Below are 65,100 nucleotides of genomic sequence, written 5' to 3' on the forward strand. Positions count from 1 at the left end.
AAACCCAATAAACGCAATGACTTAACTTTCCGGTGGCATCTCTAAAAAAATTACTGGCGGCCATGAGATCACTAAAAACGGTCGTCAACATACGAAAGATTGAGCACCCCTGGCCTACTGCATATGAATATTAATATTTTTTATTCGTTTCAATTTGTCAAAAAAACATAACATACACCTGGTCAGTATATGAGTATCTTAGGACATCTGAGTAGTGAGTACCTTTCATTTTAGTCGTGTTTGATGAATATCCGATTTAGTAAAAGGAACCCTAGTCCTACCAATTTTTGGGATTGGCCTGTTTAGTAAAGCAAATTTGTATACATAACGTACGAGTCATTCCAGGTCTCGACACACTTTCAGTTTAAACAAATGTGTTTGAAACATGTAGTGATTGACTGATGTTATTGTTTTTGCGGCAATTTATTTAAAACATTTTCCATAGCCTTTCTTGACGTCATCTCATTATGTGCCGGTTACCACGGTTTGTGGGGATTATTATTTTTACATTTCCATTATCTTTATTCCAAATCTGTAATATATACCTATAACCAGGTTGATTTTTAAAATGTATCCCAAGTAAAAAAGGAACCCTGTTGTTTACATTTTGCTTGTGCTCCATAGCAAAAGCCATAATGTGTAAATTGAAAAAAGGCGCTGGTTTAGAATCCTACAAATTTGTTTTTTACAGCAACAAAACGAGTTGTCAAAATTGAAGTTTCAAGAAAGAAACAAAGAAAGAATAAAAATAATAAGAGTACTTAAATCACCAAAACCCAAATGCTAACCCGCCCCTTAACCCAAATAAAGTTAGCAATATAAAGTTTATAAACACCTGGACGAAAATGTGGTAGGATTCTAGACAAGCGCCAAAAAACTTAAGTTTGTTTTGATCATTTTGGGAATGCTATTTGACCAGATTGTTATTTTACGTGTGCACTTCTACAGAATTATGCATTGATTTGGCTTAGGGTTGGGGTTAGCGTCTGGGTGATGGTAGTATTAGATTTAATTTTTCGAAATTATTTTAAATTACTTTATTAGCCATGAAATAGCCTCAAATAAGCTATTTACCTGGATCGCTATTTTACGCTTGCACCTGTTAGTAATTATACGGCGATTTTAACTACTTTGATGTGGGGGTGAATGGCCTCTTCCATAGTTTTTCCACCAAAGCAAGAGTGATTTAAATGCATATTCTAAAAAAATATAATTTATCTTATTTAATTGTAAACTCAAAATTACGATGTTAGTAGTGCCAGCTGTCAGATAGCAAACAAAAAATTGCAACACTGTGGAAAGCGTGGTTTTGGTCTGTTAAAATATGTGGGTGCACTTGTTATACTTACACAATACATCATAACGAAACCAAAGTATAGTCTGCAAGACTGGAAACTTTGGTTAAAATTAGCCTTTTATAAATTACTACCGCTTGGTTTTAAAGTTTTTCCAGTTTGCTGTGGTGTGTGCTCTGAACAAATTTCACAGTGATTTTCCATAAAATGTGGGTTTACAGCTTAGTGTGCATTAAGTGATATTTATTATCCCGGGCACAGGCCGAAGATTTCAACCATGTATGCATCATACTAGATTAAAGTTTGGCATCTCCACCACAGCTGCACTCTCAACCAGAGACATACCCAAGAAAAAACAAATTGGAAAAATATTTGCAAAATATGTTAAAAGGCATGTTTACAGTTTTTGGTCAGAATATTACAGCCAAGCAATTGTAAGCTACCTACACATCTCTACATGCATCATATCTGTTTCCAATCTGGCAGTAATGTGAACATGTATTTAGTGTGGCCTGTTTTTGTTGAGTAAGATTAGTATTTTGGAGCATAATAGTTGAAGGTTGTAGTAAGAATATCAAAGCCCATACAGAAGTAGGTATAATTTTCAATGTTTTGAATAACTCATTTTTGCACTATGTTGAAAATGAATAAAGTGTTATTCATAATGCCCACAATGATACCTACTTTTGTATGGGCCTTGATAACATAAGTTTTAAGAACAGACACATCAAACATAAATACAAATAATCTATTAATTTGTAGAACAACTTATAAAGGCATATATACGCAATGTCTTCATACTGCCTATCCATAAATTAATCCTGCTCATCACAAAAGTGCTTTAAAGACTTTGTTTTTTGCCTTATTGATTAGCAAAAAATATGAGTACACATCAACCCAGAATGGCAAGTTCATCAAAATCAAGAACTCTGGAATACAGGTAAGGATTTGAGAGCCAGCTGCATCCTTTTTAGAGCTGTTTTTGTTTCGCTGTGCTGGTTGTCAATTTAAAAATAAATGTAAAACAATTTCCACAAGGCCTTTTTGAAAGCCAACATAAATTACAAAAAAGTATTCAAGTATTGTTATTAGGGATGTTCAAAGTAGAATATCGAATCCTAAGATTCGAATCCAGATGGGATTCGAATCCAATTCTGCCGTTTATTTCGGGTAATTGGAACCGATATAATTTAATGTTTTACCGCGGATTGTTGCGCCTAATTGCACAAACGCGTGTGGTAAGTTGGCCTGTCGCTGCGGCGACCAATTTACAGAGCTTGCTTTAAATGTAACCTCGTAGTGCAGTGTCACCGTTTTTTTTGGCAACCAATTACCGCGTCTCGCGATAACGCTCGTCTAATAATTAAGTGTCAATCAAGCGTTATTGGGCGAGCGACTAATGTGTAATGTCTGGTGTGGAGTTCGCAATTTCCCTAAATGCGTTGCAAAAGTAATATTACGTTGTTAAACTTGCTGGCCGTCCACTAAATGCGCTATAGGGTTACTTAAGGTCAACTTTAGGCCAATATTCAGCGAGTTATGCAGTTATGCACAGTGTAATTGTCAAGAATTCGTTAAGTTAATAGTAACTTTGTATTCTCTGCAATAACAGATCACGTTAGTAAAAAAATAAGCCCTAAGACCCAACAATGCTTGAAAACACGCGGACCGAATTGCTTAAGACTTCTGTGTGCAGTGTTGCATTGCACTCACTATTGGCAAAAATATAAGTTTTGTCAACAACCTGGACAGTTGACACATTACAGGTTACACAACTGCTTCAAATGACTGTTGTAAAGAATGTTAAACATATGGGAGATTTTTTTTATTATAATGTACACATGTTAGAAAATTGTTTGGGTGATTTATTGCTGTGATTGTGGGCCTTCTAGGGTAGATTAAGATTAATCCCTTCCCCAAACAAAATCGAGGTTAAATAATTTAATAAAAATATACTAGGATTCGCTATTCTGGATTCATTATTCTAGATTGGAAACTATTATTCTAGAATACCTTGGGATTCTACTTTGAACATCCCTAATTGTTATTTCCTTGCAACTAGATGTGGAAACTAATGTATGCTTTAAGGGGGTCTTGGTTTATATTCAGTTAAGAGCCTCTTATTTAAAGTGCAAACTTTTGTAGACAAGCAATGAAAGATTTTCATGTTATGTTTCCCAACTTGGAAAAGAATGTAATTGAGTGTGTGCTGAGATCAAATGGAGGTCATGTTGACTCCACTATTGACCAACTATTACAAATTACGCAAGACAATCCACCAAACCACCGGCGGTAAGTTATTTTGCTGTGATTATTTATTGAAGTTATATAAAACCTATTGTGTTTTTCAGTAGATTGAATCAACTGTATCACACCTATGATGATAGTACAGATTCAAGTTGCAGCATATCGCCAGAGGTTGGTCCTGCAAAATGTTAAACATAGTTCAATTGTGATGCTAATAGTAGAAAAATAAATGAATTTTTGCCTATCTATTTATTTGCTGTAAATCAGCTAAATGAGCGAACTAGTTCGAGTGAAGATGATGTTGCACGTACACATGCTCCGCCTCGCTACACACCTAGGTATGATCGTCCTCCACCTGCTTTTGATTTCTCCACTCGTCCTGCCCAAGTTGTTGATAAAAAATCGCATACATCATCCAACAAAACGTACAGGTGCAATTCTAAATTTATTCAGTTTGAACACCATCAGTAGTTTAATGGACTGACTATGTAACTGTTAACTTTGACAGTCTTCTATTGCTAGTGAAGTGTATCACAATATTGTCATCTAGTAAATAGTTTATATGTTATGTAATGGCATATATTTTAACCACCTTTTAGAGATTGGAATCCACCCATGCTTGGAATACTTCCACCAGATTTTTTGAGAATTTATCCAGTTAACTCAAGTGATATGGTAACATGTTATTTCATTTGTGTATTTTCATTGAAAACCTGAAAACATTCCTGCGATATCTAGGTTTCAACTGCAAATAGCCGTTCATCCTACCGAACCAGCTCCCATAAAAACCAACATAGATCGGAGTTACCTGACAAACATTCAAATAGAAATCACCATTCAATACAAAGAAGAAGAACAACTGGACAGCTGAACGTTCTCTTTGATGATCCTTCCTCACATCACCAAAGGTAATATCTTGTAAAAAAGCCTGTACACAACTTTATTACTAATTGAAATATGTGAATATTACGATTAATTGTAAATGTGTTTTTTACCAAATTTGTTTAGAATGGTAATGATTGATTCTCCTCGCGAAAGAAGGAGAGCAAGTCAACGTACCTCAACGTAAGACTACTAAACCTAATGAACCAACTGTTGTCAGCCTTGGTTGTTCTAAATGTTTAACCCACGATTTAAAAACGTTTTAGTGGTGCATCCTATTCTAGTATTTAAGCTATTTTATTTCTACATATTTCATTATGGTCAGTTGGGAAAACATTTTCTTGAATATGTTTGGCTTTTTAATGCAGTTCTTACAATAAGTTTTTTGTTGTTGTGTTTTCTTGACTTTTTTATTTGTTAAAGAACTTCTGAATTGCGTCGACATAAACGATCCACGGCTGAACAAGAACAATATGAAGAAGATAGAAAGATCGCATTACTCTTACAAAATGAGGAGTTTTTAAAAGAACTAAAGCGCAATGATGATTTTTTAAGGGAACTCAACTCTGTTGATAGTAAGCTATTTTTGTTGTCATTAGAAATTCTAGGATTGTAAATGAATTACAATTTGATCTCGCCAGTCGGGAGAGTATCTGCCAAATCAGCACTTGCCAACACTGCTGGCACGTCAACTGCGAATTTCTGTCCTACCAATTTTTTTCAATAATTTAGCGACTTTTTAAGAGTCATCTTCCTAACAATTACTCCTTTTAAACCACAATTATGTAGTATGCTTCTATGTCGTTTCGACAGCGCAAAATCTCTCCTGAGAAATACTATAAAACAAATTAGATACTTAACGAAATAACTATTTACTTCTCCACGAGACCGTTTTGATTGATCATCGAAACATTTAATTCGTAGAACGTATTACCACGTGCGATAGGTTTTTAACTTTCTTATTGTAGCCAGATTAGACCTAAGCAATTAAACAAATAATTGGCCTTTCATTTATGTGTTTATTTTCTCGGAAAAATAATGTACATTTATTTAAAAGGACCTGCGCAATCCTTGCGTACAGCAGTGCCACCTGGCAATCCTCGAGACAGGGTAAGTTTAAATAAATTACACAGTATATTAAAGTGACCCACGTTTGTCACTCATTGCCAACAACATGCTTTTTCTTCTTTTCAGTTTGCCCCAATTCACATTGATCCGCTGACAGAACTACCCAAACCACAAACATCCGGTAACACCCAGTGTAACTTATATGTGCTGATGTGACAACTGTGTTATAAATTGATATACTGGCAAAACATACCCGAATAAAAGCTTTTATTTGTTTAATTACTGATAAATGTGACTTATAATAATTAATGTGTCTCTTTTTTCTATTTCAGAGGTCGTCCCCGAAGAAGACGCATTTAGTGAGAGCGTTAAACACATGAGCAAATGTAAGAGAACAATTTGGTAGACCCTAACTATTGCCAACCTTTTTATTTAATAAAGGATAGTTTTTAACGAAAGTGTGACACACAATTGTGTAGCAAAACCATTCGAGTGAAAAGTTTAATGACTTATTTTTTTAGCGGCTCGTAAAACGTTTCACGAAATCGCGCGAAATTTTCGCTCGAAGAAGAAGTCCTATAAGACGATGAACAATATTGATCCTGCATTTGCTAACTGTGAGTTTTTAACCCTTTTACCGACAATGTTTAAAAAGCGGTGTCATTTGCATTACGGATCCATCATTTGGTAACGAAGTATAACACAAAGTTATGGTTCCGATCGAACTCGCTTAACCAACCATCTAAGCTTACCACGGCGTTGAGCATTTGAAGTACTGACAATATTAGCTTTATACTTAAATCAAAGCATGGTGCAAACCTGGTTTGGTGTTTGCCTTAATTATTAGCACTGTATTTGGAACCGGATAGCCGAATACTCGACTTTAGGATTATATTGAAGTTCATTGATATTTAGGTACATTAAAGGAAAAAACATGTATTGTGTTGTTTCAGGTTCGGACAATGACGAATTCCGGTGAAGTTTTACTGTTGTCAACCTAAGCGTAGTCCGCTTTTTGCTCTTTATCGCAATCTTGATTCAATTTCATCTTGCTCACTCGCCTTTTATCTATTTTGCCTGCAAATATGTTTTCTTATAATACGGAGAGTTTTATCTCGTGGTGCTCTTACATTTTCTGTGTTGGTTCTTGCAGTATTGACTTTGGGCATACCATGTACTAAAAATGCTGATTCGAGTAAACGTTGTCTAATATAATCAGATACAACACTTCAGCATCAGACAGCCTACAGGCTAACGACAATTAAAAAAAAATAAAACTTTTATTGTAAGTAAGTAAATGCGCTAAAATTTCACGTGACTGACACTGTTTGAGGTGATGATTGCAGGGACTCCAGAACAACAAGGATTGCATCGAGCTCGACTCGAAACTTTGTTAAAAGGAGGTTTTTCTCACCAACCTGAAACAATATATTATCCGCGGTAAACGATGAAAAGGGCATAAAAAGGTTTATCGATCACTAAAGCTGCTTTTAGGTACTCTTCGATTCCTCGAGTTGCTTGTACCCACTAAAGTAGCCACTTGAGACAAATCCGAGTGTTTTTACAACAGAATTGGGAACAATAACTTTTTTATCGCAATACAAATCAATCGCCTAAGGCGCAAACACATTCGTTAGATTATCTTCAAACCACATTTATTTTGATCCAAAAATAAACAGTATATAGAACTAGTGTTGCACTGAATATGTGAATAATAGAAATCACCTTGACCCTTGCAAGATAAATGTCGACCTTAATTCCTGATCAGTAACAGCAAAATAATCTAGCAAAGCTAGCAATTCAGGTCAGACACATTAACCAGATCTTAAAAAGATATATATATATTTCGCCAACTAAGGCATCGTCAGTATATCTTAATTCGAATGAATCTTCATTCGTACATACATACATAGCTGCTGCGGAAAAAGTTTGGAGGCATAGAAGGGGCACCTTTGACTGTTTGTTTGTTAATCTTACCAGTGACTTGAGGTTTCTTATTTCATCGCGAAGACACGCGTCGGCGTTTTTATTGAGAGCGCTATTTAGCTTGTCTTCTCTTGCTCGTTGCCGCAAGTCCAGCGAGCTCACCTGGCTTTGAAGAGTTGCCAACTTCCTTATAAGGGCATTAGGGGAGCCGCTTCGAGTCTCGTGAAGCTCGTCCAGCAAACATTTTATCTAAATAAAATCAAATTAAGATTCTTTAAAGTAGTGCAGGTGCACAATTCCAATTTAACGTTTATGTTAAGTGATGTTTAGTTAAAAGTACGTATAGTCCGTACGTGGTGTAAAGTCGGTCACACTGTAGTGTAGAGCGTAACAAGCAATGACAATACATATGCTGAACATATTTGTTGCTATACAAATGTTACGAGCTTTTGCTTGGAAAGGTCGGTTCTAGAAGGCAAGAGCTAAATCCTAGACGGCGAACCTTAATAGTGTAGATTGCTACAGTTTAAAGTTGAAGAGTCCAGTCCGAACATTCGAAAAGCGGTGTTAGGCGAGCATAAGTTTAATAACATAAAGAATCAGTGAAACTGTACACGCCTTGACACCCTACCTACTTTATCAGCGCAAAAAAAGTTTCCCAAGGTTTGTTAAGTGGAAACCCAATATGGTTGAATAGAAGCGTTTGTAAGTTGAGGAACAAAGAATAGGTTGCGTTAAGCGTGACACGAGGTTGGACAACTGGTGGTTACAATTCACCAACATTGGGAGATTAATCGCAAAATAGTTTTAATGGAAAAGCAAGTATACAGAAAATATTTCACGATCATTTTAACGTGGAGAGACACCAAACAAACTTGCTATATCTTATAATAAAAAATATTTAAATAATGGTAAGCTAATTTAGTTTATGGTTTTGATCCATTTGTGATTAGGATGCGAAAAAGGTGGCTAACGTTTAAAACCCACATATGACGAATACATTTTAATACGTGTGTTTGTTTGAGTCAACAAAGAAGGATTTATAAGGAAACATTAATGTAAAACAGAGCTGTTATTTAGTACTTCATTAGTTTTAGTATTCCAACATATTTAAAGCGTAGATTGAGGATTAAAATAAAAAAAAAATAATAATAACTTTGCACCGAAAATTTGTTCTGTTCACAAAAATATTGTAAAAATGTGGTGATCATAGTACTTTCTTAGTACTGTTAAATAACATGATGGAAACTGAGAACATTTACATTGTGCATTAGCAAATCTTCGCTTTCTTTTTCGCAGTTCGTTTCGTTTGGGGCAGTGGAAATCCAGTAAACACAAATTGCAACACAAGGTTTTGTTTTGGTTCAAGACAAGAAAATTGCGAAAAACTTCTAAAAAATGTTTCCTGAAAACTGTCGTGTTTACGACGTCAAAATAACTAATTCATAATTGTTATGTGCTACAAATAATAAAATGTCAATAGACAATTGAGATTAGTTTCATATTAAAAAATATATACTGCAGGTGACAAAAAAGTCAATTAACCAGGTAAATAACCTGCTGTTTCCGGTTGAACTTATGTGCAAATATAAGGGCACAAGTACCCAAGTTTAAGAACCCCAGGCTTACGTAAATCAGATCCAAGTTACTTGTCTTAAGTATCTTGTTATAATATAATTTTATGACACCAAGCCTAAAAATGTTCATGCTCACCGCCCTTTTTGTTTTGTCCTAGCATGGGGGGTATTATAAAGTTTGGTCTAAATTTATGGCTAAAATTTCATATTAATTAGTACTTTTACACTTTTTCTTCAAGATTTGCGTTAGTGGTGAAATTATCATTTGCTGGTATAATAGATTTCACCTAACCAACTTTTTTTAACAAATTATATATTTTTTATAAAACTGATTTCAGGCCTCTATGGCTCATATAAAATGTGAGCCTTTTGTCAAGTCTGATTGGTTGCCTTACACTGCCTATTTAACTTTTTTATTTTAATTTAATAATTTAAACCTTTGAGGTCATAGCGACGTCATGCATATATATCACCAAGTTGCTAATTTAATGTTTGAGATTGTGGAATTTAGCCTCAATAAGTGGCCACATTTAAGTTCATACGTTAAATCAAATTGACGCCAAACATACAAACAAGCATGCATAAGACGTCCCAATGGCGCCACCAATACATTTTAACGTTTCGATTAAAAAAAAAATTCTTTCGATTTAAAAAAAAAAAATTCAGTACAATCAGCGTATGCTTTACTTTAAGACAATTTTCAGCGTTTAAAATCATTTCAAATTTTAAAGCCAATAACGAATATGTACAACGTAATTATGACATCTTACAAAAGATATATTTATCCGAAAACTTTTTTTACAAAGTTTCTGGTACCTTTTCCGTCATAAACTTTTGTTGAAAAAGATCAGCCCTGCTGAAATACTACTGACCAACGACTATGGCATACTTTTCATGCCTTGGTCCTACTCCTTATTAGACTACTCCCGACTACATCCTGACTGGATCGACACATTTTGGTTATACCCTTTCCGAAAGGTACCCGGTATATAATTATAAGTATGCGGTAATCGTTGAGCAGTACTACTTCGACAGGGCTGAATGGCTCAGATGCTTCATCCGCGCTGTTAATCCCCTAATATGAAGTTGTATGTACGGACAGAATTCGGCAGGCAATAGTACCATGGTCGTTTCTCTAAAACTACTTTATTCTGAGCCTGTGTAACTCAGTTGGTAGAGCGATGGTCCGGTACGGCCGAGGTCACGAGTTCGAACCCCACCACAGCCTAGTTGTTTTTTAAGCCTTTACTTGCATTACAATCCTGATTAGGCCAACTGATTTCGGTAATAACCTTTCCGAAGGTATCCGGTTTATATATCCTGTGTTCTTGTTCAGGGGGGTTTACCAAACGTAAAAAAGGCTAAAAAATACTGTAATAGATTTACCAAATTTTGCAGAGATTGCGTTACAGTTAAATCATTTGTATGGCTTTAAGCGAAACAAAAGCATCGCATATTTGTGAAAAAGCCAGTAGTTATACCATGTTGATAGGCCGTTAGCTTTAACGACCATACACGGCGGACTATGCAGACGCAAAAGCTTGAAAAAAACATTGCTATAAACAACTGAGAGATTACGCCTTGCCAGTACGTGCAAAAATTTGCAACAAACCTGAAACTGCAGTGCTTTTTCACGCGACTGCAAAGACAATTGTTCGGCCCTCGTTGTTTCCAATACTGAATGATTTTCCTCCATCTGAACTTGCATTTTCTTCAAAGTAAATCTAAAAAGGTTTTTGCTTCTAACATATTTTCGAATATATACAATATGTCGCTTCACACATCGCATTTAATGAGAGAAGATGACCATTCAGAAGCGTTCTACAGTGTTCTATAGATTCCTAACACGGGTGATATTCATAAAAGGAATTGAAACTGATAGTTAGTTGCGATGTTTAAAAAAACACTAGTAATCTGTCAGAATTAGAAAGCATTGTAACCCAATCATATTTTTAGATATACATAGTGAAAGCCGAATAATGAATTGTCGCACTGTTATTTTTACAATAAATTTAAGCTTAAAAATCATAAACGACTAAAATGCATTCGTTCGACTTCAGTTCGGACATAGCATGCTAATGGACTAACAGTTAAGTTGATACTTAATTATACTTACAAAATGTGTTCAGCAAAGTGAAAATTTCTATTACATTTTGGGAGAAAAATATCCTCACAACAAATCAATGGCAAATATGGGTTAAGAAGAAAAAAATTTCAGTTGCATGACGTATGTTCTTCTGACTTAATTACCGAATTGGTCAATGACAATTTTTGAAAAAAACGGTTAGTCGTCGGTTACAATCAACAACAAGTTCAGTACCTCTGCTTTATTGGACCAGTTGACCAGAAATGATAAAAGCTGTGCAAATTTTATATACCCCAAAAATATATCAATGGTAAAAATGAGTTAAGGTTAGCTATTTTCACTACTCTGGGGACTTTACACTCGACGCACATTGAAAGAAATAAAGGGAATTTTTCAATACATTTCATTATACTGTGCGTACTGCACGTACTCTAGTTGTTGAACGGTTTCTTGGTGAGAAGAATTGATACTTGAAAGTTGTTTGTTTTGCTCAGTTTTGAAACATTCGAAGTCGGACTTTTCCTGTTCATAAAGATGTCGCCATTTTCCAACTTCCTTGGTCAACTCGACCTAGATATATTACAGTATTCAATGATATTTGCAGACAAGCACCGGTTATCAGTTGTTAGATTAAACACCTTCAAATGCATCTTAACTTTTGTTAACCTACAAAAGACCTAGGATATATTACCCCTAATAGGTATGTCCGATATAATCAGATCGAAGCTTATACCCGATGCGAATAGTAATATTGGTACTTAAATAATTTAAATTTAAATAGAAATTTAAGCCATGATTTGAAATCCGATGCTGCGATTTCTATGCCTTGAGATGAAAAATTATCAAAAAGAAGTAGCTCAACAACTAGAGGTAATTTTTTAACGCTAACTTAAGTTTTGGTGTAATAAATATCACCAAAATAGAAAATGTTACACAGTAAACAGATAATTGTAAACATAAACACAAACGGCTTTTTTTCGAGACAACTTGTAAAAGTAACGATTGACATATCTAGCATTTTTAACTCAAAAAGTTACTCCAGTAAATAGGTTTCAATTACACTAAGAATTTAGAGGGATTTGACGTAATTTTGACGTCACACAATAAATAATTACAATAATCCCGGGGCAGTTAGTGGGCAAGAACAAGGCACGCGGCACACATTTATGTGTCAAACTGCAATTAAATATGGGCAACTGCGGCTACCCTATTTGTTGCGTCATAGCATGCACTATATTCGATTTTAAAAGGTGTGGGGTATAAATGTAGGGGAGGTGCCACACAAGCAAAGCATATTAAAACTGTTTTCGTCATCGAAAACTGTCTCATACCCGTGCATTAAAGTAATTTAATAATATATTATATATTAATACTTTGGTTGCAAGATTTCAGCTATATATATTTGATGTTAGGTCGTTTGAAAAGAGTTTAATACCACTTGTCTTGACCATGCTCGTTAATCAATTGGTAATCCTTCAGGTGGCGATAGGCTGTTTGCTTATGTCGCTAACAATATTGTGTAGACAACCTGTTAAACTTTTTAGCATGCCACCCGGTCTGAAATTGGAGGTACAGCAGCATACAAAGCGATAAACACAAGTACCTCGTGTTTATTTCCAATCGCTGGGACTGCTTTGGTCGTTTCAACATTGTTGTTGGTTATTTCTCTTAATTCTGACTTCGGCAAAGTCGCAAAGTAGCCTGGATGGTAAGTCTTCGTATCGGCGGCTGGAAATGATTCAAAGTACAAAAGAAGATTTAATTTTTAGTACATAAAGAATAATTTCATGTCAGATTAATGTTTCTTAAACTTTAATTGATTGCGGCTTGTTAAAAAGCGAAATAAATAAATGAAGGTTGGCTAGTATTGTCTATTATATTGACTTTATAGCGCAATCTTATAAAGCACACATGGACGGCAGATGCACATTTTACTGATTCAAACTACTAACATTTTATTTCTGATGTACAATATTAATAAATCATTTATCGTAAATAATAAAAAAGAAATATTTAACAGCCTTCAAAACTACAGCATTTCTGGTTATTCGAAGTATAAAAAAACAGATAACGATCAAATTAAGGGATGGTGCTCACAAGATGGAAGTATACTTTTAACATCCAAACAAACTAATTTTCGATTTAATGAGTTTTGTATATAGTTGTTTTTTATATTTTATGTGCACCCAGAATCGTTTGTTTTTCACAATTCGGATTCAGGCAGATTCTTTATTCACAAGAAAATTTTGATTATATCCTTAAACAGCAAATATTTTATATAATTTCTAAAAAGATAACTAACAGTAAAAAGGTAATTTGTTGTGAAGGCGTGTTGACAGATTTGAGGTTCTATGAACGCACTGACTTTGCCAAATACAAAAGATTTGTAAGAAACGAAATAAGCACCAAAAACCTTTCTTTCTGCGACGTTTGCGGTTTAACAGTGAACAACCTAACGTTTCCCGATATGTGCTATAGAAGAGCTCCGCAACCTTTTTTTTACTTTTGGCACATCAACCGAGCTAAGCAAATACTCTAGGCTGCCCAGAGAAAAAGGAGGGGTTTATGATTAACTTCGCCAAAGGCGCCGGAAGTTTGACGTATTACATTATTTTATCTTTTGAGTCTTGACTTTGCGTTTTTACGGTCTTCCTAAAGTATCTTAGGACAGCCGAAGGGATTCCAGCCATAAGACCAAAATAGGACCCAATATTCGTCAAAACGTCTAAATAGTAATAAGTCCTACACGAAACACCGATAGCCTGAGTATAGCATCTAAAACCTTTTACCTAACCTCAAACTTAAACTTAAACACCATCCCTAAATTCACTCATTTCTCTAATAATTTCACCCCTAAATTAATTTTTAACCCCACGCACCACTAACCCCAACTAGTGGCAAACAGCCCAATCCCAAAACAGCGGCGCCCTACGGCGCCATAACTGCCGTTTAAACTAAAGCGACGAAACGTTTTCACCAAAACATCCGATGACAGACCTATGGCCGCCAATTGTCCCATAACCTCTACCCACAGTTTCGGGTGTTATTTTGTCCTTTTAGGACTTGTTCCGACAGATTTAGGTTGTTTATAAACGATTTTAAATCTTATTCTGCTGTGGACATTACTGCGCATTTGACTTTAATATGTCGTTGGTCCTAATACCATCGTATTTTAGAGTAAACTATTGTGCTTTAGAAATTGTTGCATTGTAGGTCCTATTGTGTGTTTCCGGCCAAAGTTCTGAAAATTGCACCCTTTGCAATACCGGATCAGGGAGCATTAAGGGCATTAAAAAGCATTTTTAAAAAATTACCTAAAAATAAATGCATAATGTCAAAATGCCTGCCTAGATGTACCATTTTTTCTCTTTTTAGGCGGCCACATTTCAAAACAGGAAATAAAATTCGCAAGAACGTGAAAAAAATAAAATTGTATTTAAGCGTTTTACTTGTGTACAAATGAAGAAAAGCGAGTGTACAAATGAAGAAAAGTTTTTGACGGAACAGCAAAAGTTTGTCGCGGACCGGCGGTTGAGAACCACTGTGCTATAGTACGATTTATTGGAGCCTAGCGTGAACATAGCACACCTGCAATAGTTGCATAGTTCGCATTTAAATAAGCGTTTAATGCATTTTAGTGTAAATATTACGCTCTTACTCTTTATCTTTTTCTTGTAAGCTGATAACTTTGTTTGAAACGATCGCCTTTCACTCGCCAGGCTTTCGCTGAGGTTTTCCACCTATATTGCAAAATAAAGACTAAAAAAATGAATACACCCCTTCGTTACGTTAAAGCAATTCTCGTATGAAGATGGTAAACTGTTAAGGGATTAGATGATAAGTTAAACAAAAGTATAAAAAAGCATTACTCTTTACAGTTTAAATTTATGTAGTCTTGTAAATTGGAATATATAAAAAAAAAACATGGACATGGACAATATCATTAGAATGATATTCATATTTTCCCTGTGACGTTGTTATATATGTGCCATTCTTTGAAACGGTTTTGAACTAAATATTTTAGAGGTGTATAACCTTCTTGCCCCAAAACTGAGATATCTAAGTTGGTATACAATAAAAACAGGATGTTTTACTAACATGGAATTTGAACAACTTTAAAAAAAATTGTTACAGGAAAATTAAAAAAAATACCAAACTTTAAACCAGGGGCGGGCAACTTCTCCGGTTGGCGGGCCAGATATGGGAAAATGCAGTACTTGGCGGGCCGGATTACGTACTGCCAAATCTTGCATGTTTTGTCACATAATGGCGGCTAATGTTGTACCCTTTAAACACGGCCACACTTTCATTGCACATTAAACATACTGATTACTTTCCGACTTGAAGAATAAACTAACTGCAGAATTTAGTAAACTGAAAATCACTTTGTTTGGAATTTGATGTTATAACATAGCAATATTTCGCTACTAAAAGCATCAGAAGTATAATGATTTTAGTAGCGAAATGTGGCAAAATGTGGCCGCGGGCCACAATATCAATTAAGGCCGGAAACTGTCTGCGGGCCGCTCAAAATCCCTATGATGCACTAGAAATTTTGATTTTGGAAGTACACAACGTGGCTACTAATTAATGCCGAGAAGTTGGTAATAACAACGGCCGATACAAACCCTGCTCTGAAGGTTTTCGTTCTCCAGCTGCAGCTGTATAATTTTCGTTTCTGCATTTGCGTCAGCAGTTTGCTTGGGTTTGTGATTCTGTGTGCTCAGTTTAACAATTTCAAGTTGTTTTGCGAGTTCATCAACTCGCCCTTCGTACTCCAACCTCATTCTATTGACATAAAAAACACAATCTGTCAGGTCAGGTTAATATGTATAATGTTTTAATATAACATTTAAGTTTTTTAGCCCTTCGTGTAACGTTTTTTGTTGTTAAATTCTATCTGAAAACTAGAAATCTAAGCTGAAAACTAAGTTGTTTTTTAATGGCTTAAATGTGGGGTTGGTGACATGGTCATTTACAGAGAGACATACTTGGTATAAAGTTGCTGGAGAGACTTGATTCCTTGATCTGAGTGTTGCTTTTGTTCAGATAACTGTGCTTGTAACTTCTTTGCTCGCTCTTCCCAAAATCCTGATTGTTCTTCCCCGTGAATAAGATTAGTAACATGATCAGAATGCTGTTGCTTCGTTACTATTAATTCCATTTCTTTAATCTGAAATATGATAAATACAACTTAATTACAGAAGTATTACATTAAAAAATAAACATGTCACCATAAACCGTAAAACATTCTTTATACAAATAAATCAAAAAGCAATTTGGTTTTCTGTATGGTAGTACACTGTTTTACTTTACAATATATAAGAATATGTTGTAAAAGCACCATTTACCTGTCTTCGCAAATCCTGGACAAGCTGTGATTCTTTCCTGGCCTCATTCTTAGCCAGAAGCTGCTTCTTCATTTTTGCGACTTGCGATCTCAGGGTGATCAACTCATTTTCAGATTTAACCAACCTTTCATGGTCAAGTTCGAACGTTGAGTGGTAAAGCTTACATTGTGAAACCTTATCGTTTAGTTCTAAAAATATAGTGGTTATGATTATAAAATGTTATTTTAGTAACAGGATGTTTGATCAAGTAGAGTGTGCAACTAGAAAATAGTAATTAAATAGGTAAAAGAAGTTGGAATATAAGTAAAATATTAAAAGAACTTACCAGAAATCTTCTTTTGGTGCTCTGCACACTCAAACGAGACACGTTTTTGCAGACGAGAAAAATCCTGGGGCAATTTTGATAATATGTATAATTCTAATATAATTCTAATATTAAAAAAATTGTCATTTTAACAGAAAATGTGCAAATTGGCACCAATTCATAAATGTAAGTAAGGTACAATACATGGTAATTAGGATTTAATGGGCATATCTAAAACAAAATTATGTTACCTCGTCTGTTTGTAGAGAACGGTTGATTTTTTGAACATATGTTGAATTGCTTTGTAAAATTAGAAGGTTCTGAATATAAACGTACTGTTATAAATGCATAATACAAAAATTCGATAATATCGGCCAAAATTTTCACTGATATTTTGCTGTAAACAGTTTTTTTTAAGATTTCTTTAAAAAAACATATTTTCTATGTTTTTCTATTAAAAATTTGGTATTTACTTTTCATAAAAAACGGCCCTTTCCAAAGAAGTCCTTTTGTTACACAAGGCGGTACATTTTTTTCGCTTTACGGAACACGTTAAATCAAACGTACACTCGCAGCAGCAGAATGAAGATACAAAAGCTAATAATAAATGTCAAAACTCTAAAAATTTCGGAATTCTGATTTTACTAATGATTTTACTCATGCAGTAAATTTGTGCTTCCTTTATTATAATTCGCCTTTAATTGACTACAATACTTAAATAAAAAAGGTTCACATCTCTACTATCAACCTGAGTCTGATTTAAAGTGGTATAGAGCCTGGTTGTGTTCAGTATCACGGTTAATCAAGTAGTGTAAGGGTTTTTTACTTGAATAGGAAGGTGTGCCTTATACTTAATAGATTTGTGGGTATCGTTAGGGAAAGCAAAAAATCATGTATCGGTAAACAAAATCGATATCGGTCGATCTCTTATAATAATACTAACTAATGCAAACCGGCATATGTGACTTTTGGAAATAGCTATCATTGTTGTAATATAAAATTTAACACAACAATTATCAACAACAACAAATGAACAATATTCCCGAATTATTTAGTTAACCCTTTTTCGAGATTTCTATAGGGATTCTTTGGCACAACGCAGAGTGAAAAAATTAGACTATAAAAAACAGCTTAAAGATGTTTTTATCACATATATTCAGTCTTGGCTTCGAAGCAGTCAACAATTTCTTATAGATTTTAACAAAAATTAAAAGCAGGCAGCGTTTTTATACAAACAATCAGAACTCACCTTATCTTTAATAACACCATCTTTGATGACAAGTTCTTCTTTGAGTGATGCTAGTTCTCTCTTGAGCTTAAGATTTTCTTCATACATTGATAATTCATTTTCCTGGCTTTCCTGTTTCGCTTTGACCAAGCTTTTGTAAACTCTTTCATTTTCCTAGCAATATATTAAGTAAGAACAATTTAGAGAAACTGTCAAGTGAAGTACTTAATCGATTTCAGGTTTTGTAATTGGTGACATTTTAAGACTGTCGGATAAAAATAACAATTTAAACTATGTACCTGTTGATAACCTTGTATCAAATGCTCTTGCTCCAGCAAATCCTTTTTTAATCTCCTTAACTCCTCTGTTTCATCATCATCATTTTCACCTTTAATATCTAACAAATAATAAGATACAAATATAAACTTGAAGTGTCACTCTGTTGAATTAGTCATTGAGGACTATATTATAAAGAAGAGACGTAACTACAAACAAAATTAAAAAAAAATTGGTTTGACAAAGCTAAGAAAAGTTAGGGTTGAATCTAGAATCGTTTTTAGGAAACATGATTTTTTAGAGGAGACGCCAACACCAGAAAACAAGTACCCTTCAGAGGCATGCTATTCTAGGTGGATTCGTGACCAACTGAACCCGCATCAAGAGAAGGCACCAAGGTTTTGCAAAAAATAACTCAAAAAACTTTGACTTTAGATTAACACTTTACACACTGGGCACTTTGGTGCAACCAAATATGTGTACATTACTAGATAAAATAGAACTTCTCAAGTTGACATTCGCAAACAATAATTTGTGGGGTATTTTACGCAACAAATTTAAATCCAGTCAGGATGAGGAGCTATGACACAGGAAATAAAAATAAATGACAGCAAAAGAAATAAAAATGACAGCAAAAAAACAATGAATGTTAAAGCATCAGCTTTTGTCAAGCAGCACATGTGTAAAGATGTATGCACGTAGAAAGAAGCAAAATTGGCTTCATCAGGTTAAATTTGGCAAAGCTTGTAAAAAAGAGGATTTCACATTTCTTGATTAAATGGCAGTTACAATCAAATTTAACAGAACTTACACTTTTTGGAATTCATGTTTATGGGGTGCAATATGCCATAGTATGTATAGCGCATTTGGGCTGAATAGATTTCCTTACAAACATACTAAAACTAAAAACGGAAAAATACTAATACTAAAAGCAGAAAAAATGTTTACCTAATGATTTTTGTCTGAAAGATGCATCAAATCAGTGTACAACGCACTAGCAAGACAGATGAGATTTGCGCAAAGTGTAAAAACAATTAATATTTATTAAAAAATATGCAAAATATACAGTTTGAGGAAACGTCTGCATCTATCACTGGTAATAGTACAGTACATACATGTTATGTGCAAAGAAACAAAAAGTCCTGCTTCATTTTAATTTTGTGCCTTTCTGGCTTTCGTATTGAATATTTTCTTAAAAAAACCTATGCAGATGTGTTGTCAAAAAACGGATAAAAACTCTAATAGAAAATAAGCTACAACCAGATTAGATTGTTTGATGGGCCAGACATGGCTTTTTGGCCATCTTTTGCCCAGGTTTGTTCGAATAATTTAAGCTGCACAGAAAAAATTAAATACTATTTAAATAAGTTTAGAAAAACATTGTTTTTTCAAATACTTATTATTGCCAAAATTAATTCAATGACTTTTGGCATCCCTAAAACAGATCACATAATTGAAAAATCAACACCATTACACAACAGTTGTAATGGGTCCACTGAGCATTTTACATCAATATAATTTTAATTGTGGGCTTTCAAAGAATTGTATTTCGAAGGCAAGAATATGTTTAGACGTTTTCTTAATAAAAGACTTCCACGAAAAATTTACTAAATATATATGTGGTTTGAAAACTTTGCACTCTTGGATCTTCCATAAGGTTCTGTGTATTTAAAATGATATTACATCTTTTGGGGGGAAAATACAATGAACGTTGATTCAAGAGAATCGTAAAAAATAAAGGCCATCACTACAGTCCAAAATCCAATTGTTACAACAGTTAAACCTAATATTGTAGTTTGAATGCACTCTGTGGTGCTTTTTCATGATTTTCGTTATATTTAGAAATTAAACGTTATCTAATTGTTTTTATCAAAACCTAATTACCTTATATTCTCATGCATTTTTAAAGCATTAGATAACCTGGTTAGATTGTTTGCCGGTCTATTGAATGTATATTTTTACCATGTACAATTCACTTTATTTGGCTTCATTCGTTAAAGATAAACATATGTTGTCACAGATAAGAAATTAAGACCATTAGTTGTACTAATAGCAACAGGTAACAACCATTTTTTTTTTCTTTAGGCACTTGTCAGTCGGGTTGGTAAGTGTCACGGCTTGACTGGCATGTGCCTGTATGTTTAAATTCTCAATCCAGCATTTGTGGGCTTCTCTTAATATCTTTCCATAAACAGATAACGGGACAGGGTCAAAGCACAACTAAGCTTTGCAACTTGAAGGACAATACAAATAAACATATTTAAAAACATGAAAAACCTTTGGAGTCTTTTTTATGGTGAATTTTTGGCTTTTCCGCATAAGAGGCTGCCATCTTATTTAGTTTGGCAGAGAGAAGAAACCTACAAATAAAAACATGGTGCTCTACATTATAAGTCTTGTTCACCATTTCTTCAACAACAAAAAAAACTTTCATTTAACTTTTGATAATATAATTTTGTTTTCAAATTATCCTTATATATATTTTTTTTAAATATATGATTACAATAAAGTCTATTAAACAAGAAGTCATGTGAAGCCTTGAACCTTTTTAATGTTTTTATTTTTTAATTGCACGCAACTTTATATAAATAAATGGTCATAAATTACAGAACATAATAAACTTAAAACTTACTTCTCTTGATTTATCTGAGCATTATTCTCTTTTAGCATATTGCATTCATCCGGCAGAGTATTAAGTTGAACTTCAAATAACTCAAGTTTTATCTGTTAAATTTTAACAACATTGCACTTTTTTGTAAAGAACACCAGACAAATAAAAGAGATAAAATGTATTTTTATGAGTTAAATACAGGATTTACCTGAGCTTCTGTATCATCTGCTTTCAAATTGTCTGTGATGGTAATATCATTCGTTTGACTTGTGTTTCCTATGTTTAAAATGAATAAAATGGCAAAAAAACAATGGTACGGTTAATATTAACATATAAAAAAAAATCTGCCATCAAGTTTAAAACAAAAGCTTTAAAATTCACAAAATTTAAACCTCAATTTAATAAAAGCTGTAATAAAATTAAATTATACACCTTTAATTTAGGTAGAAAAGTGAGTCATGTCATGCCTTGTATCACAAAAAAATACTAAATAATACAAATGCAAAACACCTAAAGCAAAAAGTTTCAAGATTTCTTCAAATACCATTTGTATTTTTTTGAGGAACGTTGAAGGTTTGTCTCTGTCCAGCATCAACCTTCTCAATCTCATGATCCGCGGTGGCAAGGCTATTTTTAAGAAGGGATTCGCTGAAGTTAGTACCCATATTTGTATCCCTACAAAACAAATCACTACATTTACATTTTTTATAGATTTAAACCAGGGGTCGTCAACCTACGGCCCCCCTTTTCTGCAATGTCATAAAAACTTACAAGAAATTTAAAAGAAATGCTAGTATACCTCAAAAAAATCGCGCTTGCTCCGGTCGCCTGGGGTGTCTTCACTTAAAAAGGTTAACAAACACTGAGCTAGATTAACTTTAAATATTACACGTTCCCTCAAAGTAGTTTTATTACACTTGTCATTAGTAGTATGGATAACGACGTGTGAACTCGAATTTAAACCAAATAAACGCCTTTTTTGTACCAACACTTTACTGCCTCCTTAAACGTAATTAAACCCGTTTTTAAGTACAAAAAAAGACCTGAGGCCTGGCTGGATTCACAGTTGTTCTAACATGTTAATAACACAATTCTTAGTTATCATTTTGTGGGCTCGCAGAGATCTTTCTGAGTTTGGTTTTGGCCCGAGATTGAAAAAAGGTTGCCGAACCCTGATTTATACCATGACGCCAAACTATTAATATTGTTATTTGACTAATATAAAGCAAAATCGCATTAATTTATATCATGTTGCTGAAAAACAACAGGTTGACTTGTGACAAATAAGTTGAACCTTAACTGCAGTAACTATATAACTATGGACACCGAGTTTAAGGTGCTTAATGCTTCCCTAATATAAATCTGGTGTTTGAGCTCGCCTAATATAAATCTGGAGTGCTCAGAACTCTTAAAACAATCCCAATCTTTATAAATCCCTATATTTCTTTAATGCAGGCAATTGTGAGCCTATTTGCAACATATAATGGCAGCTGGTCAAGTATTTCCCATGACTAGTAAGACTTCTTAACTCTTTTATTACTTTTTTTAACTCATTTTTTCATTGGGCTTTTGTGAAGCTTTATATGGCGGAAAATTGTGAGCACCCTTATGAAAAACGAAATGTGTTTCTATCCTTACAACACCTACACATCTTTAGCTATAAACAAAAAAATAAATAGCACAATCAGCTTGGCCAGGAGATAAAGGAACTTTTACAGTTGTTCAATGCAGATTGTATTCAGCAAAATATATAACACTTGAGTTATAAATAAGCTACTTTTAACATAAGCATGAACATTTAAACCTGTTTATTTGATGTACATATGGTGAGTAGCTGTCAGTTGCAGCAATGTCATAATTGTCAGTAAATACAGATCTCTTTCGAGTTCCTGAGTGTATGTTGTTAACTAAAAAATAAATCACTTGTCAAGGCATCTGTTTACTGTAAACATTATATAAAGATCAATTGTCAATTTCACACATTGAATTAATACAATCATGTCTTATGACAGCGTGGGCCAACTTTTCAAAAACAATATATATATATATTTTTTTTATCTTGCGGGCCAATGTTTTTAAATAGCGATTCTTAGGCTTATTACTGACAAATTATACATAGCCTATGGCAGTGGTTTTTAGCCTTTTTACAGCCGCACTTCCTTTGGTAATTTTCCAATGCCTTTTGCCCCACTATAAAAAGCAATTCGGAATTTTCAATTAAATATCACTTAGACAATTTGAAAATAGTAAAGCGTGTTGTTGGTCATGCGAAGCGCGAACAATTTTTTAGTTTATTGGTTGAATTGGCGCTAAACTGTAAATTCAGGGAGGCTTTTTGCATTGGCCACACAACAAATTGCTCGTGCTCTAAACATTGATTAAAACAGTACGTTATCTTGTTTGAAAAGATCACCAGGTTAATAACCGCTGGTCTATGGCATATATACTAACTTCATGAAATGTAATTCTTTGTTCAGCTACGGTAGTTATGAAATGACAAAAGATCATTTACAAAGTTTGTTTGTTAATTACAATAACAAAAATTGAAGTGATATTACTAGATTGCAGCAAAGCTGACTATCAGTTCACAAACCAAAAAAGCGGAGCTCGGGCCTGCAGTTAGACCACACTGTCTTATGACATCAACATGATGAATCACAAGTTACCAAACTTAGAGAGGGAAAGTAAAATGCAATATATATTATTGTTTTATAGCGAAGGTTCTTAAACTATATAAGCTGTGTCCCCTTAACACAATTTAATGAAACTTGCGCCCCCTCCGAAAATTTTTACTTTTACTTTAATTGCAGGCAGATCTCCCTGATACATTTTATTTTGTGTTAGTGGGCTGTTATAAATAGCGTTACTTACCAGGGTTACTTTTAAATATTATTAATTTCACTTTAGTTTTGATACTAAAGAGTCAATTTATGCTACATTCCAAATTTTACGAAAATAAAGAATATTCTTTAAATAAAATGTCGTTTTTTTATTTTTTAGATATTTCAATAAAGAGCTGCTTGTTTTTTAATACAACAGAAAAATTAAATCAAATACAAGTTACAATTCTATAATTTTTCTCTACATTTGCGAATGCGACAAGCCTTCAAATCAACTTTAGTTGTAGATTTGCGCACAACTCCCAACAGAACAGGTTGTTTTGCTTACTTGTTATATAACATCCTATTGCATTTTTAACTGGCCTGCCACAACATTTTATGGTTTGTTTTAAAGAGTATGTCTTGTAGTTTTTATTGTTCAGCAAAAACGCACAACAATAAGATGATAATATACATAAATAGCTGAAAATTTATATTCATGTTTATGAATTTTTTTGCTTAAAGTGTGGATAGCTGAGGCCAATACAAGATTTGTGCTAAAATTTAAACTCAGCCATAACTTCTGAAAACAAAACACTCTGAAAAACTAATTGTGACAAGTTGTGTAAGGTCACCTAAAAAACACATGCTGAAGAGTTGAAGACCATATTGGAAAATTTGGCTTGTTGCACTATCAGCACATATTTGCCTGACAAAACACTGGCTTTGCATGAAACAGATGTAACCTTAAACTTGGTGTGACAAAAAAAATTACCTGGCCTAGTGGCACTTTCCTGAAGTAAATAACGTTTCAGTAAACAAGATATTTTACAAATAAATTTTCAGTAAACAGAATATTTTTCAAATAAAGTTGTTTACCAGGTGGATCCCTGTTGGAAACCATTGATTTTGTTGTTGTTTGTTTAACAGGTGATGTGGAACCATACCCAGACCCTTTAACATGTGAGTATCTTTTCGAAGATTTTCGTGGAGAAACTTTTCCAAAAGATGGTGACTGAATTCCAAGGGCTAAATTGGGTGTCTTTTTTTTCTTGCCACTAGTTTTTTTAGGCATGACATTCTGTGGAATAAACACCAGAGTTTGCTTAATATAAGATAGCTTTAAAGTAAATAAAAAAAAAATACTTTAGCTTGAGTGATGGCATAGACTTGCTGCATCATGGTATCTGTTTCGTTATTTCTGATTTTTTCAGGTGTGATGCCACTTCTCGATTGATGAGGTGATGCAACCAAGGGTGCCTTTAAAAAAAATTTAACTATATTTAAAAAAATCGAGTTCTTATAGACATGTGCCCAACAAATGAGCACAAATTTAATTTTAATATCAACTGTGGAATGTCCCAAAGGTTAAGGTTATAGTATTTTTTCAAAATAAAGCAAGACATTGCATAAGATTTGAACGTACTTAACTTTACAGCAGTGTTCCAGATAAGCGCATTTTTTTTTAATTTGGGGCACTTGCGCACTTTTCTTCACGGAAGTGCGCAAGCAAAAAAAAAAATTAAAAGTTGTTTTTTTACTTCAATTCAACCTCCAGTCGTCTCTTAAAGCCCAGATTATCACTATTTTGCAAAGATTAGTACATATTATAATACCTTATGTACCCCATTCTTACTAAACGAAAGTTTCAAAAAAGTGCCCAAATTAGTTTTATCTGAGCTACATACAGAACAAAAACTGCCCAAATCAGTTTTATTCAAGCTACATACGGAACAAAAAGTGCCAAATTAGTTTTATCCGAGCTACATACGTCTAAAAAAGTGCCCAAATTAAGCTACATACAACCAAAAAAGTGCCCAAATTAGTTTTATTTGAGCTACATACGGACAAAAAAGTTCCCAAATTAGTTTATTCTAGCTACGTACAACAAAAAAGTGCCCAAAATAGTTTTATTTGAGTACGTACAGAACAAAAAGTGCCCAAATTAGTTTTATCCGAGCTACGTATGGAACAAAAAGTGCCCAAATTAGTTTTATCCGAGCTACGTATGGAACAAAAAGTGCCCAAAATAGTTTTATTTGAGCTACATACGACCAAAACATTGCCCAAAATAGTTTTATTTGAGCTACATACAACAAAAAAGTGCCCAAATTAGTTTTATTCGAGCTACGTACGGAACAAAAAAGTGCCCAAATTAATTTTATCTGAGCTACATACAGAACAAAAAGTGCCCAAATTAGTTTTATCCGAGATACTCACGGAACAAAAAGTGCCCAAATTAGTTTTATCCAAGCTACGCATGGAACAAAAAGTGCCCAAATTAGTTTTATTCGAGCTACATACGGAACAATGATCTTTGTACGTCCGATTTGTTACGTTTTGATGCTGTCTTTTAAACTCGATTAGCGCCTTGTTACCGTTGCACCGTGGAAGGCTGGCAAGTGTGTCGACAAATGGAAAACATATTAACAAATATTGGGCATATATTTTTTTTTCGGCAAAGTAATAAAAACTTAAAAATTTAAAAAGAAATGCCAGTATACCAAAAAATAGCGCTCGCTTCGCTTGCCTTCTACTTCAAGGTTAATAAACACTCAACTAGATAAACTATTAAGGTTATCGCGTTTATTTAAAGAAATTTTATTACACTTTTCATTAGTAGTATGGATGACGACATGTGGACTCAAATGAAAACCAAACAAGCGCTATTTTACGCGCTTTGCACCAACACTTTACTGCCTCCTCGAATGTAATTAAACACTTTTTAAGTGCCAAAAAAGATTCAAGGCCGGTCTGATTCACAGTGTTGTTCTAACAATTTAATAACACATTTTCTCAAAAAAGTTGCCGACCCCTGGCTTAAAAGGTTAGGACTTTCCGAAGATAATTTTTTTACGCTTTTGGTAAAACAGTGTACAATGCAAATTATAATTTACCCCAAAAAAGCAAAGGTGCGTGTTGTGTTAACTAAAGTAGTAGGTTAAATTTATCAATATAAACAGAAAAGACGCGAAGGCGAAATTTTTTAAAAATCAAAGTTATCACTTAAGAAAATGCATAACATGTTTAAAACTTAAAAATGCTTACTGATAAAACCGCTGCACTGCGTGTGGTAATTACCTTGACCATTAGGCGGTTACACTGCTCTACGCTTGACTAAGTCCAAACGAAATCACGGCTCAAGCGAGCGCAGTTCTCCAAATAAAGAGACATGTTTTGGAGAAATTTATTAAGATTATTGCGACGCCTCTTGTGCTCTCCCACGCATATTGCTCCTCTTCATTTCAACAAAAACATCCGTCCGATGGACAAAGCAAGCAAAAAAATAATTAAATTAGGAGCTAATAAAAACGCAGTTTAACAGACTAAAAATAGTGAAGACCAAAAAAAAGGTCTACCGCGTATCCAATTTGGTCATTTTGGGCACTTTGCTCACTTATCTTCGGCTTGTGCGCAAAATTTTGGGCACCTGTGCACAGGGTAAAAAATTAGAGGGAATACTGCTTCACAGCAGCACAACATCCCTATTATACTACAATTCAACACAAAAAAACTAAATAGTACCTGCATAAAATTAGGTGCAGGCCTGATACTACTATCCAAAAACATCTCATCATCTTGTTTTTCTTGTTCGATAGAATGTTTGCCTTGGTCTGTCGAATTCAACAAACCTGATGCTCCAATGGAACCTGAATTGCCCTGCATTTCAATCATATTGTACTAAAACTTTTCAAATTCATTAACTTGCAACAACAATTTGTCCACATTTTGATTTATATGATGAGTAAGGAAACAAAAACAAAAAAGTTTTGAGCTTACCACTGTTTTAAATTCATTGCTTTGAACAGGAGATAAATCAAAACCATACATTACTTTGTCAACTTGAAATGGGCGTGCTGGTGTTGATGTGCCAATGTATTTACTCTTTTCTATTTCTAGAAACAAATTTTTATAATTTAACTAAAGACGTTCAATCTAGGAAAGCGGACGGCCTCCAAACATTACAAATAAACAGGGTTTGCGGGTATTCATGACTTCTTTATTGAAAATGTGTATAAATGCTTGGCCAAACCCTTTCAACAGAAATTTGTTATAAAAAATAGATATCCTTTTATTTATGCAAAATTCTGGATGATGCTTTAGTATTTCTAGCACCATGCTGATTACTTCACGACTATGTCGACTGAAGAATCAGACAAAAACACGAATAAATTTGTGCAGAAAAAAAATTTGTGCAAGAAAATTATTTTATTAACACTTTTTTAAATTTTATTCTTGGAAACCAAAAACCGGGAAAGGGGGTGTTGTTTCCACACATATTCAAACTCATATATTTTTGAAATCCTGATTATGCAAAAACACTCCGCACTACAATTGTCAGGAATTGATTTTGTTGTGCCATTCTGAAAAAAGTTACGGAAGTGTGAAGCATGTTGTTTAGTGAGGAAAAAGGCAGTGCTAGGCATATAGATTGGTTATTATTTAAAAAAGTACCCAATTTTGATTATAGAATTGTTGTGTATTTGTAGTTTTACTTTAATTGGCAGTGCTTAAGTATTCCTACATTGACTGAAAAAGCAATCACGATAACCGCAATTCTGCATATTTAAACTGGTTTTAGGCTGCATGCTTGCACATAAGTTTGCTCAAAAACAGCTTATCAATAAACAGTGTCAGAGTAAGAAAATCAGACATGCACATCTGTAGGTTGTACTTTCACATGCCCCTTATGTATTTATGGATGTCACCAAAAATGTTGCCCCTTCTGCGTAAAACATTTAGTTTATTGTGGATTTAATATGACAAAGCTATATAAAAAGTAAAACCTGATTTGGTTTGTTGCAATGTAGAAAGTTGAATACCATCAGCAGTAAGTTGCTGCATTGAGGAACCACCAGTGGTAAGAAGAGATACATTTCCAAGTAGTCCACCTGATAAAACACCCCGAGTTAAAAAGAGAAACAGACAAATATAAACTATATTTCATCTATATATTGATGGGCCAAAAGATGTCAAATTTGACCAATTATACATGGATTTTTTAGCCACATTTTTACTTTGTCACAAATTTAGCATGTTAGGATAATTATTACTTTAAATTGATTTCATCTAACCCACATGTGCAAAACCGAATACTATGGCATTGCAGCTTTTAATGCCTTTCGTTTTTTAAATATAGAGTGTTGATTTATTTGCGTAATACGCAAATTCTTGTCTGTTTTAACTCGGATCCCACCACTTTGCATGGAATTGTTAATCAGTTAGACATCAGAAGCATTAAAACCAGGCTACTAGAAAAACATCTAGCCTGCAGTGAGGTTCGAACTCACGACCTCCGGTCAAGGCGGGACCATCGCTCTACAAGCTGAGCTATGCAGGCTCAGAGAGGAGCGAGTCGAGAAACAACCATGCGCCAATGCTTGCTCAATTTGTTAGTACAAGCAATTCAATTCAAGGGGATCCACAGTACCATATCATTTATTCAATGAAACATGAACACATAGTTAAGGTTGTGATTTGCAAGAATATTTTCTAACGATAGTTTCTTTTATGCTGTTCAGCAGCTAAATAATACTTCCTATTGGGTCACACGGATTTGTTAATGTAAGCCAAACTGTAGGGAAATGTGATATTACTTAAAAAAGACTTAAATCATGAAATTACAATCCTTCAACATGTTTTCAGAATACAAGTGTTTTACTGAATTTTGTCTTTTCGTAAGAATTTTTGCTTGGTGAAATCTTTGTCCTTTTTTGAGAACTTATTTAAGCACTTTACTAACAACATAAACATAAAATAAAGGTTGGCTTAGTATGTTTGTTCTCATCAGTTTTTGTACCTTATACAGAAAATTATTTAATATGTACAAAAAATACTAAAAAAAGTTGTACCTGCACCACGGCTTCCTTGTCCCTTCGTATTTCCCTAAAAGCATAGTGACACATTGTCCGAGATCAATCAAAAATTATTAAAGATAATAAATATGCAAATAATTAAATGTATATAGTTGTTTTATAAAATCACACACTCATACTAGGTTGGCAATGGAAACTAATCATTTTCTAAATAATTTTTAAATGATAACCACAGTGACCCTAAAGATGTTAAACTTAAACAATGAATCCTATGAATTTACTGATTAGTTGGGTAAATATTTGCATCAGAGTGGCTACTTTTGTATGTGCCATTCAAACTGTGTGAAAAAAATGCTAGAAATGCTACCACATTTACTTTGGCACTAACAATAAAAATGTTGGAGGATTCTAGACCAGCACCGGATGAACTTGATAAAGAGGATGGACTTCTGTTATTATGTATTTTATTTTCTACCGGGATTGACTATATTACATCTGATTGGCATGTTTTATCGACAGCTTAAGAAGCTTTCAAAGCTGTATTTAAGAGCTAAGCTGTATTGTCTAATATTATGAGCTTAATTAAATGTTTGGAGCTAATATAAAATGATTTTAAACATCATAATGACGTAATTAGGTATCATTTTTTGGTCGGGATTTCCGGGAATTTTCATTTTTCAATCCCATTTCCCGGGAGTGAAAAAATCCGGGAAAAAGCCGACACCGTATATTACACAATGAAGCTGAGTGCTTCCCTCAACGTTTAATGCCTAAACCTTACCTTGGTTGAGCCAAGCAGTTCCTCTTCAATCCTCTCCATATTTTAAATATCAAAACTATTTACAAATTCGAAGGTATTTAAATAAAAATCTTATAAGTAAAACATCCTGTTTTCGAAAACAAATCGTTATCCGCGGTGTTTTCAAAATCAGTCAACCGTTTTGTTTTTCTCCGCATGAGTTGTACCATAGAATTAGTATTCTATGGTTGTACATGGTTGTGGTTGTACCATAGAATATTACATTTTAGGTTATTTTTTTTTAGTCAAATTACACTTCTAATAAAATAAATAGCGAAAAAACTAACAAGAAAAACAAATCAAAATAGTAAAGCTCTCAAGCAGCTAACGACCATTTACTTTTGTGTTTTGTCATACTTCCTCTTTTTAAAGCCGAATGTCGCTCGGAAGTTCGCACAGAAGATAGCATCATAAGAAAGCGTAACATAGTCGAGACAGCTTCTGCATATTTACATTGATAAATAACATATCGCGCGCATAAAATGACACAATTCACAAATGTTTTGCACGGTTCATTTTTGTGCACTCCAAAGAGTAATTGCTCGCGGGAAAAAACACACGATATTCGTAGTTTAGTACTTAACCACGCACTCACGTTTTTCCAGTATAGACACGTAACAGGACACAAATAAAACAAGTGGTACAGGGTTTCCGTGGCCTTTTTGCAAAAAGTACATTGGTTAGATTCGGTTTTACCAAACGAATAAAGGAAGTAATTTGTAACAATTGCGCCCAAGTTAAACTTTATCTGAAAGCTTCTTAGTTTGTTTTCGATTGTGAATTGTAGAGGTTGCGGCAATTTTTTTCCCATGGCAGACGTGCACCCTCGCAACTTAAGGTCCGGTGCCATTCCAATTTAGCTTTTGGAGGAAAGAGGATCGTTGTTTGTATTTTTTCGTAAACTGATTTGGTGGAGTTATACTGCTGGATAAATACTTTATAATGTTTGGGTTCTATACGATCGGGGTGTTGTTGCGCTACCCGAAACCCAGTCTTCTGGGAGACTCGATATTAATTTTATGATTTGAACAAAATCTGTGTTGTTAGGAGTAAAGTTAAATTTATTTATCAATGCGTCACATTGTAGGTATTGGCCGTTTATATTCAATAAATCCTGGTGAAAAATTATATTGGAATCTATAAGTGACGGCATGAAAAAAACATTTGAGTGGTACTTTACTTTTTGTTTAGCCAAAGCGGACGGCTGTTTGACTTTGTATCTATGATTTCCAGGAGCAGACTTGGACAACTAGATAATTCTAGTTTTGTAATTCTTTGAATTAGAGCAAAATACGGCTAATTCTAATTCTAATCTAATTTGCGAATTGCTTGTTTGCTCTAACTCTAGTTCTAATCTAATTTGGATTTTTCCAAAAATGCTACTTAATTGTCCAATGGCATTTTAGTCTCTCAGTTAAAACACAGAATTTCAATTTAGATTCTTTGGTTTGAACGACTTGTATGTAATTTTTACTGCCTAAAAAGAATTAAAAGGCATAAAAATTAGCACACACATTTTACCATTTGCGTTCTTATAAGAATAAATTGCGATTAAATCAAATTGATTGTAAATAACTAAATGTGAGTTTTTTAGAAATTTGGTAATTCTAATTCCAGTCTAATTTGAGAAAACTCAAAACGGTCTAATTTTAATTCTAATCTAATTTGGAAAAACTGTAATGCTCTAATTTTAATTCTAATCTAATTTTCAAAAGCCAAAATAAATCTAGTTGTCCAAGTCTGGTTGTTTGCACGCCGTTATTGCGCAACGTAATGTTCGCATCTATATGCCTTGTAATTGCATTGCATTGTTTGTTCTTATGTTCCAATTAAGAAGCGCTTCCAATATGTTACCTTGGATAAAGGTGCCTTCGATTTGTTTCCAATCCGCTTCCGCGTTTTCGAGTAGTGTATAGATCCATTTTGTATGTAAGGCTAACAAGTAATTATCTATATTGATCATGGCCCAAAGCAGCTAAGGATATATGAAGTCCCTATTCACCGTGTCAAAGGCCTTGAACATATCTAAGGACAGTATCGCGCCAGGTATATTGTAATAGTCGGCGCAGTCGATGATATCGAACAAAAGACGAATAATAGTTCCTATGTATCGTTTCGGAATAAAACCATTTTGCGCAGGCGAGATAATGTCGTTTAGTACACTTCGGACTCGGGTGTTAACTACTTTTGATGCAATTTTGTAGTCTACATTTAATAGCGTTATTGGTCTAAAATTTCCCGGTTCAAGATGGTGTTTATTAGCTTTTGGAAGTAAAGTTACTACTGCTTCTGACTGCGAAGGTGACAGTCTACCCGTATTTACGGTATGTCGCCAAGCTGCCATATAGAGACATTTGATATTGTCCCAAAATGTTATACAGAACTCTGCTGAAAAACCGTCTAGCCCAGGGGATTTATTTTTACCCATGTTGCAGAGAGCAGTGAAGAATTCCGCTTCTGTTGTTTCCGCTTCTAATATTTTGGATTGTTGTGCCTTTATTTTTGGGAGATCTAGTGTTTTTAATTTTGAAGCGATTGAGGTTTTGTTTAATAAATTTCCGTTTTATTATAGAGCAGCTTGCAAAATCCGACTAGGCCGTCCAAAATGTTGTTTTGGTCAGTAATCATTTTATTGTTGACCGTCTGTTAATACTCTTCTTTTTGCAATGTTTTTTTTCCAAGTTTAAAAGTATTTTGTATTTTCTCGCCCAGCGAGCCCTACTTCGCGTTACGGCGCTTTTGGTTTAGCATTAATTGGTCAAGTTCCGATTTAAGTTTGGACAATTTTTTGTGCAAGGGGCCTAATTCTGTTTTAGATTTTTTTAAAATAGCGTCTTGCGTCTCCCCAATCGTTTTTTCCCAATCGTTTTGCTTAATATTTGACCTTCGTTTTAGTTTGGCCGAGTATCTTACAGTTTCTCCCCGAACCACTGCTTTCAAGGCGTCCCATCTAACGTGAGGATCGGTTTCGCCTGTATGGTTTTCTGCTTTATAATAAGTGATTAGGTACCTTTCTTATTTTTTCCTTGTAATGCTGGTCATTTAATAGTGATGTATTAAATTTCCAGTAGCCTCTGCCGCGTGGTGTTGGGTTAATGTCAGTTCCTAGAGTTACCATATTGTGGTCGGACATTATGCCGAGAACTACGTCTACACTTGTAACGTTTTCGGCGAGAGTTCTGCCTATTAAAAAAAATCTAAACGCGATGATGCCGCTGGTGGTTTTTTAATTCTTGAGAACTTTTCAACTGTTGGAAATTTGAGGCGAAACATGTCTGTAAGTTTGTAATGTCATGTATTGCAAAATAATTTCTCTTGCTTTTCGGTTACGATGTTTTTTATTTGGTCTAAGAGATTATCCAGAACTTGATTAAAGTCACCTCCTATGATTATGCCATCGAAAAAGCTGTCAAGTACAGCGAATAAATTGGCAAAAAAGTCTGGATCGTCCTTATTCGGCGCGTAAACATTAACAATTCCTATTGGGGTTGCATTTATTGTAATATTAACCATTAAGTATCGACCGGCGCAACTATTCAACTTAACTGAACAATCAAGAGGCAGCATTTATTTCTTTGATTTTCTACCGGTCCTCGGTAGGAACTTAAAGCGCGACTTTTTGTTTATAAACACGTTTTCTCAGGCGAATAGAAACATTTGTTTCATAGGAATAGATGCCCGCTCTACTCGAGACGTTTTCTTGTTGGCACACCCGTCACCCGTGGCTATACAACACATGCTGGAGGATATAGTCCATTGGAAAGGCCACTACTGCTTTCACGCTAGTCTTGAACGTCGCACCAATCCGCAGGGAAGCTAGCCTACCTGCACTTGGTACTAGCTCTTCCACGCTCGTCTCGAACGTCGCACAAACCCTTCAAAGATTCCGTTCTCAAGACAGCTCATGCAAGCTCGCCAACTACTGCCGTCGATGCAACCCGCGTTAATCACTACGTCACCGACGTGCCGTACTCAAGAGCGAGTCGCTACATGCTAGGCATATAGTCGCTTGACTATGGCCACGTGGAGACATCTCCGACGAATTTTGCTGGAACCCCTTCCTATTTTGCCATTGTTCATTTATAAACGCGTGTTTATGCTGAGCTATCCTCTTTACCTTAACTTAACCATGTCGCAGCTAAGCAATAAAGCACCAACAGCTTTAATGTGACACTTTTTATGACGTAAAAAATTAAAAATCTACTTTCTTTTCATCGCAATGTTTAAACCTCGAACGTTGTGTGAAACAATATTTAAAAGCTTTAAAATATATTTAAACGCGTTCAACACCAATATCAATGTCCCACTCGTACTCCATGCCACAATCACATCTAAACGCTTTATTGGGACCCATAAGACAGGAATGCTTCTTCCCGCAACTACAGTTAACTATCTTATACTTGCAATGGGTATTACTGCACGCTTTACACATCGTTACCTTAGTTAGCGGGTTAACAGTAAAACGATTACAGACAACAGGGTACCTCTGGCATTGTATGCACTCAAGCACATCTTCCTTCGTCTTGTATTCTGGCTGGAGCTCCTCGCAGCACGGCATCCGTCTCAATATCCCTTCGCATGAAGGACATTGACATGTTTCTTCCAAAGCTTCAGCTTGGCAGCAGCCAAGGCATGTCAGCGAGATTCTGGTCGCACATAGGCTTATAGAAGCTAGTCCGGGCTTCATTGCTGGCTTTTCCTTGACCAGTTGTTGATAAGCTTCGGTGTGCTTGACTTGAAGTTGGTGTTGGATTCAGAGTTGAAGTCCGGCGAGTTCTTATCAGCATCGTTTAGAATGCTGCTTACGGCTGTTGTAGAGTGTGGATCGTTATCAGCGCTGTTAGCGCCAGCGCTAGATTGGGGTGCAACTGCCTTATCGTTTGTCTTGTCTTGCTTGGGCTCTTCTTGTCTTTTCACTAGTCGAGGAAAATCTTTTTGACGTTTGGGACAGTTTGCTTGTTTGTGACCTTTCTCGTCATAATATCTGCAAGTAAACACTTGCCCATGATATATCACGTAAAATTCACAGTCCGCCATCCTAATATAACTTGGTAAAGGGTTTTCTTCGACGTCCGTTGAATTCATTGTCAAGATTCTCATTCCGGTTAGTAACCCAACCCTGTCCTTCCTGTGTGTCACCGTTTCAATTTTTCCATATTTTGCCGATATTTCCTCTGCTATTCACTGGGGAAAGGAATTGGCACCCAGCCAACTGCAATGTTAATCTTGTCATTTTCGTATAGTTTAACAAATTTCACTGATTCTGCTGTACAGAGCTTCGTGTAAAGTTCCAAGACATTTTGTCTATTGGTGCAAGTTATGTTGACGTTTTGGCCTCGCATTTCTGCTATCCCAACCAATTTCTTCAGCGGATAATCCATACTTTTTATAAGATTCAGAATTTCGTCTCTTTTTAATTGATTAACTGTCTTCATACTAAGGCCATTCGGCCTCTTAAAGCTGGTCGCAATTTTTATTCACTGCCTGAGCGTAACTTGCTCTGCTTATCATTTTTCGCTCCGCACTCCACGAGCGCCAGACTGGGAATGGTATTTTAGGTTATATACTGCATACTATATAATATATAGTTTCACCATAATTCTATATTATCACTGGTTGAACCAACGACATATAAAGATATCGTTTCTATGTCGTTGGTTGAACTGTGTAGGCTACCGGTACCAATACTTTTCTAAATTTTGTATTTTTTCACGAATATCTTTATGTCAACTATATTTACCTAAATAGTAGAATTACATAATGTACATAATTATGACATTTCATTTTAGCAAATAGAAGATGTGTTGAAAGGTTCCGACGGCTGCCAAATCTCTTACATGTTGTTACCAACTTACAACTGACCCCTAAAATACCTGTCCTTAAGTATTGAACTCCAGACAGAGTCACTTTACACAAAAAGCAATTATAGCCTATGTTGTAATGACTTACGTCACTGTTTTCAAGTGACTTGACCTGACTTAAGTCGTTTTGATAAAATGACTTGACTTGACTCGAGTCTTTTAAACAAATGACTTGGACTTAAGTCATTGAGTCAAATGACTCGGATTGAAATTAAGTGTTTTCATTTAGCATTTTATTCTAAAATTGAGCTATTTATCGCAAGTATAAGGCTAAATACGCCGTAATATTCTCTACAGCGCAAGAACTTAATCGTCTGAATAAGACATAAATCTGTCGGAATAAGGTCCAAAAGGCCAAAATAACGCCCAAAACTGTAGGGAGAGGGTATGGGACGATCAGGGGCCATGGGTCTGGTAAAGTGCCCTTTTCATGAAAAATGATATTTTGCTTTCACAACGTTAAATATTATGCGACGGAAATCATAAAGCAGTGTTGTACACGCAATTTTTGTATAAGAAACTTGGCTCAAGTCGAGTACTAAAAGTTTCTTAAATTTTCTACTGTTTTCTATTGTTTAAGAGAACAATAGAACAAAATAATCTATTGTTCTTTTCGAGAAATCCGAGTACTCAGTTTCTTATAAAAAAAAAATGCGTGCAGCCAAGTGTTAAGCCAATCTAGAGGGCGTGGCCGCAAAAAAAATTCCGGGGGAGTACCCCCGGACCCCCCAATATTTCGGCTCAATACGCTCGCCTGCGGTCTATATGTTGCCCTTACCAAAAAAGTCGCCCCCCTTTTCGCTCCGGCGTCCCTGTTTATTGTAATGTATGCGTTTTGGGGTTTCGTGCGAACCTTTTACGTGATTGCGAGTGTCACGATTCAGCTGTGGAGATGATTTAGTGTTCATCTTTTATGCATTAAGTATATTGGGGTCTATGTGTAAGAAGGTAAACGATTTCGAATCCATATGCGTAACGTATCATTTACCAATTTAAACAAATAAACCCAATTTGTTTCGCGTTACGCGCGATTAAACTGGATTTTAGCCTCGGATTTTTGAAACTGGATTTTGGTATTTTTTTATTAGCCCGCGAATTTTATTTATGCATTTGGTCAGTAGCGTTTTGGGGAAATTTTTTCAGCAAGTGGAAGATAAACGCCGTTACAATTGAATATTGTTGATAATAATCGTGTAATCCTTTCGCGACCCGATGAAACAGTAAATTCGCTAAATGCGCATTCTTCAATAATAAGTGTCGTATTTTACTCTCCATAACAATTAGTATTTGCTAAAGGTAAAAGTCTGATCTGTTGCTACAGCGTCGCATTAAAATAGGATACATTGTGGCATCATAATAAAGGCTGTACGGTTCAATAAGTAATAATAATCTAAGTTTTGGTATGGTAAACGTGGCAATCAGCAAAAAAATAAATAAATTCACAGTATGTATCCAAATAGTTAATACATTTGGCGACTATTTTATTTTAGTGCCCAACAAGTATTGCTAAACAATTAAAAAGTTTGGTCAGTTTTCAGTGCACTCGCGGACCCCCTGGGCCTTTGCACTGAACCCTTGGGTTTGGAAACCACTGGTTTAAGAGTTACAATATGAAGCATCTAACACATCTTACTGGACTCTCTTTTACGTTATACTTGCGACTGCGACGGGTTACAGATTTAAAGACTCGAGACGAGGAAGGTAGGCAGGCCGATTGCTTTAATGCGGCGAATAGAAACAAAAACGAAAAATGGGGATGCCAACTTAAAAAGGAGTCGAATTATTGGCCTACTTGAAAAATTACGATTATACGATAGATATTTTTGCTCTTTGTTAGTGGTAAAACAGAGTTCACTGTATTCCCCGCTGGAATTTTTTAGAAAGAAAAAAATAAAACCGTAAGTTGAAAATTTATTTAAATTTTCGTTGCACAGCTGTACACATTTGTCAACGGTAAAATCAACTTACAAGCGAATTTACTCAAATCATTTCTAAACAAAAGCGATAAAACACAGTTTTGTAAACTGATATGATCGATTTTAATTTACATCGTGTCTTCGAGCACTGAACTTTACAGTGCGTGCCACTTGGCAAAAAATATTAAGCAAAGTCAACGTTGACTGGAGAATTATTTCATCGATGGCGTCTTTCACGGTCTGAGTGACGCGAGTAGCTGCTGCTAGTATCACGATCACGACTTCGGTCACGATATTCTCGATCCTCATATCGGTCACGGCTGCGTGATCTGTCCCGGTCACGGTCACGGCGTCTCGACTTCGACTCACGATGGCGTGAAGGCCTTTCATCGCGATCACGTGATCTGTCACGCTTTCGGTTGCTGCTAAAGAATTAATTTTTTTTTTAGGAAAAAAACATAAAAAAAATTGAAAATTAAAAATAATTTAATTTGAAGCTAAAAATAACACACAATACAGTTGCTACAAGGTTTTTGGCTTTCGAGAAACAACACAAAAAAGTAAGAAATTAGAAATATTTCCATTGTTACAAGGTTTCTGGAAAAGAATGTTTATCATCCAGCCCAACTAAGAATCACATTTTTGACACAATGCGAAAACCCGTTTTTTTCTGGGAAAACAATATTATAAGAAAGAAAGACAAGGGTGAAACAAACCTGGAGCCTCCTGATCCAGAGCCGAAAGACTTTTCCTCAATTCCGTGCAAACAATCCTGTAGAGAGCCAATGAGAACTTTAGCCCTTTCATCAGTCGCAACCTTTGACTGTTTTATGAGCGATATGGCGGTGACAAGAGTTTCAATTGCGCTGCCATATTCACCTGAAAGAAAAGTAGAGGAAAGCATAAAGTATCTTAAACTGGTGTACAGTAATATTTAGATAGAGAACATAAGAGAATATTTTTAAGCATATAAATATGATGTTAAATCATCAGTTGTAATTTGTTACAAACACTGACAGGAATTCTTTAGAAATTCAAAGGTACACAGCTTAATCTTATTACTCATCAAAGTTTAATTGTACTTTTAAAAATAAGTGTGTAGCAATTCAGAAAATCACCTATTATTTTGATCTATTTGTGATAAAATAGGCTTTAGGCATCTTTTCTGATTTAAAATGATATAATTAAACTTGATGTGTATTTTGTATAAAAAAGATGTGTCACCTGAACTTGCATCTGCAACAGCCCTTGATATTGCACTGCTTGAAACCGCCCGATTACGAATCATTATCTCTTCAATTTCCGCTTCTGATATAGGAGGTGACTGGGAGTGGCGGTCAGGTCGGTACTGTTCAGACTTTTGTTCCCCACTGGGTGGCAGCATGGGGGAGCCTGAAGCAGAGAAACCAGGTTGTTGGACTTGAGGCAGAATTGGTGGAGGTGGAAGATTGATAGGAGGAGGAACTCTTGTGTTCATTCCTGGCGGTGGGACCATAAGATGGGGTGGCATTGGAAAATTGGGGGGTGGGCCTCTTGGTGGGACAGAAAAAAGATGCGGAGGTGGAAGTCGAGGTGGTGGAACCTGAATTAATATAAAATAGTTCGTTAAATCTATGTTTTACTGGTAATTAGGTTTGGACATGAAAAATGTCGTATTTATATAGATGCATCTGTAAGCACATCCCATTGGAATAAAGCCAATTTCAATTTGCAGCCTTGATGAAACCCTATATGCAGTAGCAAGTCATTTACCTATTTTTCCTACTTTTTTAGAATGTTAATCCCGTAACAGGTACACATTTATTTAATTTTTGAAAATTAAATCTTAACAGAACTTGATTACCTATCAGTAAGTGAGTTGCGGTTTTATGGCTGAATGTTTTCCCTGTGCTATTAAATTCCCGACATACTACGTTTTAATTGTCTACGATTTCATGTAAAAAAATATAACAGTGTTTATTGCAGGGTTATTGATGCAGTATTATATTTTCGAGTTTATTGTTTCATGTGTGTTTGTCCTTTTCAAAAACACCTAAATCTGGCCATTTAACTGCTTACCAAAGATTGCTGAAGTTTGGGAGGTGGCATCCCAGTAGGTAGTCCCGGTAGTGATATACCAGGTCGCGGAGGTGGAAGTCTTACTGGTGGTGGAAGACCCCTTAGCATGGCAGCGATTGCGGCTTGGTTTAAATCTTTTGCTCCTGCATTTAAAAAAAATGGTTAACATAAAATAAGGCACAAAATATTATCATCAGAATTTTCTGTAATAATATCTTAACTCTGCAGGGAAAATTTCACACCCATACCATTAAGTAAAATCAATCAATTTAAGTAGTGTTTTATGTGTAGAAAAAGGTTTCACATTGCATATAAAGTATAGTTCAAGTTAAAATTTTAGGCATAAAACTTAATTGATAGGACTAACTGAAATGTTAAACAGCTTATTGAACTACACATAGATGGATAGAGAATTTATAGATTATATTAAACCATAATCATTGAAACATTTGAAAAATAACTTCTTTACCAGGAGGCATCATTCTAGGAAGTCCTGCAAGTGGAGGTGGCTGTCCCAAAATTGACGTTTGTGTCGTGACAGGTGCCACAGGAGGTTGCCATGCAACCGGAGACGAACTAATTGCTGGTGGTGGAAGTGTTGGTGGAGGCTGGGTGAAGTTTGGTTGTATAGGTGCCGGGGTAGGGGGGACTGGGGTTGGAGGTTTGGCTTGAGAGGCAGCACCACCAGACTCTAATTAATTAAAAACTTAACACTTTAACAACCGTCCTGCAAAGCATGATAGTTGATGGCCGCCGCATGATGATTGTAAGGATGGTTAATGCTTATAAGCCTATGGTGGTTATGTTTTTACAAGATAAGTATTCCGATTAAATCAAACACTGAATGTGTACTCAACATTTATATTAAGCTGTCTTTCAGAGTTAACAAGTGCAATTTTTCATGGATGAGGATTATATTTAGTTTTATATCTTACGTGCTTTTGACTGTTGTTCAAACTGATTTAAGCTCTGCCTGTTACAGGGGGTTACAACTGGACTTTGGCCATGCAAATCTTTGTGAGGCAACTTTTCCATAACAATTCTTGAGGAAGTTTCCGAAGCCAAGTGCACCAAAGCAAATCTAGGAAGAAAAACAAAAAAAATTTGATGGATATTTTTATACTATTTGTAGAGTTTTGTTTTCCAATGATGTTTGTGCTACAAGAGACTTAACTGAAGGAGGAAACAGGCATCTTGTTGGTGAAAGCAAGCGCCCCGTTATGTTCAATAATTAACAATTGTATCCCAGAAAGTTAAATTTAAAAAAAAAATTAAATTAAATTTTTAAATAAATGTTAGTTGTTTAGTAAAAGCCACAATCATTTTTCTAAATCAGCGGCTATAACATGCGGATTCAGCTAACTTCCACAGACATGTTACAATATAATACGAGGGCCAAAGCTCAATCGATTGTTATATTTTGTTTAACCACACAAAAATCAGGTAGATTTCACAACTCATTGCGCTTATTGCAGTTGTAATTACTTTACATTCCTGGGACAATACTAGTTGTACAAAGCAATAATTTTATCAAAAAAAGTTTAAGGCAACATAGTATTAAAATGGCAAATATTCTCAACATAGTGTATTTTGTCTTGTATAAAATATACTCACCCTTTTGATTGTCCATTTGCTCTGTTCTCATAAAACTTTATTTCTACCAAGTCATTAACACCAAGTGCTACAATAGCATTTTGTAAGTCCTTGTCGGTTGTCCACTACAAAAAACACTACATCTGAAAACATCTGGCTTTTGTAAGCAATATTAGTAATGAATATATACTGTTCGAATTTAAAATACTTGAAACTAACAAACATATTTATTCAGTCAGAATGGCTAACATAACACCTCTATATCATCAGCAGACCGGGTTAGCTCGTTAGATATCAAAATCTGTCAGCAAAACTCTTGCAGTATACTTCACCTTAACTTAGTGAATTTATAACATGTCACTTTATAAGATTGAACTTTATTGCCTTCTAACAGTAATAAGTGTTTAAAGCATTTTGCTAAGAACTCTGGTTGGTTAAATGGAGATAAAATTTCATGTTAGAAAGAAACATTCATGCATACAGTTATAACCTAAGAATAAAACTTACCCAAGTAAGATTACCAACATATATTGACACCTTTTTTCCATGATAATTATACTGAAGTGAATTTGAACGGGATAAAGTCTGCCCTGCAGTATTCACACCATTTGTGCCAACCTAAATATTTAAGTGCAAAAAAAAATAAAATAGGTAAATACAAGAAAATTTTCATTCAAGGTAGTTTTCAGATAAAATACAATGATAACTGACTACCACTTAAAGGTGTTTATTACACTGTCATTTTAGGCAAAAATAATACAAATATTGACTTCTTAGTTAGACAGTTACCCATTTCAATGTTCATCTTTGAAGATTGAATAGCCCAGTTGCAGAATAATAAATACATTTTAAGAATCTAGTTTGTCTACCTTTTGTGCAATAATGTACATTGGTTTGTATACCAAAAAAGCAAAAGAAAAATAAAATTCAAAAAAGCAAGAATGGAAGAAAGCAGGGTTGATAGTTTGGGCACACCGATAGGTGAAGATTTTTTATATTAATAATGACCATTCTAATACAAACATATGTAAGTGGATACATGATTAGCCCAATAGATCATTAATATAAAAAAATATGTGAATAAGCAACTTATTACTGTAAATTTAGACTATATTTTTTATTTTTACCAGAGCATACATTAAAACGATTTTTAAAGTATTCATAACATTTTTCTTATAGACAAATAATAAAATAGTTTTCAACAAAATATATTACTAATAAATATAAATTTAACATTAGGGATAACCTTTTGAACAATTACTAAAATTATAAGCAGTACACTGGCATGCATTTTAGACGAGTTGAACAAGTTTTTTTAGGTCAGAAAAAGCGAAACAGTACATAAAACAATAAATATTGCATAGAAGTTAACAGCTAGTCAATTTACATACCAATGCATTTTCCACACAAAGTTATGGTGAGATTTATACTAAACTGAAAGAATATTTCTAATCACTTCATGTTTTACACAAATACAAAATATGATTGGCTGAATATCTTAATAATTACATGGAGATTTTTTTGCAAATTGATAGACCTTTCTCATACAACAGTTAAAACACACATGATACCAATTTCAAGAAACATTTCAGTACTAATAACAAACTTAACTATGTTTTTTCTTTTGAAGAAAATAATAAAGAAGCAATTTGGGACATTTAAACACAGGTTTACAAGAATAACAAAACTTAAAGGCCTAACATATAAGAGACCAATTAGAGATGTCCAGTACATTTTATTTCCGATACTGATATTTTGGGATAAACTACACTGTTCTGATTCCAAACCAAATCATGTAATTACTACTGTTACAAAAGTGAAATAGCTAAAAATAAAGTTTTTAAATTTATTGTTTTTCAGGCAATAAGGCAAATTTGTTTTATTTAGAAGTTTAGTTTTGTTTCACAAATCTCTCATGTTGGTCACAAACAATGTTTGAAAAAAATAATGTGGTAAGGGATTGGTATGTTACAGGGCCAAGTCCGATGTCACCCCTTGACATCAGAAATCGGCTTCAATCTATTATTATTGGACATCTCTCATGACCATTGTCTTAAAGTTTTGTTAATTTGCAAATTTGTTGAACATTAAATTTAACAATCTATTAAATTGCCATATTAATGTTATTTTAAAGTGTTTTATAAATTCATAAAATTAAATTGTTTTCGATAATTTAATTTCAAATATATTTTATAGAAAATGAAATATGTATATATATATATACCACTTATAATTTGTTTCATCAGTTTACACATACTTTTCAACAATCTTTATAGCATAATAGTGAACAATCTTTATTAACAAAACTAAGGGATGTTTTGCAATTTGTATTATATCTTATAGTAACAAAACATAATAAATCTCTTTTGTGACTCAAACTAATATCCTACTTTATTTACAAAGTAAAAGTATATAGGTTTGTCACATTTTAATATTCTCAAATAAACTGGTAATAATATCTGTATATATTTCATCAAGGTTAAAATGATTTGTATGTGATTATAATCAAACAATAACTTATTCACCTAACTTGGGAGCTATAAAGTCTGATTTTAATGCAGCATACATATAAGTTTTTACTCTCTGATACCACAACTAGGCTTCTGTGCATACAGTGGGGTTAAGTAAATAAAAGTTCACCATGTATGGAAGAAAACACGGAGGTACAATAACCATTTCAAACGCATTAACTAATATTAACAAAGAAATGTTGGAAGCAGATAGTCCATATGGCCGCTTATCCAGAGACACACAGAAAGCTAGTTTTATCGATTCTCTTTAACTTTTACAATTCTTATTCCACAATTGTTCCAAACTGAGTAAATAAGATACAGAAAACAATAAATAATTTTGCATATTAAATTTTTGGACTTGACACTACATAAAGTAACAGTGCTTTATTTTGTAAATTATATTATCGCTACAAAGAATACAAAATGTGAATATATAGTTAGAACTGCTAACTAGGGATAGGTTTGTTTAATCTAGTTATGAGAGGACAATTACACAGATTCAACTGAACAATTTAAAAAGAAAACATGGAATAAATTGGGTATTACTATTTATTACTGTTATTTCCAATCCTAACTAAGGACAATAGTAAAAACATATTTACATCGCATTTCGCAACTACAAAACAACAAGTAAGATACTATTGAAATAACATAACAAAATAATAGGGTGATCAAGTTGTGACGTTTAACTCACACGAACAGCGCTCGTTGTTCTTCCTGTGGGTTGCAGCATATCATCATACAAATCCACACTGTTGTAGTTGTTATCTTCCTAAAAGTGAGTGTGAATTGTAAAAAGGTTGGTTATAAACAGGGCAAAAATATGTTGTCCGAAAACACACTCAGCGCAAAGTGACGTAATAATAAGGGACTGTGGTTCCCAAACCCTGCTCGGTATGCACTGATTTCTAGCCATCATTTTACATTAAATCATGATGTCATTTCTTTGTTGTCATGGGTAGGGCGAATATTTTTTGACTTGTCAAAAAAAGTCAAAATTTTGCCAAAATTTACACGTTAGGTCATAATTTTTTAAGTCGAAATCGAATAAAATTGCACATAAATCGCTTCCAAAATTAAAAAAAAAAAGTCAGCCAAATTGGTCGTTCGGTTATTTTGAAATTTATCTTTCATTTTATCAAAAAAATTAGTTTTGATATAAGTTCAAAGTCATTTTAACCGTATTATATCTTTATTAGAGCAATATACAGCATAAAAAACGCGTGATTAACGACGCCTAGGTTATTTAAATCAATTCTAACAGGTCAAAATTTTGTCAAAATAAATTATTTTCAGGTCAAAATTTCCTATTTTTTTGGTCAAAAAATATTCGCCCTAGTCATGGGAATTCAAGTAACTTGCAAATTCTCTAAAAGTTACCTGACAAAAAAAATTGCTTATTTTCGATATTTCCACTTTACATAACCCCACATATAAATCACAAACATGGAAAGCACATAGCAAAAGATAAACTTTTCAGTCGTACAAAGCTACACAGATACTCAAATAAAACTAATTTGGGCACTTTTAATTTTCACATAGCATGAATAAACTAATTTTACCACTTTTTTACAAAGCTCAAATAAATTAATTGATTTAATTTTCTGTTTCACATAGCTTGCGAAAATATATTTGGAAACATTTTTAAAACTTAATTAAAGTGAAAAATGGGGTACCGGGGTTGGGATTATGCATCGCCAAATGCGAGTGCAAATCGCTCCAGGCGAGTGCTGATTAAAACTCACTCGCCCGACTGGCAAGTGGCTTTGGCGAGAAATTTAATTTGGTGTAGGACAACTTGTGTTAAGTACCACTACCAAGTGAAATATAACTTGGCGCCAGTTATTTAATTAAACAGTAAGGCGCAAATACATTCAACACTACACAAATAATAAGGTTAATTGAAGTCACGTTCGAAGCTCATAATAAAAACTCTTTAAACCGTTTTAAAAAATCGTTTACTGGCAAACAATCAAAGATGTCATTGTTGCAGTAGTAATGTTGTTGATTTTTAAATGTTTTACTCGGTCGTTGACGCCTTTAAAAAAGTTTATTAGACTTGCGATGTACCCAGCGATAAGAATTCTACTTTTCTGTATTTATTGAATTGTTTGTATAAGAAAATTATAAGCAATTGCTGCAGTTTTCGGTAACAATAAGTTTGAATGCAAATGTCTTATAATAATATTTGTAAGCAGTGCTTTTAAGATGTCTCGAGGGAGCGAAACGGCCCACTGAACACTTCGATATTTTAAAATATTACCAACTTGTTTAGAGCTGAAAATTAGCAATTAGTCTATGTAAGTATGTTGTGGCGATCCCTTGAAGTTCATATGGGTCAACCCAGCCAAAGCTTAAAATATAACTGTCTGTAAATATTTTATATCGCAATTATGTTTAGATATGATTCAAAACAATGGCGCAAATGAATGGTTTAGTTCGATTTACAATTATTTTGTCATTATTTGCTGTTCAATCAGTAACTATAGTGTTAGGCGTTTGTGGCGCGGAGCAACCTGCTGTGACACGACCTTAAGCACAAAAAAATAAGAATACGAAAAAAGAGCACAATGAGTTTTAGAAAAGTGGAAAACAGACAGACCGGGGCTAGTAAATTGTCATTGTTATTTTTTTCACCAAAAGATTGTAAAAAAATAATTCAGAAAAAAACATTGTTTAAGTGTAAACTGCTTTAAGTAAAATCATCCCAAATAATCTAATATGTGACAAAGTATGGTGAACATTTATAGTAATTCAAATAATTGGTTGCTTTTCATGCTACCATTTTTGAAAATATATCAGTTAGAGCAGACCTGGGCAACACAATATGACCAATAAGCATTCTTATCCTGTGCACGACTTATATGCATTTTTTTCTTTATTTTAAACTCTACTTAAATTGCACATTTGTACACAACTCCTAAAGTAATAACGTTCGTTAGCTCGTTGTTTTGAAGCGTTGGAGTAATCATGTCATATTGCCTGTATTTGAAATCCTATAATTGACCCACTCTGCCACAACAAGTTTCTCACCCCTGAGTTCAAGTGATAGGGTGCAAGATAACAAAAAGTAAGTGTTACATAAGAAAAAAAATCAACCTGTACAAATTCATGATCAACATCTGCATACAAGTCGATGTCCACTCCATCAGCCATCCTAACAAAAGTAAAATAAAGTAGTATACAAGTCATCAACATTTTACTTCAAGGTAAAAGGCTTTCAGCTTATAGTTAAACGATAAATTTACCATGTACAGCGATGGGAACAGTTAGCAGGAGTTCATAAATCAATAGCATTTCAACTATGCACCATTCATGTGATAATTTTCACATATATACTAGGTAATGGCTATAGTAAAATTATGGCGCAACTTAATATTAAACATTACACAATAATATTACACCATGGTACCTTTCACATTACATTATGGTACCTACCAAGCCCATTTTTAAACAATTCAACAAAAAATACTTTACAGTACAGTATAGTACAGGTTTTATAAATTTGGTACGGGGTAAAAAAAACTAAAAATAAGTAACCCATACCATAGGCGCAAAATTAAACAATTCCAGGGCGTGTTTTTGTAACCAGTACAAAATACTTCATTAATTACATAAAAAAGGTGAACGCTTAGAAAACACTGAAACTAACCATTTTACCTTTTGAAACTTTCTTAAAGCGACTTTAGGCTAAAAACAAACCATTAAGTTGAAAAAAAATGCATTTATGCAAAACTTAAAAATACAGTTTCTTACCTAAACGACAAATTAGGAAACTTTTAAGCAGTTTTGCTAACTAAAAACATACTACATAAATTAGCACCCCTAAAAAACAGTCAGTGTCTATGGGTTTCAGGCTGTATCTTCAATTTAATTTCTGTTTTTTTAAGCGGAGTTTCTAATCCAGGGGTTCTTAAACTTTTTTTACCACAGGCCCCTAAAATTTGTTTGGAGCTCGCGCAGACCACGCTAGGCCAAAAAAATTTAAAAATGACGTCATAAATTTACCTCACAATACAAATAGACTTAAATCTACTGATTTCGGTCAGTGTAAAACCGTTCCATTTTTAATTAAATTGATTTAGTTCTAAAATATACACTAATATTTCAATTAGGCTTTGATGGACCCCCTAAAACTAGTTCACGGACCACCAAGGGGTCCGTGGACCCCAGTTTAAAAAACCCTGTTCTAATCTATATGTTAGTAGTATTTTTAATGTGTACTCTGAAATCATTTAATCTATCCTGGAGGTTTAGCGTAAGATTATATAGGTAGACAATTTAATACTGGGCTTGCTTAGGAATTAGTTCGCAACTTAGTAATATGATATGAGATTATATCTGAGTCAAGAATGCACTGTTTTAAAGGTAAAGCCAACGACAAATGTTAAAGTGTGCAACTTTCCTTAATTACCGATTGGCCACAAGGTAATGGCACCCGTGACACTATATTTTTTGCTAACCTTAACTTACTACATGCAAAAATTCTGCGCTATTAACTTGTTCGGTTTTGCCCATTTGACAGGTTTATTTTCAACCAAAGGCTTAAAAAGTTATGAAAGGCAAAATGCTTTGATTTAGTAAAAATGTGCAACAGCACCAAAGCTGTCACATGATTTAAATAATTAATAGGCATTTTTGCACTGGCTTAAAAATACATCCTGTAATTTTTAAGGAAGAATGGGCCGGTCACAAAGTCCATAATTTAAAGTTCGGTAAATGGTTAATTAGTTTGCAAATTTTTCTGCACATTATTTGAGTTAGGGTGATGGTTAGTGTTTGGGTGAGAGTGGGTCAGGTATTGATATATTTATTATTTAATAATATTGCTTAACCTACCCAAACGCTAACCGGCACCCTAACCGAAATAATGTTTGTGGTCTTCCCACCTGTTTATCGAACTTAAATTCGCATTAATGTAAATGACTTTGGCAATAAATCATATTGTAATTTTGCAGATCTGTTTGCAGTGTTGGGAATTTCAAAGTTTGGTAAACAGACGAGCCAGGCAAATAGCCTCATTCTATTCTAAAAGCAGTTACAACACTACAACAGAAACATACTTTTTTCCTTTGCTTTATGCAGCCTTTAATTTGTTAACAAGACAGATTTAGTCCTATGCCTAACCTGGTACAAAGTACAGAAGAAAGATTAGGTTTAATATGAAGTTAAATTATCAACTTTTCGTACAATTAAACTGACATATATAGATATAGAAAATCCTAGATTACACTAAAACAATGCCTAGGTTTTGCAAAAAAGTTGAAAAAACATTTGTGGCCGAAATCACACAGATTCCATTTTGCACAAACCAGGGAGGGGAGAAATGTGTTTTGGAAAGGTGATATAAGGATAGTACAGCAGAATTATGTGTTGACCACTAAAGTTCAAGTCAAGGTACTTTTTTGCTCAATAGTTTGTACATAAGGCTTGTTTGTTTATTATTCTTATATAGTTGGACTTTTCAAGTTTAGAGATTTCAACGAAATTAAGGTTTTATGCGAAACATAGTGTTGGGGCAAAACAAACCCCTCACAATCACAAAGCAGTTTGTTTATTTTTTGATTGGCCTTACAATAAAACATTTTGGAACTTTTTTGGGAGTAAAATTACATACTATTGATTATTTTATGTTTAGATCAGTTTGGCAGAAAGGCTAGACAATTATAAAATTAAACAAGATCTCCTGTGATTGATATTTGTTTTAATGCTAGTGAGTTGGTTGGTAAGGCAGTTTATGTAACCATTAAACTTACATATTGTCCAGGTTGGAAAGTTTGGCCTGCGCGGGGGATTTATGCCCCGCAGCAGCACTTTCATTTCAGCCGCGCATTTTATAGAAAATGTGTTCAGCCGCGCAAATCTGACTCGAGCAAACGCGCAAAACTTCAGCCGCGCAAACTTCTGTATGAAAATTAACAAGCAAAAAAAAATTGGCGGGCCGCATACTGAAGTTGTATAACATTTTTTAACGCTAGTTTATAAGACGTATATAATATAATGCATCATGTAGAATCACTTGCGAAACGCTGAAAACGCACAGTTCGGCGATTTGGTCACGCATCAGTGGACAACGGTCACGTGTTTAGTGACGTCAAATTAGGCAATATCGAGTAATATTGCATATTAAATGCTATACTATCCAACTTTTTAAATATTAACCTGCGAACTGCGCCCGCACACCAACCAAAAATTGCGCAGTGATTCAAGTATTCTATGAACGCTGCAAGTTTAATATAAATTCGCAATTTACAACTTTCGGTAGCCTGATGGTTTATTTTCAGCCGCGCAAGTTCAAGTCGAAATTTTATTTTCAGCCGTGCATTTTTTCAGCTGCAAAACATCTCCCCCGCGCAATATCCAAAGTTTCCAATCTGGCATATTGTTAGTTAGTGCTAATTTTGGTCTTCTAATAAGTTTTGGCCTACTTTTATCAAATTTTTTTAGCCTGTAAGGCGCCTTGTATACCATTACTTATATAATGACATCGCACCTTATGATGCAACATGTGACAATTATCTCTAAAAATTTGTGCGCCCCTTAAGAAAAATCCTTGATTCAACATTTCCAAACAACAAAGCAATTAAATTAGGTTTTTTAGTTTGGTCTGTCCTGTTTTGCCCCGTGAAAACATCTACAAAAATGGTTAATTTATTTAGAAGGTATGCTTTTTTCGTAAGCTACACCGAGAACTATCGGATGCTATAGCCTATTCAGCAAAATATATATTTTATGAAACCAAGAGAATAGGATTTCTCCCTTAAGGAGTTCGTTTTTACCCTGCCTTTTCCGTAATTGTTTTATTTTAAATTATTTGTCGCTTGGCATCTTCCTAATACAAACTTTAAAGTATTTACATCATTTATAAGGCATCACTGCCTTTATGTATACAAAATATAATTATCTTTGTATACATCAAATAACTAATATTTTTATTTACAGTGCCTCTACTTGGCTGTGGTTTAAAAGTTTCATCCACAAACCAGCATGCATCTTTAAATCGTTTAATTAACTGAACTTTTTCAGTTATGTTGCAATGTTAATTTTGGCTATTGAAAAAAGGTTCTTTAAGTTATATTACACATTTAGCTTTTTAAAAAATAAGGCGCTGGCCTGGAATCGTACCACAACGCACAATATTTGGGTTAGGGTGGGTCCAGTATTATTATTAAACAATGAAAAACTTGACCCACCCATACCTAAACGCTAACTCGCACCCTGACCCAAATATTGTGTGTTGACTTAATAACTGTGGTACGATTCTAAACAAGCGCCAAAAACAATTTACGTTTATTATTCTAATGTTAGAGTATCCTTGGCAATAAACTAGAAAATATTTAGCGGTTTCTGGCTTTTTGCAGTTTGGCAAAAAACACACAAACCCATGCCAATCTGTCATTTTTGCACATTTGCAAACGCTTTTCGCTAGAGCAAGAATAATAGAATTCTAAAACTTTTTTTTTCAGTAACGAAACCAGAAAAAAAGTGGAGCTGGTTTAGACAATTTTAATTTTTAGGCATTGGAAGCCGCCAAAAATTTACCGGAGCCGCCAAAAATTTACCTATTACATCCTTTGTCTTCTAATTTTGCGGTTTTGCAGACGTCTAAAAATTATGAAGCCGGTCAAAGTTCTGAAAATTGTACCTCCTTGCAATAGGGCTTTGAACAGCGTTTGAAAAATGAAACTGAACTTGGTGCTTTGTACTTTTTTTTGCATAATTTATTTTTCGAAACAGCTGCCAAGACTATTTATACAATCACATAAATTATATTGATTTTTTATGTGGATATTCCTGGTAGTTTTTGGTAGTTGAGTCAGTTAAAAAAACATTCTGATATTTAATTCGGTAATAGAAGAAACCAACTTTATTCAAAAAGAGAAGAATACCGGTACTTGTATAGCCACGGGCGCCCCCACGGAGGGCAAGGGGAGCTCTTGCCCCCCTGGAGTTTCAAAATGCGATTATTAGTATTAGTTGTAAGTGTAATATGTATTACTAAAGGTTAAAAATATTATGCATTATAGGTAGGCTTGCCATACGTCCCGGTTTAGCCGGGACAGTTCCGGTTTTAAGGCCTTGTCCCGGTGTCCCGGCTGGTTAACCAATTTGTCCCGGATTTTTCACTTTGAGATTTATAAAAAACATTAAAAAATATAAAAACTCTTGAGTTAGCCCGCTTAGCAATTCTTTCTTAAAACTATAAATAATACTTTTTAGTTTTCCTTTTCGGTTGGTAAGGCTGTCAAGCAAATTTTTTTAACATAAATTAATTATTTTTCCAGCGGGTGTTAAGAAATATTTTTCTGGGGGTGAAACCGGTAGTTTCGTTTTCGTGTGTGGTGAGTAAAAAAATGTAAATCGATATTATCCTACGAGTGCTGGGTGGTGCCGGTATTATTTGCTTGATTATTACGCAAGTCTAAACAATCGCTGTTACAACTTGAACTTTAATGTTTGTTAGTAATTCTGAATCGATAAATGTCGCGGGTTTTCAGCATAACAATCAAATTGAAGTCGTACTGTAAATAAGTTTTAGTGTTTCCAACTTAAGACTTAAATGTTTAAAAACTTCTTGATGTCTGTTACCGCGCAAAATTTAGGTAGAGTTCGCAAAATTTCGCATTCGATGCGGCGGTTTTAACCAACTTTCAGTTTAAACAAGATTTTATTTACGTTCGACGCAATATGGTATAGGGATTGCCTATCTGTCTAAAGGTTTTACGTTTGTGAGTGCTTCCAAAATTATTTTTTGGTTACATACTTTGTTGCGTTGTATAAAAAACTTTAATAACAATTACCTGCGTGGAAATAAAAATCAAATTACGTATATTGCCTCCATTAATATTATTTTATTTTAGGTTTAAGAACTTCTTTAAGTATGTTACCGCGCAAAATTTAGGTAGAGTTCGCAAAACATCGCATTTCATGCGGCGGTTTTAATCGTAACCAGTTTTCAGTTTCAAACGAGATTTTACTTACGTTGGACGCAGTATGGTACCACGATTACGTATTTGCTGAATATCACGCAATGCGAACAATAGCTGCCATACAACTTAAGGTTTTACGTAAGTGAGTGGTTCCCTATTGATATATGTCACTGGGTTTCGTTACATAAAATACGTTTGACCTGCTTAGCCGTTGGGTATTTAGTCGTTTTATTTCAAATAAGCCAACATTATTTGCAATTTTGTTTCAACAAAATGTAAAATTTTAGTTTGCGAAGACGAACAATTACGACGTTTCACAGTAACGCAGATAAATGCGTTAATTTATAACACGCCATCCGATTAAATGGAAGCATTTAGTTTACCTATTTCAGGCACAATAAGCAAAGAAAATAGTCAAGGGACGACCAACATATATGTCGTATAACAATTAACGATTAGAGAAATTAAAATGTTTTATTGAGAAGAAATAAAATGTTTACACCATTACACACTATCAAACCAGGAAATTACGCTATCCTTCACATTATTTTTTAGTAACATGGTTATCTATAAATCATCGGAAAAAAACACGCGGGTCAAGCAAATGACGCAAAGTACAACATAATATGTAGTATAGTTAGAGGCCAGCTTGATGGAATTTTACATTTTGTTAAACCTATGCTTGAGAATGATTTGGACCGGGGAATACGAATTACCCATCTCATTTTTTTCACAATACAGAACATTACATCCGATTTCAATTTTAAGTACTTAAACAAACAGCCCTTAAAAATAGGGCCCTGAAAAATACCCCCTGACAAAATATAAAACAACCGCAACCCCGTTGAGTTAATTAATTGCATTGAATTATTTTGTATTAGGTCTACATTAAGTTTATTTGCAGTTTTCAATATGCGTCCAGGATTTACGTTTCTAAAAAATGGCAAGCCTAATTATAGGCCTACATTGTCCCAAGTGCCGTATCCAGGGGGTTGGGGTTCTTATTTACAACGGGTTTAGGTCGTATTCCTATTCAAACGTTATTGTGACTATTATGTCCCATTTTAGTCTTATTCTCTAACCTAAATTTATCGGAATAAGGCCTAAATTCATCGAAAGAAGGCCTAAATTGCCAAAATAACGCCCGAACCTGTGGGTAGAGGATATGAGACAATCGGAGGCCATCGGTCTGGCAACGGCAGTTTTGTTGACTACGTTTGGACTGCCCATAGTCGCTGTTTTGGCACCGGATGTTTGGTCCTGTTTGGGGTTATTGGTGGGTAATGGGCGGGGTTAGAAAATAGGTTAGTGTTTTAATTATTAGGGGAGTTAGTGATGTACTTGGGGTGGGGTTTGGGGTTAGTTAAACTGATGTTTAGGTCTGATTCTGACCTTTTAGGTTTTATTCCGACGGGTTTAGGACTTATTCCGATTTAGACGGTACTAATACCATTATGTACTAGTCCTATTTTGACCTTGTTCCGAATTGTGCTTTATTCTGACGTTTGTGCTGTTCTTATCTCGGTCTTGTGGTTGGAGTCTGCTGAGTCCTTTAACGTTTGGATATGCTAGAGTGGTTCTTAAAACTTTTTGAGGCACGCCCCCTTTTCCAGTTTTAACAAAACTCGCGCCCCACATTGTTTCAAAATCAAAAAACATAAAGCAGAACAGCAATTTATTTCCAGGTAAGTTGCATTGACGCGAAGGATATAACTGTTTTTTGGATACCAAATGTTTAATTCGAGTATTAGTAGCAGGGAAATATCACTTCGCCTTAATGTTTAGTCATACTTCATACAGAGTTTGTCAATTTCTCGCTCCCCCTTGTAAATCTCACACGTCCCCCAAGGGGGCGCGCCCACCAGTTTAAGAACCACTGAACTAGAGGTTACGTTGGGTCAAATTTGACGTGACCTTTACGCGTGACTGACAATCGTACGACGGCGTAGTAACAGATTTATGTTCAATGAATGAACTCACTTTGAGCATTTTGTGGGCGTGAAAATAAAGGTTTAAAACCAAGATAACTCACACTGCGGCCTTATTTACTATCATCAAAAGGGCGCAGTTTGTAGGTGTAATCCGTTGGCGTCCATTGTTGTGAAATATGAATAAAACACAATCGCTTTGGAAAATGAAGTGGCTATACACAGTTGTTTTACTGGATATTTTTATGTGGACCATGCTGGAAATAGAAAGTGTTGAAGTTTCTAATTGGTTGCAAAATTCACTGCTAATAGATGCTAAAGAGTCTTCCTCTGGTATGTGACGTTTTTATCATCTTATTTTTAATTATATTTAATTAATTTGCCCTTGTAGTTTGCCCAGTGTTGAACTTCCACCCAGCCGCGAGTGTTGTAAAAATACCAAACGTGCAACTATGAAAATAAAAAATACACTTTCTTGACCTTCGAATTACCCAGGCACCCCGTTTTAGGTAGTGCACGGCAAGATTTGTCATATTTTCCAGACTGGCCAATGAGTGATAAACTATTAGTCTGGTCATTCAGGGATTTTACTATTTTCAACAAAATGTATACACTTCAGAAGCCTTTCACCTTATGGATAGTTAAAGTGCTCTAAAAGCTTTTTTGTTTTTTTTTCTGGACCTCACATAATTTCATTTGGTTGTTTTATTCATTACCTTTTATTTTTTCAATACTTGGATATAGACATCCTTCATCATAGATCCAAACGAAGCTTGTTTAACTTTCAAAATGTGATCCTTTGTATTCAGCCATGGGCCCAAGTTTTATCAACATATGGTGATTATGGTTGTTACTGTGGATATAAAGGTGCTGGTCAACCTCTCGATGACACTGACAAGTAGGAAGCTATAACTAAATACTTTAATGTATGTCTGCAGAGTGTGCCTTAAAGTAGCGGAAATATTTTTAAAATAAAAATGAAAGTATGCTTATCACACGTACTGTCTAATATTAGATATTATCGACAATGTTAGAAATGCCAAATGCAGTCATTTTATGGTATACCAAAAATTACAAAAGGAAAGCTTTCTGTATCATAGAAATTAATTTTAAGACCTTGTGATATACCTAACTGCCAAGATTCCTTATTTTTTTAAATAAATTTTTGGCAAACCATTTGGTTCCCAGACTAGTGGTAGTTTTAGGAGGTCTGGGGAAAAAAATTGTAGCTTTATAACCTACTGCTGTTGATCAACTGGGAGGTGACTCAACTTGCACAAACTAGGACTTACGAGGCATTTAGAACTACAAACCTGTAAATAAGAGAAATAGAAAGCATCCATGTTTTTCTGCTTAATTATGCATTTAAATATTTAATGTTGCTTCCCATTTGTGAACTTTAGATAATTGTAACCATTGCAAGTTTATTCTATAACTATGCCACAAAGAGTTTAGAAAAGCTCTTGTCAAATGTCAAAAACCACAAACATCTGGTGTTATTATTATTATAAACAGAAGTGTTGAACGGTGTGCAAACGTTTTTAACGTCCTGGGTTTACCAAAGGGATGCACGCAGCTCAATTATCATCTTGTATCTTCGGAAGTACAAGATATCGATCAGAAATTTTTACCAATAACTTAAAAATTATTAATATTAATATTTATGCCAGTTATTCAGGAATAGGTTATTAAAAATATGTCGCCTGAATTAATGTGTGAAAAAATTTTGAAAATCTTTGTTATTACTTAACTTATGGGACTTTTGCTTTTTTGTTTTGAGTAAATTTTTGAAGTTTCTGTATAAGGGGATGTATTTTCAGTGGCAGACAGCATGTAGAGCATTTCTTTATTATAAGCAGAGTAGATTGCCACTATAGTAACTTTACCTTTGTCGTTCAATGACAGGACAAAGCGCGCATTTGCTTTACTAAAATACAATTTGTTTTGACAAAATTACAGACGCAACGCAGTGTTTCAATGATATCACAATTTCGCAACATCAATTTTTAAGAGCTGTTAACGTTTTGGTGATTAGTAAGCATTTTGTACTGTTTCAAAAAAACACCCTGAAATTTTGAAAGTTTGGTGCCTATGATTATAAGTATATTTTTATAAGGTGCTGCCAATTTTTTCGTTATATTTTGGTGAATAAAAAGTGAAATCGTTTCAACAGCATTTATTTATAACATAATTTGTTACTATTCAGATGCTGCTATGATCATGATTTGTGTTACGATGAAGCAGATGCATTAACTAAGAGCTTTAGTGAATCTGCAATGGGAAGCTACTTTTCCGACTATGATTATACATGCAAGAACCATCTGGTTGAATGTGGTAAACTATTAAATTTTAGTACAAATTAGATATAGATCAATTTACTGATAATACAGCAAATGTTACAGCCCTTCTAATATAACTCTCAGTTAATTTCGGACGATATATTTGCCAATATTTTACTTTTAAAATAGTATTTAGCTTGCTTTTTATTTAAAACCAACAATTTTACTATTTTTTAAACTTGCAAATCTGTCTTTGCAAGTTATGTGTACATTTTCATGACTGATGGATTTAACATAATCTTTTGTTAACTGTGTTTAGCATCCTGCAAAGTGAATATGTAAAATAAACTGTATATGATTTAATAGGTAGATAAGTAAAATATGATTAAATAGCTAGATAAAATCAATATAATTATAATTAATTATATATTTAAATAGGTAGATAGTAAAATCAATTTGAGCCTTTTTTGTTTGTATGTAGGTTTAAAATTTCCAATTTGGGCACATTTTATAAACTTTGGTTGAGTATAATTGGGGTACTCAAGGTATCATGTTTTATTATTCTTGCAAAATAGTGATCGTATGGGCTCTAGGAGACCATTGGAGATAAAAATCTTTAAAAAACAAATGTTAGAAAAGTTGTGCTTTGCAGGGTTTAGATTTTACCGCCTTTTCGCTATGATTGACACCCGAACACCTGACTAGCCACCGCCCAAGCAAAATTTGAATATTGTTTTCAGACCCACTAGAATTGTTTATTTTTTTACTTTAACGACTGATAGCTCTATAAAATTGCTTACAATGCAATCATGCGTAACTCCCAACAACTAAATTACCAAACGAATTGCACATGGTAAAACGTCCTACGCATGTAGTATGAAGTTGTTGTTTGGCTGAGCATCTGATTTGCTTAAAAGTATTTGTTAGGTGGAGATTTTGAACTAAATAATAGTGGTTTATAAAGACCGATTGAAGTATATAAAAAATCTAAACACAACATGCAAAGATCACGTTTGCTTGGTGGCATTTAGTGATGTGGGACAATTGTTGTTTTTCTGAAGCAAATTATCTAACTTCTGATTAAAAAACAACTTTAAATCCTTTCACATCGAAAAATGTAAACGTTAATGTTGACCAAAACTACCATTTAATTTGTCTATATGTACGTGTAAATAAATGCTAATATTTGAAGAACATTTGCACCGAAATAGTAAGACATGTTAAACTATATTGGAAAACAATTTTGTTGAACGGAAATACCAAGATGGCGTGCTGTCATTTTTGGCTTGTGACAATTTCGCCCTTGTGATAATTCGCCTGGAAGTGCTAATTGGTGGACACAACAAAAAATTAATTTATTTCACCCTGTTTTGATTTGTAACATAGATTGTTGTGACAAGCGATTTAGAATGTACTCTTAACAATTATATGTTATCTCCACCTTTCTATGTAGATGCAGACAAAAATTCACCCTACCAGAATGCACTTTGTGAATGTGATCGAAACGCAGCTGAATGTTTTGCAACCAACCGAAGATCATACAGCCCAAAGCTGTTTGACATCGATACCAACAAATATTGTAAGTTAAGTTTATTTTTTTAGGTAAAAAAAAGATTGTCAATCTTAAATTATTTTTACAGGTGGAAACAATGCAGATTATCACGATCTTCACTTGAACTCACATTCCTGTAAGTATTGCTTTTTATTTTGTTTATTTTTTTTTAGTAATTTTTTTTGGTTTTTAGTATTCAAGCTGTATTCTTGTTCATTGGAAATGAACCAGGATCGCTGTTGTGTTGATCAAGGTTACAATTCAGCATATGCATTGTGCTGCGATGACAAAATCAGGTATGTTTTAAATCTACCTTTGAAATCACCTCTCTAAGTAATATTTACCAAAACATGGGTATATTAAATATAAAAATAAGGTGAAAGTTACATTCATATACAATATTTTATATCTCAAAACATATACTTCACAACCTTCTCGTTAATACACACAGATTAAAGCCAGGAATGGATTCAACGATAGTTGCATGTTGTGGGAGTAGGGTCTTTGATACGAGACTAAGGATGTGTTGTTATGGAGTTTTGTACCCCAATGTGCAACATTTAAGGTGCTGTGGAAACCTAGGCCAAGCAATTGATACTAGTTTTCAAAAATGTGTCAACGGCAAGCCGGAAAAACGAAAAATAAATAACAATCAATTGGACACCGCCAAAAACAATACTTTAGATTAATTATTTTTGCGTATCTAAATTTTTTCTTTCCTTGTGTGCCTTATCTTAACCTGAGTGTAATTGTTTTAACATGTTTAGATATGCTCAATTTGTGTCAATTGATATTTGCTTTTTGGCCACCTTCAGGTCTTAGTGTGCTATATATGTATTTATTTTTGTGATTGCCGGTTTAATGGCTGCCTGTTCCTGAACAAACTCTTTTAGTTTACACTGAATAAAAAAAAACAGTTTCGTGTTTCATATATTCATTTGGAGCTTAAACAATGTTGCTAAACTATTGTTTTCTGCATAGTGCGTTGTTTGCAATATGTTTTAGGAATTTGCGTTACTGCTCTAACGTTAAAATATGAAATGTCTAGATCAGTGGTTCTCAACCTTTTTGTACTGGTGACCCCTTTTTGATGCTTTCAAATGGTCGCGGACCCCTAACATATTTCTGGTGTGATATCTGCGTTTAGTTCTTTACAACACCAATTTACTTTATGACACCTTTAAGTGATTTCTGCTGCTGCATCGCCGAAGCAAGTCTTAAAATGCGTGGTAGTGTTTTTGACAATGCTAGACGTTATCTTTGAGAATGATAGCATAAATCAAAATCCAGTACATATGAACTGTTGTAATTCCTCTGCCTTCCATTTTACAATTTATTGTGTTACATCACAATGGAAGTGTTTTGTCACACTCGATGCGATTTACAACATGTACACTGTGATTTTATCACTTACCAAGATTGTGATTAAGCATGTTACCAAGCGTTAGTTATTGCTTAGCGTTAATTAAATTAGTAATACGTTTTGAATAACGTTTTGCGGACCCACAGGGGTCCCACTGGTCTAGATGGTGCATGCAACTATGTGATTGTTTCTAATTTCTGTTAACTGTTACCTAATACAACATTTAAAAAAAGTATATTATGATTTTACTCTACTCTCCTAAGATGTTACAATTTATTTTACTTCATTTCCAAATTGTTTATTTGTCACTTTTTATAATTTTAAAATGGTGTAAGTTCTTCATAATCATTGTTGTTGTTTTTAATATAGTTAATATTTTGCACAAATGAGGTTAAAACTGTCATGTATTTTAGTATAAACTTAAATAAGCTACACTTTAGCGTTTGAAGGGTGTTTTTTAACGTGATTACTAGAAAACTATAATACGATGCATTGTAGGAAAGGAACTTTAAAAACTACGCGGCCCCTTTACTATGCTAGCAAACACATGTTAACAAAGTTACCTTCATTAAAAAAAACGTTGGAAAAGTTGTTAAAGATGTGTTTTATAAGTCCATTATTTTTATATCCCTAACGCCGTGAAAAGGAATCGAAAAGCAATGAAATTGTTTTGTATTGATACAAAACACCACATAAAATATGAATCCCCTGGGTCGGCAAACACACAGTTAAAAAAGGTTTTACAGTGGCATATCACATAAAATACAGTTGCAATCATAAGAGTTTCAAAACACAAGAAAGGTATGCAGTTAACTGGTAATAAAGGGAAAGATTCAATAAAGAAAATTTTTATCAGTACATTCGTCAGTAGAAAAATTATACCGCTATACTAAGAATCGCCTATATGTTATGAGTTTAAAAAAAATATATAAAAATTAAAAAAAACATTAATATTTGCAATAAAATAAGAAAAAATGCTTGATCCATGATTTTAACTAAAAAATTCGGGTTGCGCAAAAAAATACGTTTCCACTGATATAAAACTTGCTACAAGTTGGGTGGGAAAGTATTTATTAGCGTCGATAACCGATATTAATATTCAGGACCGATCGCGGCCATCTTGATACTGCTCCAGACGGCTCGATCCTCAAATTGAATTGAGCAATCTAGAGCCATTTGAAAATTGCCGCGATCGGTTATGAATATTAATATCGATATTATCGGCTATCGCCTACTGAACCACTTATCCAAGCCAAAATTATGACAAATGTGGGATCATTAGAAGAGTGTGACAAATGTCTTTATGTTAATATAGGTCATTATTGGGGCTATTGGCAATATCGAATCGTTTTGGCCGGATGTTGCCAGGACGAAAAATCGCGATATTTCGCCTATGTAGTTGTGAATATGAAATTTTGAAAACTTTAATTTTTTCTTCAAAATTTGTTTGTTTGGCAAGATAGAGTAGACTAAAGCAGCGTGTAAAAATCTTCATCGATTCCGAGTCGAATTGACTATTCTGGAGCCGTTTAAAAATCGCCGCGATTAGGATTAGAATCGAGCCGTCTGGAGCAGTATCAAGATGCCGCGATCGGTCATGAATATTAATATCGGTTATCGACGCTAATAAATACTTTCCCCCCTTAAACTTGTAGCAAGTTTTATATCAGTGGAAACGTATTTTTTTGCGCAACCCGAATTTTTTAGATAAAATCATGGATCAAGCATTTTTTTTTAATTTATAATATATACGCGATTCTTAGTATTGCGGTATAATTTTTTTCTTAAAATTTTTGTCATAAATATGTTTATTTTGCCTTTGTTTTTTTTGTGCTGTGTAGCTTCTGGTAGCTTCATATCGTAGTCATGTGAATGTGCGTGGAAATTTGGGTTATTGCTTAATGTATATATGCACTTATATTCTAAACTTAAGTTGCTGATACCAGAACATAAGGATGACCTAATAGAGCTTACCAGTCTTACATTGACGTGAAGCTGGGAAATCAAGATAAGGCATGAGCTCATCATTAAGTGTGTGTTGCACTGAAACCCTTGGTCATTGATCATGGAAACTTAAATGCGTAAATAAATCACTATATTGTAGTGTTGTTCTTCAGGAGATTAAAATGGCGCATTTGCTTTGGTATTTTAACGATAAACGATTAGAGGTAGCTCAGCAGAAACGTTTAATTTACACAAAAATTGGAAATCAAATTAACAGTTACATAAAACCTTCATCTTTACTACTGGCGTACGTACTGTAATAGTTAATGCGACAAAACAATTGTTACGTATATTTGTTACATTATTGTTGCATAAATGAAAAAAATTGTTACGTATATTTGTTACATTATTGTTGCATAAATGTTACGTAATCTTAATGCAATCATTTAACGATCTAAAACAAAACTGTAACATTTAGAAATGCTTCGCGACCCACCAATAGGTCGCGACTTTCTAGTTGGAAAGCACTGCAGTACAGTATAAGATTGAAATCGTCTGGATAAGACCTAAACCGGTCAGAATTCGTCCTAAATTCATAGGAGTGAGGTCTCAATGGCTAAAATAAGGCCTGAAACTGTAGGTGGGTCGGAGGTATGGGACGATCGGGGGCCATCAGTCTGGGTCTGACATCGGCCGTCCTGTTTCGAGTTATTTCTGGGTAATGGGTGGGATTAGAAAATAGGTTGGGTTGAAATTATTAGGAGAGTTAATGATGTACTTATGGGTGGGATTTTGGGTTAGGTAAAGCGTTGTATAGGCCAGATTCGGGCTATTTAGGTTTTATTCGTTGGGTTTACGAGTATTACGACTTATTCCGATTTAGACGGTACTACGACTATTAGGTAGGGGAAGGCTGACCTAGATTAGACGTTGCCTGTGCGATTAAGTCTATATGCCATTAGGTATGGCGACAATTCTTAACTACTCTTGAAAGCACCCCATGGTAGCCATCGCTTCAGCACAACAACGTTTCAATAGGCGCCCGGCAATTTAACAACATATCAATCTAAAGAAAATAAGCGTGTTTTTTTGCAAGTTTTTTCAATTTTTATACCTATGTTATGTCATACTTGTTGAAGTTGTATAAAATTTATTTTTTACTATTATACGGATAATTTACCTGCTTATTTATGCAAGTAAGTTATTGTTTAAAGATGGGCAGATCTAATTGGCCAGTGGAAAGGGTATACTCAGGCGCGTAGCGTGACCGTTTCAAAGGGGGTGTCCCGAATTTTCAACTTAGGGAATTCCACTATTTTCCTTCTGACGTTAATAAATAATGACGTCAGAAAACAGTGAAGGGTGTGACGTCATTAAATAGTGATTTTAATGACGTCATAAAACGTTCTAATCAGAAACAATTAACGTCCAGCAAATGCGAACACGTGCGTCGTCGACACTCCTGCCAGGCGAAAAACTAAACCAAGACTTAAATTACAGGCACGCCTTTCGTCACCTGTAATACTAAACGAAGATTGTTTTTACCGAGTACTGCGTTTTACGGTTGATCAAACAAAGACGAAAACGGAGTTTTGCGTTAGATTTTGGTTACGCATTAGCTTAAGTCGCGTGACCCAAATACATTAAAAACATTGCCGCTTCGGACAGTTTGCTAAACCCTGACAAAAACACGATATCACTCACAAAAAGGGAGGGAAGGGGGTCACACACCCCAGCCTCACTGGATACGCCACTGTGTCACACGATCAGTAACCCGAATCACCTAGGGGATCTGGGGTGTGTGTTATGAAACCCCTAGCGGGTACGGGCCCGGAAATTTTTACGTGTCGTGTATTCTAGACTCAGGGGTCGGCAACCTTTTTGTAATCGCGAGCCAAAACCAACCTCATAAAGGTCTCTGCGGGCCGCACAAAATGTTTACTAAGAATTATGTTATTAAAATGTTAAAACTACGGAATTCAGCCGGACCTCGGATATTTTTTGCGCCTAAAAATGTGCGATTTTATTTTGGTAAAACGCCATTTCTTACAAGTTTTCATTAGCCTACATTGCCGACCATAAAAAATAAAAAAATTCTAAAAAATGTATGTCCAATATTTGTGAATACGTTTTCCGTTTGTCCACGACGCACTTGGCAGCCTTCCACGGCACAACGGTAAAGAAGCGCTGATCTATATTCAAAAGACAGCGTCAAAACGTAAACAAACCGAATGGAGAAGAATCATTAGAGAAGAATCTTTCGAAAATTTTTCGCACTTAGGTAGTTAAAATAGTTAAAAAGTATTTGAAATGGAATCGTGCCAAGTTTGTCAAAGAGGCGGCGGGCCGGATGGATTTCATCCCGCGGGCCGTAGGTTGCCGACCCCTGTTCTTGACGCTAAAAACGGCGATTGTTAGGAGCTTACGGCTGTTTAAAGTAGTCTATTTGACGTTAGAAAAATTGCAACACCACTCGTATTCAAGTCCGATTGTCTTATTCACATCCGATTGTCAAGTAATTTCAATTGCGCGCAAAACGCTATGGAATTGCGGTGTCAGAACAGCATCTGTGACGTATCAATCACAAACTGTTGCAATTCGTTGTCAGCAAAATTAACGATGCTTATCAATAAATTTGGTGATATTTGTAGTTTAATTTCGCCGATGATATGAAGCGTTGCTTCAAAATCGCCCTTTTTTAACTCTGTATAATTAGTAAATTATTCAACTGAAACTGTGCAACAAAAACACAAGCATGGCTTATGACTGAAATTAAGACGGCCATTTATTGTCAGTTTAGCGGGAACCTATAGTTCGTCGGCATTTTAATTGTTTTCAAAAGGCGACGGTCAAGCGCTCCTTTTCGAGATTGAGGCTA

At 34.5% G+C, this 65,100-nt stretch overlaps 4 protein-coding genes across 6 annotated transcripts; 2 read left to right on the forward strand and 2 right to left on the reverse strand.

Annotated features, from left to right (window-relative positions):
- Window positions 1-550: 550 nt before the first annotated feature.
- LOC146136188 (CUE domain-containing protein 1-like) lies at window positions 551-6,621 on the forward strand. 2 transcript variants are annotated; one of them, XM_083395406.1, is made up of 13 exons: window positions 551-2,235; window positions 3,441-3,587; window positions 3,647-3,713; window positions 3,810-3,973; window positions 4,142-4,217; window positions 4,281-4,450; window positions 4,551-4,607; window positions 4,848-4,999; window positions 5,482-5,534; window positions 5,619-5,673; window positions 5,825-5,878; window positions 6,014-6,109; window positions 6,446-6,621. In XM_083395406.1, the coding sequence occupies exons 1-13, from the start codon at window positions 2,177-2,179 to the stop codon at window positions 6,469-6,471; spliced, it is 1,176 nt and encodes a 391-aa protein (XP_083251532.1). In that variant the 5' UTR covers window positions 551-2,176; the 3' UTR covers window positions 6,472-6,621. The 2 variants fall into 2 exon arrangements, with proteins under 2 accessions (XP_083251532.1, XP_083251533.1); XM_083395407.1 differs by having other exon boundaries at window positions 3,650-3,713.
- A 136-nt stretch (window positions 6,622-6,757) lies between these two features.
- On the reverse strand, window positions 6,758-30,402 carry LOC146136189 (centrosomal protein of 162 kDa-like). The gene is made up of 25 exons (XM_083395405.1): window positions 30,268-30,402; window positions 29,523-29,556; window positions 28,458-28,562; window positions 27,451-27,566; window positions 27,196-27,330; window positions 24,817-24,930; window positions 24,550-24,751; window positions 22,656-22,758; window positions 21,396-21,526; window positions 21,060-21,127; window positions 20,873-20,964; window positions 20,518-20,600; window positions 18,264-18,361; window positions 17,986-18,138; window positions 16,988-17,056; window positions 16,758-16,821; window positions 16,433-16,620; window positions 16,073-16,254; window positions 15,710-15,869; window positions 14,740-14,821; window positions 12,685-12,809; window positions 11,512-11,651; window positions 10,608-10,719; window positions 7,470-7,667; window positions 6,758-6,910 (listed from the first exon to the last, which is right to left on the reverse strand). Exons 1-25 carry the CDS (start codon window positions 30,304-30,306, stop codon window positions 6,803-6,805), a joined length of 2,901 nt encoding a protein of 966 aa, XP_083251531.1. The 5' UTR covers window positions 30,307-30,402; the 3' UTR covers window positions 6,758-6,802.
- Window positions 30,403-37,848: 7,446 nt separating this feature from the next.
- LOC146136190 (cleavage and polyadenylation specificity factor subunit 6-like) lies at window positions 37,849-49,355 on the reverse strand. 2 transcript variants are annotated; one of them, XM_083395006.1, is made up of 11 exons: window positions 49,290-49,355; window positions 47,326-47,383; window positions 44,921-44,998; window positions 42,221-42,331; window positions 41,735-41,838; window positions 41,056-41,201; window positions 40,590-40,811; window positions 40,121-40,263; window positions 39,287-39,644; window positions 38,779-38,941; window positions 37,849-38,484 (listed from the first exon to the last, which is right to left on the reverse strand). In XM_083395006.1, exons 2-11 carry the CDS (start codon window positions 47,380-47,382, stop codon window positions 38,280-38,282), a joined length of 1,587 nt encoding a protein of 528 aa, XP_083251132.1. In that variant the 5' UTR covers window position 47,383; window positions 49,290-49,355; the 3' UTR covers window positions 37,849-38,279. The 2 variants fall into 2 exon arrangements, with proteins under 2 accessions (XP_083251132.1, XP_083251131.1); XM_083395005.1 differs by having other exon boundaries at window positions 37,849-38,487.
- A 5,810-nt stretch (window positions 49,356-55,165) lies between these two features.
- On the forward strand, window positions 55,166-60,062 carry LOC146136191 (uncharacterized). Its single transcript, XM_083395374.1, has 7 exons — window positions 55,166-55,417; window positions 55,829-55,982; window positions 57,291-57,418; window positions 58,817-58,942; window positions 59,004-59,051; window positions 59,109-59,211; window positions 59,367-60,062. Exons 1-7 carry the CDS (start codon window positions 55,264-55,266, stop codon window positions 59,602-59,604), a joined length of 951 nt encoding a protein of 316 aa, XP_083251500.1. The 5' UTR covers window positions 55,166-55,263; the 3' UTR covers window positions 59,605-60,062.
- The last annotated feature ends 5,038 nt before the right edge of the window (window positions 60,063-65,100 follow it).

Source organism: Ascidiella aspersa, chromosome 8, assembly GCF_963924565.1.
Source record: "Ascidiella aspersa chromosome 8, kaAscAspe10.2, whole genome shotgun sequence".
Lineage (NCBI taxonomy): Eukaryota > Metazoa > Chordata > Ascidiacea > Phlebobranchia > Ascidiidae > Ascidiella > Ascidiella aspersa.

Coding starts and splice junctions, on each gene's coding strand:
- LOC146136191 (XM_083395374.1), top strand. CDS start 55,264: ATGAATAAAACACAATCGCTTTGGAAAATGAAGTGGCTATACACAGTT. Junction 55,983..57,290: donor CCTCTCGATGACACTGACAA/GTAGGAAGCTAT, acceptor GTTACTATTCAG/ATGCTGCTATGATCATGATT. Junction 59,212..59,366: donor TGCTGCGATGACAAAATCAG/GTATGTTTTAAA, acceptor TAATACACACAG/ATTAAAGCCAGGAATGGATT.
- LOC146136189 (XM_083395405.1), bottom strand. CDS start 30,306: ATGGAGAGGATTGAAGAGGAACTGCTTGGCTCAACCAAG. Junction 15,870..16,072: donor CTCCAGCAACTTTATACCAA/GTATGTCTCTCT, acceptor TTATGTCAATAG/AATGAGGTTGGAGTACGAAG. Junction 12,810..14,739: donor TTACAAGAAAAAGATAAAGA/GTAAGAGCGTAA, acceptor AATCATTTCCAG/CCGCCGATACGAAGACTTAC.
- LOC146136190 (XM_083395005.1), bottom strand. CDS start 47,382: ATGGCTGATGGAGTGGACATCGACTTGTATGCAGATGTTGATCATGAA. Junction 41,839..42,220: donor ATGTTGGTAATCTTACTTGG/GTAAGTTTTATT, acceptor TGTTTTTTGTAG/TGGACAACCGACAAGGACTT. Junction 38,488..38,778: donor TCTGGATCAGGAGGCTCCAG/GTTTGTTTCACC, acceptor TTAATTCTTTAG/CAGCAACCGAAAGCGTGACA.
- LOC146136188 (XM_083395406.1), top strand. CDS start 2,177: ATGAGTACACATCAACCCAGAATGGCAAGTTCATCAAAATCAAGAACT. Junction 3,974..4,141: donor TCATCCAACAAAACGTACAG/GTGCAATTCTAA, acceptor ACCACCTTTTAG/AGATTGGAATCCACCCATGC. Junction 5,000..5,481: donor GGAACTCAACTCTGTTGATA/GTAAGCTATTTT, acceptor TTTATTTAAAAG/GACCTGCGCAATCCTTGCGT.